Genomic DNA, 72,089 nt, shown 5'->3' with positions numbered 1-72,089 from the left:
ACTGTATTGCCAAATATGTGCCAAACTAACTGACTATTATAAGACAACAAATATAGCTGAGGAACCAGTCAATTTAATAATAACACTGATGATCTTCAAACATGACTCCACCTCTGACGGAAGCACCAAACTCTTACGGCGTTGAATCTGGTCATAATTACGCATTGGTCAAAGACGAAACGAATTAGTTCAAGTTTGACGATAGTCGTCAAACTAGTGTCACTAAATATTCTGGCGATATCTTGAATTTATTGGAGCCTCTGAAGACACCCGACATTTTGTTTTATGAAAGAGAGGACATTGGCAGATCAAGATCTTCAGATGATATGCTGCTGCAGCTTTTCTCGGGTTTCCTGTAGATGAAAAAGCAAATGCGCCAGTGGAATCTATCATGTCGCCCCACAATGCCAACTAATTTTTATTTTTTCATAATTTCATAGTTTGTAATACTTTCCTGATTGAGTTCAGGAATAAAAGTGCTTATAATATAATTCTACAAATATATCGAATCATTTCCTACAAACTGGTATATGTTTAGAATACATCGGTCTAGTACCTATTATTTCCAAAACCCTTTTTTATGTTTCTCCGGAACTAGACAGAACATACTTTTTTTGAATTCAAATATGGTCGGTTTAGTCACCAACTCAACGATTCAAGGTGGTTTTAGTTAAATGTGTATACGAAGAAAATTGAAGAAACATACCGTATACATACATTCGAAGAAAATTGGCGCCGAGTTCATTTTGAACCTAATCATTTACTTTCTCTATTCGGAAGTATTTCACATTTTCTGTATAAAGATCGATACATAGATATTCAAAAAGCTTTATTAAAAAAAAACTGAAGTCTTCGAAAAATATACCTCCTAATTTATTCATCATATGGTTACTCACAAACAAAATATTGCAAATCAATCCTTTGCAGACGAAGAAGAAATTGTAGGAGAGGAGCGCCGTGTTATGTTTATTATTTTCACGAAAGATTTTCTATTCTGGCTCTCGAGCTAGTAATCAACTGTTTATGAGTCAAAATCTACTGGTTACATAGTTCACTTTCTATAATAATTAGAATAAATGTCAGTAAATAGTGGAAATTACCGTGTATGTAATATATGTCTGTGAAATATATTTTCTTCGGGTTTTTGTATCAATCTACTTTTCTCTAACACATAATCTATCACTAACCTGCGGTAACACTGGCCGTGTTAGTATGGCTTGACTTCGTTCTTCACGAATACAATATAAGAAAGGTAATATAACTTGGCTAATAGATAGTGGATCACATATAGATCGGTAACGAGAGAGAGAGAGGTTTCGAGAGAACCTCTCATCAGTGTAGGGCTCGGTTGAATTCAACGCCGCTCAACTGCTGAATGAAGGAGGAACATTTGCAAGGCTTAGCTTCTGTGAGATACCTTGCACAAATGTACCTATGCCGGATATAATCCAATGTCCATCGTGGCATTAGCCGTGAAAGTAGTTATTTTTCGACAGGTATTCACCAAAAGCTATTATGTAGGTACAACGGTAGAGATGAATGAATTATTTGAAATTATTAATTCAAGTAATCTGCATGAAGCAATACTTGAATTCATTTCCCTGGATTATTTGAAAATTTTGCTCCCATCGTTTTGGAAACAATGTTTCTTGTTGATTATTATTTGAACTTTCACATGATTCCCAGTATTGCTGTCTTTATTGAAAAAAACTATTCAGCATTGAACTTTTTATGATTTCATTTTGTATATTACAAAACTATCAGAGTTGGATGAACAATCAAAGTCTCACAATATCTATATGATAAGACATATCTCACTTCAAATATTTTTCATTTCACCTGATTCACTTTGAACAAACAAAGATAAAAGTTCAACCTACCGCAATTCCCAAACCATACGCCTGAATTGCATTTGCGTCGGAGATGCATCTTCAGCAGAAAGGAGAGAGGAAAAACAAGGAGCGAGCATGGATGTATTCGGTAACAGGTGTCGGAACCGATCGATCTTCCTGTAGGAAGCCGGCGCCTGCGCAATCTAGCCACCCCTTCGTGCAATCGTGGCGTCGGGCGTCAGGACGCATTTTCATCCAGGGAGTGGTGAGTTGATATCAAAACAAGTTCAGTTTATCAGTGACAGTGTTTTTGCAGCCTGCACGTACTGTACGAAATGTGTGTGCTCCCAAAATCCGGTGATACTTGCTAAAATCGTCCATGACGCTCCGGGTTAACGCCATAAGGGCGTCCTGCATGATCCGGGTTATGCGGGTAGACTTTATGGGGGCGAATTAACGGGTTTTCGCGATTTTTTTCGTGTGTGGACTACAGGAAGGGACGCAAGTCCTGCAGGTTGTTTACCTGTGGCTTGTGACACTCTCCAACTTGTTGCTGCGGCCCACCTTACCGGCTTCAGTCACTTGTTTTGTACTCGACCACCTGCACTCGTACTTGTTTATTTTCTCATTTCTTCCACTGAACAATCGAAATCGATCCAAAATGCCACGGTGTTACATGGTGAAAAAACAGAGCAACAAGTATCAATCGGTGCAGAGGGACTGCTGGGACCAGAGTACTTCGTCTTCTACGGGGGCGCCGGAAAGTCCTACGGAGGGAACTGTGGCTCCACTTTGCTACACGCCGTTGACAAATAGAACAAGTGAGTACAGAAGACAATTTGAAGGGTCGAATTGTGACTTATCTAAAATTTACCGAAATAATTGATAATGCAGGTGATTCTTGAAATATTAGTAGTAGGTATTCTACCTTGCACCCACCTTAGCTGTGAATACAACTCTGCCGAATCAACGTGATGGATTTTTTCACATGTTCTTTCAAAAAATCAGTGATTCCTATTTCGAAGAATATTCATCTTCAAAATTAAACCATTTATCTTTGTATTGTTTGTCCAAATATCATGAAATCTTCTGTTTCACATTTTGAACATGTATTTCAATGTAATCTAAATTATAAAAAGCCGCGAAATTATGTTTGTTAAGTACTCAAATACCACTGAACCAACTTTCATGATGTTTGGTTTGTTGAATTTCTCTCCGACCGACCGAAATAGCAGAGTAACTATTGAAACATATTCAAGTAATTTTTTATTGATTGATTTTCACTGATCAGTCCATTTTACAAAGATTTGAAAAATCGAGAACTTAAGATTAACAAGTTTTAGATTATGATAATTGTCATAATGCACGCAAAAACATTTGAGGTCATTACATTGGTAATTACGCGCATGAATAATTGTTATGTCATGACGTAGGCGGATGAACAATTTAGATGACCTACGAAAAATGATTTTCTCAGGAGGCAGGAGTTCCACCTGTTCCACCTGCCAAGACAATGTTATTTAATGCATATTGGATTAATATAAACATTGATAGGGGAGAGATTAATTTTTGGAAAAGAACGGTTTTGACAAAATGGTTGCCTAAGACATTCGCGGCCAAGGTTTTCAGGGTCATTGTTTTTAATTCGAGTTTGAAGGCCTAGATTTTTGTAAATTCTTCCTGACATTTTTCTGGCGCAAATAGCTAGCTTCTCCATAGATTTTTATATTCTGAATTATCTCCGAGTCATCGGATAACTCAGTGATGATGACTACATAGGACTATCTCCATCACTATGGAAACTTGTGATGAATCAGTTACAACGTCTCCTAGGATATGATTGATATAAAGTACTGGGATATACAGATGATTCAGTCACCTTAGCAATGTAACAACTAAGCGAAAGTCAATCGATTATGGCAATATTCACCAAGAGGACCAAGGTAAAGATACTACGACATCCCTATCACCTCTGAGGTGAAAAGATACAAGTGTCAAAAGAAGATAGATATCTGAAAGTGATAAATATCTGGAACCAATATTGAAATTAAAGACAAATAAAATCGAATGGAACACTAATGCTGGCAGAATACACCTAATATAAATTATGGGGGCTGAACCTATGAAAATCTATGATTTTTCATTTGGTGATCAAAGATGAAAGAAGGAAAAGTTATTAATGAACTAGATAAGATTCAAAGACTTCCTTGTTTTTGAATAATGGAAGCAGTGATAACCACAATCAATGATTCCAAGAGTAACATCAAAACTGTTATGCTATAGCCGTGAAGAAACAAGCGAACCGGAATAAACTAACTCCATATAGTGTCACAAGATATTCAGAATTCATAGGCAATGATGAACCTGATGAGTATGCTGGACATTGATCATCAACTCCATACATGGACTCTAAACAAGCTGTGAAGTACAGATATTGGGTATGAGACTAGACCGTGAAATGAGTCATCAGGAAACACAACGAAAAGTGCTGGGAAAATACTTCTCAGAACACGTCCGGAAAAATTTATGAAGAGACCCTCTGAGAAATATATTGAGATATGCTTCAACAGAGAAGGTTTCTACTTGGGATAATCACATGGCTTTCACCCGGAGATAGTTAATTACGAGGACACCTGTATAATGGAGAACTCAGCTTCAGACAATTTGGGAAAGGAACATACACATCCCGTCATGTTTCAATGTTTAATATGAAAAATGTCCAATAAACGATTCGGACCTGGAGACTTCAGCTACAAACAATCCAAAGAAGGACTAGGGACAGCTCGGCATGCTCCCTGGAGATTTGAAGCACTGGATCTGGAGGTGAACAATTTGTGGAGAACTCAAATTCTGTCATGAAATAGACGACCCGTACAAACTAGTACAGGAAACACGGTTGTTGAAGTGATTACCATGAAAAGATTGGGAATTGAAACTCAGATTCCAGCGTCATGGTGTCGAATGGATAAACCATAGATATATACATTGGATGTAGGTTATACGTTCAATTTTATCTACAAATCAGTGTGTTTCGAGCCAGTATTTTGGAATAGTTCAAATAATCCCATTGGATTGTTTCTTTGTTGATAGTAGGGAATTTTGAATAACTGATTTATGTTTATGTAGTTCGTGCCAATTCTTGTCAATATAATGTTTAGCAGCATATCCATCATAGAGTTGAGTGAATTTTTTTCTGATTAGGTGGATTTTCAAACGTGCCTGTACTTTCATGCAGGAATGATACAAGGTGTCTCGATTTTTTTTTAAATTCTTTGAATTTCCAAATCTAGATTTCCGATCTTCTTTGAAACACTTTTTTTGTGAAGGTAATACATAAACTGGATGTTTTCTGAGATTTCAGTTAAGGTTCATATTTCCGTTTTCAACCTCTCGGTTGTTTTACTTTGATTACGATGATTGTAATGATATTTTTAAGCTTACTTATGACTTCTGAATTTGGTCCTTTCACACCAAAATTATTTTTTCCGTTATTATTATTATAATTGATTGATTGGGGTTCAGATGAGTGAAGATTTTCTAATCATACAAAATGGCTGAAATAGTGAAGACAATTTTCCAAATTCCCAACATACATATTCACTACTTTTGTTCATTTACATAATTTATCGTTTCCAAATTAGTTTCCACTACAACTGTACATTAATTTTTCCGTGACAAATATTGAAAATTGATGTAACTCCATCCGAATCGCTCATATCGGTTGAATAATTGATATTATAAAAGCGACAAGAATACATGTATATGAATGACATCTAAGATAAAGAATATATTCGTTTCTAGTATCACTTATTTTGAATTCCCAATAGGATGAAAACGCAATTTTTCGGTTCCTTATCAACAAAAACAATTCCCATCAAGAAAATCGTAATTTTTATTCAATAATTACCTTGTCTTCCTGATAGAGTAAGTTTCAGATAGAAATTATCTTAGTATTGATGAACTAGTCACAATGAGAAGAATATTTTCGTAATATTTGTTAGTGTCAAATGAATCAATAGGAGGTCAATGACATTTTCTCATGAATATGCAAATATCAAAAATAAAAGTTTATTACAAGCCTCGTAATATTGAATATATGCATCCATTTACAATCGTGCACCGCCGAAATTTCCCCTCGTTCCACCCTGCTACGCAATCGTTTGGTAAATATGCCGAACACGAGGGGTTCTGAGGCCCCCTTCAACTTATATCTGGCGTGTGCTAGACACCTTTCCGAGCACACGTTTGCTCTCTGTCGGCAATAAAGGCCTTAGTCAGCGTAATGATTTTGTGTTTAACCGTTGACGGAACTACAAAGGCCTCCGCTGACTCAATTAATTCTAATGGACTATCCGATTAATCAGTTCTATCGGTGAGACATCAAAAGTGATTTCTCCCGTCAGCATTCGATGGATGTCATACTACTTATGTAGTCGGGGTGATGACGGAAAAGTTAGCCTTTGGACGGCATTGACTTTCATACAGTTCATACAACACGGATGAGGCTTATATCGTATCCGTGGTGGCGCTTTTTCACACTGTATACTATTTTACAAAAACAGCAATCGAAAATATCCACCATGGTACAATAAGGAGATAATATATCTAGAATAAAAAAGTGAGGCACGTGAACAATTCAGAAAATATAGGATCATCTCTCACGAGCTCGAATTCAGAAATCTATACTACGTCGTGTAGTCAAACAACTAGTTAATACGACTTAAGCTGCGTATATGCAGACAATTGACAGAAATATTTTGAGTGACCCAAAAAAAATTGGAGTTTTGTCCAACTCAACAAAAGCTTTTCCAGAATTCCTGACAACTTCAAAAACAAAGTTTGTGATAATTTCCAAGACATTGGGAATTGGTATATAGCAATATTTCTCTGATGTTTATGTTTCATCTAATCTCGATAAACCTCTGGCAAGTTGTCTCAATAATTGCTCTACTGAAACTATTTAATACAGTTTATTGTATGATTTTCACTATACAGGGTTTTACAAAAACCGCGACAAGTGTTACGCTATACAATAGCTTCCTCAAGCGCTGGAGGAAGCTATTGTTTATATATAATATATATATATATATATATATATATATATATTATATATATATATATATATATATATATATATATATATATATATATATAGAAACAGAAGTTAATATCGGACATAGCACTCATGAAAGTGGCAAACCATAGACACGTGTTTCGGGCTTCTGGCCCATCATCAGTATGGTGCAGCCAAGTGTGAGGATGGGCAACACTTGGTTACCAGAAGAAATAAATACAAATGCACGGAGCCACCAGCAGGAGCCAACCGCACATTTGTGGTTTCACTTAATAGATCTCGTGTTCACAAGAAAACTATCAAAATCACCACGGAGGCAGCTATAGCTACCTGCGTGACATCCGGGTCCATGAAATTATACAAATATGAAAGTTATTGAGTGTCTTGATATAGAAACAGAAGTTAATATCGGACATAGCACTCATGAAAGTGGCAAACCATAGACACGTGTTTCGGGCTTTTGGCCCATCATCAGTATGGTGCAGCCAAGTGTAAGGATGGGCAACACTTGGTTACCAGAAGCACCTCCATCTTAGAAGTTTTAAATACGGACCTGTATTTTTTGTTTCGTCGACGTTCACTTCATACTGAGAAATTAAATTCAATTTTATATTTCGGAATGTTTCGGTAATATTTGATTATAATTGTGTGAATTATTCCTTTTTGATTTACGGCCCTGGAAATTGGTTGACTGAGTTGAATTTAAACACAATAGAAATTTTCACCGTTTGTTTGAAGGTAGTTGACAATGTTTCATGATGAATTTCACTAGTTCGGACTTCCATTGTCTACTATATAAAATGATTTGAAATCCCTGAAACTACTAAAAAAGAAGAATTGAAAATGAATAGCTGAAAATAACAATTATATTAACCAAAATAAACCTGAAATGAAATAATAGTGAAATAAAATACAAGTAAAAATAGAACAATTGAATAAATAAAAATGAAGAAATGAAAAAAGGAAATAGAAATAAAAAAATAAAAAGTGGAGAGATCCCAAGTCACGTTAGTTCACGTTTCGATTGTTAGTATCTACAATCATCTTCGGGTGATGACTGGACTGATTCCTCCGAGAGATTACTATTTATAGGTCGTTCGAGTACTTTCACTTATCCCCGCTTTCCATTTTCCGCTTCACTGGTTCCGTGGGAGATGACCGTTTTGGCGGGAGTTAGCCATTTTTCGCTTGATGATGGGTTTCCATATGTTGCGTATGTCTACGCTGGCTTGGCTGAATACGTTGTTGGACAACATGTATGCGGCTTCCTTGAATTGTCTCCTAAACCAATGCGATGTTCGCATTGCCGAGCACAAGAAACACACACAGCGAGGGAAAACCAGCAAATCAGGAATAGCAGACCATGTTTGGACCCATCAACACAACATCGAGTGGTCCCAAGCTGAGATCTTGCACAGAGAGGAACCTTGGTTTGGGAGAAAATTCAAGGAAGCCGCATACATGTTGTCCAACAACGTATTCAGCCAAGCCGGTGTAGATATACGCAACATATGGAAACCCATCATCAAGCGAAAAATGGCTAACTCCCGCCAAAACGGTCATCTCCCACGGAACCAGTGAAGCGGAAAATGGAAAGCGAGGATAAGTGAAAGTACTCGTACGACCTATAAATAGTCATCTCTCGGAGGAATCAGTCCAGTCATCACCCGAAGACGATTGTAGATACTAACAATCGAAACGTCGTGAACTAACGTGACTTGGAATCTCTCCACTTTTAATTTTTTTATTTTTATTTTCTTTTTTCATTTCTTCATTTTTATTTATTCAATTGTTCTATTTTTACTTGTATTTTATTTCACTATTATTTCACTTCAGGTTTATTTTGGTTAATATAATTGTTATTTTCAGCTATTCATTTTCAATTCTCCTTTTTTAGTAGTATCAGGGATTTCAAATCATTTTATATAGTAGACAATGGAAGTCCGAACTAGTGAAATTCAGCAATTTTCACGTCTCCCTATGCACCGTAGAGTTTTTCGGGAGTTTTAAATTTTTAGGTACCTATTCATATTTTTTCCATTGCTCTTAGCATTTTCAACAATGAACTTGATAAAGCTACTGTTCTAGAGAAACATGTTGTGACATATTTTCCAAATAAAGTTTGTGGAGATCAAATCGTGAGGTTTAGTTTTTGAAATTACTATGGATCTTCATCAAGTAACGGCCGAATCAATCAGAAAATCTATGGAAAGTAACCAAGATCTGTTTCGTATTCGGGTGATCTAGCAGACTAGTCAACTATAGACCAAATGTTATCTTATGTTACTTTGGTGAAATATTTGAAATAATATTATATGGTGTCATCTATATCAGTCACTCAGAAAGAGTATCTCACCAAGTCCGCACGGCTTCATCACTAGGATATCTACATTTACTAACCCAGCTTGCATTACGTAAAATATACCTGAAGTTCTCGATTATCAAGGTCAGGTTGATGTCATTCATATCGATATTCAAAAATTATTTGATAGTTTGAATTGAAGGGGTTATATTTTTTTTCCTTCCTTTCTTTGGAAGATTCCCTCACCCCTTTTTTGTATCAAGATGGAGTAGTAGAAAGCCAAAAACTTTCTTTCCCAAATATTTGATAGTATTTACCATTATTTATAATTAGATAAACTCAAAGCCGTTGGTTTTTCTGGGGCTCTCCTGCTACTCATGCGATCATATCCACTTGATAGATGCCAGTTCATAGAATTTGGAGAGTTTACATCCCATCACAACACAGCCAGCCACCCCAGGTGTCCCGCAGGGGCTACCTTGGGTCCGCCCGTGTTCATCTATATTCTTGTGACTTGAAATAATATGGCCCTATAACATGTATTTATGACTGTCCATTACTGAAACAAACCATATTAACATTGGTGCAATGGTGTTTTGTTAATTGCTTGAAACTCAACATATTCATATGTGTAATGGCCACTAGCCCAGTAAAATATATGACATCAATGAAGTTACAGATAATTTTGATCACCAACTACTGAATCAGAGAAGTGCTTGCTTGGCCAATACAATATATATGCAGTATTAAGCCCATCAACATCTCTTCCAGTGTTAACATTATTGCATTTGAGGATATGTATCATTTCGCTCAAAAGTCTATTTCAATTTGATAAGTGAAATACCTCAGTAATTTACCCTCTTCATTCTTTTTATTTTTGCCATTGATTGAAAAACAGACACCACCTTATCAGAATCACAGATAAAGCCATCCTTTTGTTTCATGTCGTTTTGTGTCGGTGTTGCCTCGGAAAATTGGTTGTTGCAATGTATTTTATTTTTTTCAAATATGTATCTAATATGTGTGACGGTTTTTAAAATAGTTATATCAACACGAAAAAACTACTTTTTGGTGAGTAATTCAATTAGGAACTCATTATTTCTTGAGAAATTGAAACGATTATAACCGTATAAGTTTTGTGGAAGGTATGTTTATGAAAATTCATTATTACAGAGCCCTGAAGAAGAATTCAATTGAATTTGAAACGCCGGCAAAAAACAATTGTTTTTTTAAAGAAAAAACCGATCCTGTTACCCAACCAACCTTATTTTTACAAAAATTATTGTGTAAATATAAATCAACGGAAGAATATGTTAGTCATATTCATTAGGTTACACCCAATTTTCATGTAAGAGGATAGTTTGCGACAAAAAATTAAGTTTCATATAACTGATTATTTCCTTGATTTGACTCACTATAGTCTATTTCAAAAGAGTGTAGAGTAATAAATCATGAAGTGTCATAAAATTTGCCTGAATTTCGTTGTCGTCCATGGGCGTAGGCAAATCTTAGGATTATTAAACTTAATAATTAAAGTAAATTAAAAATTACAGACATAGATAATAATAAAAGGCCATTTTTGGGAAGTAATTTGGTCTAAAACTAAGTACCTACATGTATTTAGGTAAGTAAAATTTCTTAAAAAAAGATTAAGATTAATTTTAGTGGTTCTTGTAAACTTATTTAATATGCAATTTGGGTTCATATACTTGAGCATGATTTCTCAAAAAAGGGTTAACACTTAGTTCCGAGGTGCCATGTCATTATAATAATCCCTTTTTGACCCTGCCCACCAATCATGCAATACCTATTAAACCCAGGTAATTAAGAAAAAGGGTTTAAATATATTGTAATGGTGTCTTAAACATTCGAGTTATAATAGTAATTGTTACTACACCAATTAAACGTACAGTGATATTGTGATATAGAAATAGTGAAAAAGTTATAAAATGGGGACATTTACTCCAAAGAAAAGAAGTGTAAAAAATTCTCCGCTATCTGTTTGCGAAAAAGTTATAATTTTAAATGTATATGATTGCATAAAACACGATCACCCTAGTTTGTCTGTGCAAGAAAGTGTTGAGCGATGTGCCCGAATGACTGGAATTGGACAGTCCACGATTTTTAAATTATTGCGAGAAAGAAAGATATCAGGCCAGGTAAGTCCATGCAAGAGAAAATCAGGAAGACCAATAAAAATCTCAGATGAAGACACCAAATGTGACATTCGAAGAAAAGTTCATTCGTTTTATTTTAAAAAGGAAATACCCACTCTTGAAAAAATATTTATCGAGATAAGCCAAGATAACGATATTCCTTTGATATCCAGAAAACTTTTATGGAAAACTTTAAAAAGTATGAATTTTGCCTGGGAAAAGCACAATCGAAAGACACTATTACTGGAAAGTGATGAAATTGTTTGCTGGAGACGAAAATATTTGACAACTATAAAGCAGTACCGCAGAGAGCAAAAGAAAATTTTTTATCTTGATGAGACGTGGATAAACGAAGGTTATATAGTCAAAAAAATGTGGCAAGATAAAAATATAACAAGTTCTCGCCAAGCTTTCATAGAAGGCCTTTCGACGGGTATTAAAGTGCCTTCGGGAAAAGGGAAGAGGCTTATAATTGCTCACATTGGAAGCGAAGACGGATTTTTAAAAGAAGGTTTGTTAAGCTTTGAGTCATGCCGGACGGGAGATTATCATGAGGACATGAATTCGGATGTCTTCGAAGACTACTTCGGGGAAATGTTAAAATTTCTTTCAGCTGATTCGGTCGTGGTTATGGATAATGCAAGCTACCATTCAAGGCGCTTAGAGAAGGTACCAACTTCAGCTTGGAGAAAGCAAGAAATTATTAACTGGCTGTCAAATAAAGGTATTCAGTTTGAGACGAATTCAGTAAAGAAGGAACTACTAGCCATAGTAAAACAACATAAATCTCGCTTCATGAAATATGCCGTAGAAGATGTAGCAGAAAAGTACAAAGTAACTGTGCTGCGCCTACCGCCATATCATTGCGAATTAAATCCTATAGAACTTATATGGGCACAAGTTAAAGGATATGTTGCAAGGCACAATACCACATTTAAAATGAAAGATGTCAAGGTATTGTTTGATCAAGCCATTATGGAAATCACATCAGAAAACTGGCAAAAAGCAATCCAGCATGTTTTAAAAGAGGAAGATAAAATGTGGGAACTGGACAACTTGGTCGATCAGGTGGTTGACCCTATAATTATAACACCAGGGGATGATGACAGTTCTTCGGATGAAGACTATACTGATGTAGAATAATTTAATTGAATTGTAAATATACTGTAGCGGGATAAGCAATCTGGACAGAGACCAGTGTATCAGTGACAGTGACACTTTTGCTTAGGTTAGGGTTTAGAATTAAGGGTAGTCTGAATAATTATTTTCTCGGAAGGTTCTCGAAAATTGTACCTAGTAATCTCTAGAACATTCAATTAGGGTATAAATAGAGTGTTGTTAAACGTTAAGGGAAGTTCACAGTTTTAGTATTGTTCAAGTGTCAAATTGTAATAACGTATCCAGTAAAGTTCTTGTCGTTTTTGTGAATAAATTGATTTAAAGTCCCCACAAGTGTTTCAATACGTAAAGTTCGTTCGTGTGTGTTTGTGAGTATTTCCCGATTTCGGTTCGTATATATTTTATTGTTACATTTTATATTTTTTTAATAACACTGTTCTGCTGTATTAAATTTTTATTTCCTTTAATATAATTTTTATGAATGCATATTCTTTTGGCAATTATCCCACTAGCGCGCCTCTGGCTCAGTATTTATCCGTCGATAACAATGGACAAATCCCTTAAAACAGGGTGATACCTACCTGCTCTTTATGAAACGACATAATTTTGCAATGCGGACTAGGGAAGTGTCAGAATTTATTGACGGATCACCCTGTAGCGCTTTTGAATACTTAATGAGATTTTATTACTCTACACTCTTTTGAAATAGACTATAGTCAAGTATCCGATCACCTCAGTATGTAAGTGCAATGATTATCGGAACACTACTCTGAATGTTTATAAGCAGAATCAGAATTAATTATTTATACTTTGAATTCATATTCAAACTTCTGTACACCTGTAGAAAATGGAAGTATTATTATTGTAGTATAGAACATTTGAGAAATTGTGAATATAAAATCCACAAAACGGTATGAGTCTCCGCGATAGTTTTTCCATACGAACCAGAATACCCCAATAGATTAGTTGAAGTTTTTGTATAATTTGATATGAAAGTGGCTTTCAAACGAGTTTTAGGCAACCCGAGGGACAAAATGACGAAAATGAAAAAGTCTGGTATTCACGAAATACGCTGTAGGGATTGCGATACAAAATATGTGGGTCAAACTAAGCAGACTATAATAGTTCGCTACAATGAGTATAGTCTACATATTCAGTTTTATAAACCAGAAAATTCCAGTATTGCTCGACATGCCAGAGACAAGAAGAAATTTTCCAGACGTGTTCATAACGATCATTTTTTAGAAGCCTTCGAAAGTTTAGAAATTAAAAAATGTGGCTAGAGATCTCTGAACATTTTTTATTGAGTTCAAGCTAGATATATCTAATTTTTCAATTTCGAGTTTTCAATTATCTGGTCGAACAGACATAATGATCATAAGTAATTTCGAACCAAGTATTTGTTTGATATTTGTCTATAATCCCATCAAGTTTGGTATTGACTCAAAAACTAAATGGTCTCTGTTTCTAGAAATGGAAGTATTTAGATGCGGAATATTTTTTTTCGGTTCTTCCGTCAGGTTATAAATTTTAAATACAAATACGAAATTTGGGAACCAGTCGGTGTCAACTGATCCAGTTTGATATTTACGGTCATCAGTAATCGATTGAAGTATAACATTTTTCAATAAAAGTTATAAATATAAAGCTCCACGATTATAACCTTTCTTATTTTTATTTATCATTTGAAATCACGCAAATCATTATTGTGACTGATATATTGAACTATATTCAGTGCACTTGATGAAAATTTTATGAAAGAACATTTTTCATATTTCTATAGAGAATGAATATGTTATCTTCCTGAGTAACTCTGAATAGAATCAATAGGATTTGAAAACTTCACTAATGAAATTTATTAGGTCATTTGAAAAGTTTGGATCAGTTTTGTTTGTAGCTGCATATCTCAGCAAATGATATTTCTACTGTGTCATGGTGTATACTGATCGATATAGAATTTTATACTCTACACTAATAATGTTGATTTTGTTTCTTTTTTATTTTTTGCCTCTTTCCAGCTCATTACTATATGATGTCGTTGAAAGGTTTTTGGCCACTTTTTTTCAACGAATTCAAATTGAATCTCATATCACTGCCCAAAAAATTAATCAGGCATTTGTGAATGATATAGTGTTAATAAATAAAAAAGATGAGCCCCAAATAGTCGACCTACAGTAATCCAGGACGAGGATTTGACGGTCCTGATGGAGACTGACCCATCACAAACGGTGCGTGGGATGGCGGAAGAATTGGGCGTCAGCTTTCATTCGGTTTTAGATAGTTCAAAACATATTAAGGTCAAAAAACTGGGTGCCCCAGAATTTGAACGATCGATAGAAATCAACACGTTCCGATCTTCTTTTGGATCGGATCGTCACGTGCGATGAAAAGTGAATCCTCCAAGATAGTATTTCTCAAAGTGAGCGATAACGCCCCCTTGTGGGTGCTGGAGGTCTATAGGGTAGCAGTAAAGGGCACAGAGAAGATTGAGGGACGTTGAAGCGGTTTAGGGGGGCGATGGCTAATTTAAAAATGTTGTTTTTGCTTTTAACACAAACTTTACCGCCCCTTTACGCTCAACGCGCGTTTCCTCGTGTAACGCCATCTAGGGACTAGACAGTAACTATTTCATGTCTGATAGTTGTCAAACTGTACAATAGATGTCGGTAAGCTGCAATGCGAAGACAAAAGTTTCTGGTGTCCATTCTTGAAAGTACTTGGCCCGCCTGCTGCCTCATATAAAAGCGCGCGCGCCATCCAGCCAGTAATTTCATTCGACGATATTACGAAAACAAGTGAATTTAGTTAACGACTAGCTAGGTAAAGTGTTGCACGTGCGGTGGTGAATACTGTAAGTGATGTCATTAGCAAGTTTTTAATACTCGATTCTTTTCTTCGTCATTTTTGAAGACAAAATTATGTCGGAAGCAAAAAAGATGAAACAGCAGTATAGCGCGGAATATATAAAATATGGATTTATTGAAAATCCATTCAAATCCATCTTCGGCTACCTATGTGCCTTTTTTGTCAAAAAACATTTTCGAATGAAGCGATGAAACCCTCAAGGCTACAAAATCATTTTAATGAAATGCATTCAGATAAAAAAGACAAAAGTGTGACATATTTTCAATAACTGGAAAAAAAACGCTCAGCCAACTGTGTCAAAACTTTTTTCAGCGGCTTCCAAGCAAGACGACGATGGACTCCGAGCTTCCTGCAATATCTTCTTGCTAATTGCTCCAAAAGGTAAACCTCACACAATTGGAGATGATTTAATTTTACCGGCAATAAAATAAGTAATAACTACTGTGCTCCATAAACTAGCGGCAGATATTATCCGAAAAACTCCTTTGAGCAACAGTTCCGTGCAAAGACGAATTGATGAGATGGCTGAAAACATTGAAGAGTCATTGTGCATTCATCTGAAGACTTCTAAATTCTCAATTCATTTAGATGAGTCCACTTTACCAACCAATGAAGCATTGTTGTTGTCATACGTGAGGTTTATTAAAAATGAGGATATATATCCAGAACTACTTTTTGCCAGAAATTTTGCGACGGATACAAAAGGAGAAACCGTATATGATACACTGAAAAAATGTTGGATGAGGAGGAAATTCCACTGAAGAAAATTATATCAGCTGCTACGAATGGCGCTCCGGCTGTGACAGGACGTCACAAAGGCTTCATAGCTTACTTGTAAAATAAAACCCAGATGTGTTCGCTGTACATTGCGTCATTCATAGGCAACATTTGGTTGCGAAAAATTTGAGTGAGCGCCTCGCTCAATCACTGCAATATATCATCAAAGCAGTCAATAAAATCCGAAACAGCCCTTTAAATGACAGATTATGTAATCAGCTTTGTGTTGGTAATGATGAAAATTTCAACAGATTGCTATTTCACACAGAAGTGCCTTGGTAACTGTCTGACTCGATTTTACAATCTATTTGACTCTGTGATAGAGTTCTTCGAAAAAAAGGACAAAAAATTGCACGACAATCTCATCACTTCAAAGAATGATATTGCGTACTTGACAGACCTGTATAAATTATTCAATGATTAATGTCAATCTCCAACTCCAAGGCGACGACTTGAATTTGATTAAAACAAAAAATATCAATGCTGCTTTTGCAGCCAAATTGCTCTTATACAAGAATAATATCGGCAGATGTGACTTTCGCAATTTCCCTAAATTGTCAGCAGTATCCTTCAACAACGACGACTTGCTTGTTTACTACCAACATTTGGAGAACCTCCACAAAAGCCAATCCCGCAATTGTACCCTGGATTGTGGTCCATCGTTCAACGATTTCTGATAGTATTCCCATCATCGTATTTGTGTGAACGTAGATTTAGTGCTGTGGCAACGTTGCTAACTGAAAAGAGAAAACGGTTGCAGGTCACCGAACGCGGTGACTTACGGCTGTTTTTGAGTGAATTCGAGCCTGATAATAACAAACTTGTTACAAATTGTTAGATTAGTTTTGAAATTCGAATTGAAATGTTTGTTTTAATAGCATGAATAAAAGTTTTCCTAATATTACGAAATGGTGTTTTACATTACCCTCATCAGAAAGTCCCATTTTTACATGACACACGTAATTTAATTTTTGAAATGAGGACTGCGATTGTGATTCTTAAGATGTAGTTAAGTAAAAAAAAATTGGGGGGCGCTAGAAAATAATTGATTCTCGAATTGGGCGGTAGACAAAATAAGTTTGAGAACCTCTGCTCTAAGACAACAGGAGACGTTCAGAAAAGAGATTTCAGATCGATGAGCCACTCAGGCTCTTCAAAAAGGCACGGAAACGCAGCAAAAAACTTCAGGGTTATTGACTGGTGGTCAGCGGTTGGTGTGATGCACTATAGCTTTCTACAACTGGGCCAAACCATCACAGCACAGTCCTATTGTCAGAAAATCGACTTCATCGAATCCCGAATTCACAATTTTTAGGCTGACGGAGTTAACCCACTTGTGTTACGTTGGAAAAAATCCACTGATGCAAATGGCTTTCATTTCGATTAGATTGAATGAATATTCACTGAGATATTACAGGGTGAAGTAGACTCATATAAACGGGCCTAATTTTCAAAATAACCTAAAATTATTAATAAATCATATTACATTTATATAGGTTAGATTAGGTCCAAAGTGAGTGAGTTCATTCGATCCTCCACTGCAACCCGCAAGAGTTTATTGTGGCTCACACCTATTCACACTCGACCAAATGAACCCAGCTTCTCAACGAAGCCGATTAGTTTGTATAGTGAGTGGTATTTCAGGTCGTATTGTAAGAGTATGTACGGTTCTGCCGACCTCTAAAAACCTGATTCGGTCCATAGCGAGACAGGTACAAAGTATGTGCTCTGCTGTTTCATTATTTTCCAAACTGACCTGTGACTGACAGTGACCTTTTAGAAGGCCTGTTAGACATCGTAGTTCATCCCTACTGTAGTCCAACAACTGTTTGGTATCAAGCTTCGAATTGTGACTCATCACCTTCTAGGCCAGTATGGCCAGGAATCCAGACCAGAGACTAACTGTTACGTCTTCCCATCGAGTAGAGTATTTTTGGCAATTTGCTACCAATTTAGACGTTGCTCGGTAGGAGCCAAGAACTTCCAACGCCGCTTGACTGTCCGATAATATTTTTATCGACTTGTGTATGAGGTTAGATTATTCCAATCTCTCCGCACACAATTCAATAGCGTAAATTTCCGCTTGAACTGCAGTCGCGTAGGTTCCTAGGCAGGTTGATATCTCTGTCCTGGGTCTGCGACTGAATATACCTGCACCAGAACCAGAAGGTGTTTTTGATCCATCTGCGAACCAACTGCTCTGCTCTCAATTTCTTCCGGAGAATTCAGTCCTCCCTACTCGAGAACATTACTTCATAAGGCAGTTCGTTGGTGTTGGAGGCATAAAGTCAGAGATCATTTCCAGAATGCTGTGGCTTCCAGTGTCAAATAACAGTCTATTTCATCTGCATTAAATTGATTTGTGCAATTGGTAATGTGCACAAGTCTCTTCCTCCAGAAAAATGTGGAGAGGAGCTAGATCTATGAGGATCTGCATGGCTGCTAACAGTATGGTACTGATGGCACCACTGATGACCAGACAACCCTGTCTCTGTAACCCTCAGAGCTTCACCAGGGCCATTTCCTGTAATGCTTTCGGCCACCAGGCAATTGCACCATAAGTGATCATTGGTCTGACAATCGTCTCATAAATCCAAGAGATTTATTCGAGACCTAAACTTCAACAAGATGACAATGTCATCTGTATAATCTCGCAGATCAATTTTCTTCTGTCGAAGGCGTCAAGCAAACTATCCATCAGGAGCGACCAAAGAGGGGGAGATAGTACCCCACCTTGAGGGCAGCCTCGGGTGACCCTGATCCTAAGCCTCGATTCGAAGAGTCGTAGTTGCAGTTCTGTTCACCAGCATGGCATAAACCCAGCCAGTTATGGTCGATTCTATACCTTTCCTAGCCAGAGATGATCCTATGAATTTAGGTAGTGAATTGTCAAATGCTCCTTCAATATCAAGAATTACTGCAATCGCAGCAACATTTATATAGAAGCTATTATATTTTCATAACATTATGAGCTATATTTTGTACAGACAGAAAAATAGCATGTAATGCTATGCTATGTTTGATATTAATTATAACAGTTTCAGTGACATATAGGTTAACATGAAAAATATTTCATTCTTGATGGAAATAGTGGAAATACATTGAAAAAGGTGTAGTTTCAGAAAAAATATAGTTTTAAGAATGTGGAAATGAATATTACTGGAGTTAAGTTCCAACACCAAACCATTATTTTCAACACCTCTACACGTGTTTCAATCACCAAATGATCATCTCCAAGAGAAAAATTGAACTAAATTACATACAATATTATCGTTATTTATATCATAGATACCTCTGCTAGGTAGGTACCTGCGTCTTAATTGCCCCAAATTGATTTTATATGTTGCCTTATCACAATATCAGATCTACCTGACTGTAAGGTAAGGCAACATGTAAAAATAATTTAGCAGAGTAATCTATGGAATAAATAAGGATAATATTGTATGTAATCACTTGAATATTGAAACACGTGTCGAGGTGTTAAAAATAACGGTTAGGTGTTGGGACTGAACTCCTGTTATATTTAAATTGAACTATTTACAAAGATATGTTTGTTTTATCAGAGACTGGAAAAATTTATGAAGACAGCAGGCCGTCCTATGATCAATTAGTGTCGAATTCTTGACTCATGAGTCAAGCAGGCTGCTCTGGGGTCTTCCTTTTTCTTCAGTACTGAATCATTACTCATTGAGTTTTCTTCTTTTTTTTTGCTAGGATGGTCTTGGAGAGTTTGTTAACGGCTTTGAGCATCTTTCCTATCATGTTTTCCGGTGATAATTCTCCTGTCATCATTTCTGCGTTTCGTCTCTGTTCTTCCCTACGTATGCATTCAAAAATTGTGTATTCTACCGTGTCTATCATTCCGCAATACTTGCACTCTTCTACATCACTTATTAATATCTGAACATTTACCCTTGAAAACACCCATGTCCCGTAAGTACTTATCTTAGAAAGTAATTCACCTTTTTCCATTTTCTGTCCATCCATGGTTCTATGTCTCTTATCAGTTTTCTTGTCCAGTTGGTCTTACTATCGTCTATCTCCCAAGATTGTTGCCATGTTTCAATAATTTGTTACCTTACAAAGATATGTAGATCATGCATAGAAGTTACTTAAAGGCTACAAACAGTAATAAAAAACCATCAGAAACAACTTTTATATAAATAATAAATTATACGATTATCCCATCCCGTTTGTACTCCAAACATTCGTTATGAAATTGAATCATATTTCATTCTCATATTTTTGGTGGAAATGGAGAGTAGAAAGCCTTCCTTTTCCGGTAAAAATAAAGTAATATGTGAGTCAATTGTGTGAATAAAATTTGATGCAGCGTATCAAAATTTCTATTTTGATATTAATTTCTTAAGTAAACATGACATTTTACAACGAATTCGTTATTTTCAAACACACGTGCCACAGTCTTTATGCGAGTGACACTGAGCAGTGACATTTTCAGATATAGATTATCTTTTTCGTTAGTTCACTGGAAATTTTCCAAAGGATAAGAATGAATTGTTGAAACAATTATTACTTCCATATTTTCTTTTTTCCACTCTCCGTAGTACTGATCGCTTTCCTATATAAGAGTATTAATAGAAGTGGAATGGTTAAATTGAATTGCAATCGTATCGGATCACAGGATTATATTTTCATTATTTCAGCATATCCACTATTTGCTTTCTATGCGATGAGATATGCACCCCGATGGAATTTGAAATGAGAAATACAAATACCTTTCCTATAATTTGATTAGTGATAGTGTTTGCAACATAGAATATGAAATGGGTATTCTCAAGTTAATTGCATTTGCTGTATATGAAACTATGAGTATTTCCTATATAGCTGGAAGGGTAAGAAAATCAATGGGACATTCTATTCATGAAGTGAAATGAATGATGAAACCAAATCAAGGAAAACCAAAATTGTCACCAACCCTCTTTTTATTGTATATTAACAACTTAGTGGAAAAAAACAAGAATCCAATATATTGCCTTGCTGATGACAGTACACTTGTTTCATCATCTTCATCAGCAGCAGTAGGTTGCATATCCTAATGCAAAAAGATAAATGTCTCCGAAACGGATATAATACTGTCAGGTCAGACAATTCCGCTTTCTGCTTCGATAAGTTTGTTTGGGGGTTAAATTGGACACCAATATGTCTTGGCACAATCATGTCGCTGGAATTTCAAAGGCTATGTATGGAACACTGTTCCGAACCAGAAAACTGTACAAACCTCAGCAACTTTTGATGCTTTATAAAGCTCAGATCAAACCTCCTTTGGAGTATTGTTTTCATGTACGAAGCTGTGCCCCCAAACATACCCTAAAGTTGGAAGATTCCATCTAGAATAGAGCCATCTCAGTACACTTCGAACTCCACTGTTGGAGAACTCTTTCATCTGGAGAACTCCGTTTATGTGGAATACATTTTCTGACAATGTTTTTCCGAATGGATTTAATCTCCAGTGGTTCAAATCCAATGTGAATCGCTACTTTCGCACTGGCACCGCTCTGAGAGTGCCTTAAGGATTTTCGTTTAGTGCTTGTATTTTGTCTTTGAAAAAAAAAATGAAATTCAGTTCCAAACTTTCACGTATGTGATGATTTGAAACATACACGAAAATGTATGTATACTTCCTGGATATATTCATTTCATATCATCAAGACGTCAAATGTGTCAGTTAATCCTGACTATAAACAATAGAGGACGAAATAATTCATGTCACAGTTCATCTGACGTAATTAAAAAAAGTTTGAATTAAAGAATGTATATAAAATATTTTTTTTCAGGTAAGGATCATCACAAAATTGAATATTTCAGTCACAGATGGTGAATTGTAGATTATAGACTTCTGAATATAATCCAAGTCTTGCATTTTCCGGCATCTGGACTGTCAATTCAGAAACCTAATATTTTATGTCAGAAAATATCAGTATATCCCCTCCAAACATGTTGGCGGATCATATTAAGGTAGCAAATATTTTTATATAAATACTAAATCATACAAAAACACCCTTCCCTATTCGGTATGAATTCCAAACTTTCGTTATGGAACTGAATCAGATGTCATTCACAGGCTTGCTGCAAAATATAACGAATAAAAGAGGTAAAATTCCATTCGAACATGGGATGAAGAAAATAAGTTTTGTCTGATATCAATTTAGTTTTGATCAGTTACGACCGGTTTTGTTTTTTTAAAGCAAGGGGTAATCCCTCCAAGACATGTTGGTAGATCATATACAGGTATTTACGCAGAAAATCATTTGCAGTTTTGGCAATTCAGTCACAGCAAAAACAAAACTTTCATCAGCCAATCTACTGATTTCACCAGAGACATATCCCAAATAATTTCGACAATACTATAACTTTCTTGATTGATATTCAACTATTTGTGACCTGTATAGAATTCTTCCAACTATCTCTGATTGTTGATAATTCAGTGGTATACTTTTTGGCTAGTCTTTTCCCTGGCACTATATATTCTCTATTATTTTTAAGGGTGAAACACAAGCACTAAAGGGAAAATTTTATGACGCTTTTAGAGCGGTGGCTTTGTGAAAGTGGTGATTCACATTGGATTCGAATCGCTGAAGATCGAATCCATTTGGAAAAACGTTCACAGGAGGTTTATTCCGCCGTTCTACAAATGAGAGGGGTTCCTAAACAGTGAAGTTCGAGGTGTACTGAGTTGAACTTTGAAACAGTGAGCAGCTACAGTCCGTCGCGTATTTCTGATATGTATCGCTCTTGGTGAAATCAAATGTGCCAGGTCACTTGAACACTTCCCGTGAAAGTATATATAGCAGAGAGACAAATCTCCAACGTTTCTTCGATGTTCCAGACTACCAAGGTTGCAAATTATGTTCGAGTCTCCAACCAGGCGAGTGGCTCTTTTCTAGATGAAATCCAGCAGCTTCAGGGTATGTTTGGGGGCGGAGCTCTATTCATAAGAATAATACTCCAAAGAAGGTCTTATCTGAGCTTCATAAAGCATCAAAATTTACAGAGGTGTGTAGAGTTTTCTGGTTCGGAACAGTGTTCCAAGCTTAGTGCCAAGACATATTGGTGTCCATTTTAACCCCGAACAAACTCATTGAAGCAGAAAGCGGAATTCTCTGACCTGACATTATATCCGGTTCAGAAACATTTATCTTTTTGGAGGAAACCGATGCCTGGGTATTTGTAGCATTGAATTGAACTTGGTTACTTTCACCCCAATTCAAAATAACCTCTGTATCCTTAATCAGATATGCAACCTCCTGCTGCCGGTGAAGATGTGCATCCGCAGCCGATGTCATGGAATCCAATTGAAATGACGAAACAAGTGTACTGTCGTCAGCAAAGTAATATATTGGATTCTTGATGTTTTCCAATAAGTTGTTGATATACAATAAAAAGAGGGTTGGAGACGATATGGATCCCTGGGGAACACCAGCGTTGATTGTGAAAGTATTCGAGAGATATCCATTGACGGCAACTCGCAGGGAACGTTTTTTCAGGTTGTGGCTTTTTACTTCATACAAAAAATGTGGGAATTTTCCAAAGAAAGGAAGGAAGCGATCAATTTAAAAAAAGTTGACTCTATGCAAAGATGTATAGTTAATGCGAAGAAGTAACTTCTAAACACAAACTGAAAGAAAAAGCCCTTTCATATAAACATTGAATGTCGCGAAAAAAAAATACTTTCGTTAACAAATGTAGACTGAATTATACAACTTTCATCTATTCAGTTTATATTCCAAACATTCGTTATGGAATTGAATCAGATATCATTCATAGGATTGCTACACAATATACTAAATGGAACAGGTGAAATTCAACTCGAACATGGGATGAAGAAAATGAATTTTGTCTGATTTCTACTAAGTTTTCTATTTGTTTCGACCGGTTCCGGTTTATTAGACCATTTTGGCATAACAAGTCCTCAGATATACAATGATACTGTCAGATTCCTGAATCAGGTACCTGAAATTAAAATAAATTACCTGTATTATCGATATCAGTACTAAAACAATAACTATTTATGTCTTATAATATATCAAGATAACCAACTATTGATCCCAAAATCCTACCTATGGATGTCTCCAGTTTCCAATGGATCCTAAGGTAGTTGTCAAAGTTCACAAATTCAAAAGGAAATAGTTGTATAGTTCAAGTTGATCTTTGAAGGTTTTGAACTATGTAGCTATTCCCGTCTGAATTTGTGAAATTTTACAACTAGTTTGGGATCCATTAGTAGCTGGTGAAATTCACAAGTAGGTTTTTGGAATCAATAGTTGGTAATCTTGATATATTATGAAAGATAAATATTATTGTTTCAGTATTGGTATTGATAATTAAAGTAACATTTGTTATTTCAGGTACCTTTTATAGGTGTATTATTGTATATTTAAAGACCTTTTTTTTCTCCACTCAGTTTGTATTTCAAACATTCGTTGTGGAATAAAATCAGATATCATTCACATGAGTTTTACTTCAAATGTATCAAGATGGAGTAGTAGAAAGCCAAAAACTTTCTTTCCCAAAAATTAATCACTCCTAAAAATATAACCCTTTCAATTCATTCAAGGACCTGTTCTGTTAAAATGCATCAGATTACTTGAAAAAGGTTCAACAAAGCGAAACCGGTCGTAACAAATGAAAAACTCAGTAGAAATCAGGCAAAAGTTATTTTCTTTACCCTATATGCAATATGCATTTCTACAAAATGAATAGGTCATCAATCGAACAAGTGAAATTACACTTACATGGAACACTGTCATCCTTACTGGTAGACATCCGATGTTTCGCCGTAAAACACTTGCCTCATCAGCTCTTCAATACCAAATATGGATAACATTATAAGAAAAAACATTCAATATATTCATGAAATTATGACTTTATGTAAAGAGTAAGTTCAATCTACTCAAGTAATTGATGACAGTACGTAATGGCATTCATTCGCTTAATTGAAAAAATTCCAGATATGGGACGCTATTACACTGGTTTATACGTTTGCAGAAATGTCAGATATGCATTCAATTCTGGGTGAGTTTGGTCAGTCTAAAATAAGGTTTCAGATGATTATCTGTGATTATGGTAATCACAGGTGAATGCCAAGCGAATAGTGCTGCATCTGCATAGCGTTATGCAGAGAAATATTCCAATCGAGATATACCACGATTTTTTCTTTCCATTGACCGTCCTTTACGGGTGACGGGTACTTTGCGATCACAAGTTACTGGTAGAAGATTTTGGAATTAGTCGAATAATTGTTTTCTGATAGGTATCAGTCCATTAACCTACAATGTAGGTAATTTGAGGCTGACCTGAACGAATTGTTCTTTTAGTTAATTTGATTAACAGCCAGTCTTCAAGTATGCCCACTCAGTCTTTGAAGTTTTCTTCCTTATGCGAGGAATTGGGCAAATTTTGTATATATGGTTGGTTACCTCGTTCACGGACATATGGGGCGTTGACAAACATGTTGTTCGTTATTCGCTTCTGCCTAGCTCGAGGAATTATACTCTGATGATGATACTCACGCATCATATGCGTGAATAACTTCAGTGAAGAATTTTGCACTGACACCTGTCGGATATAGTTCAACGCCCTTCGTGCTATTAGCCAGGGGAGTAGTTGTTTTCTGATATGTCTCAGTCCATTAACGTGCAGCGTAGGTAATTCGAGACAGGCCTGCATGAATTGTTCTTTTAGACAATTTGAAACCTAAATGTTAATTTCATGGCGGTCACTTTTATCGCTGTTGAAAAAAAACATTTTATGGCTATTAAACTCTATTTTTGTGACCTCACCTTCAATTTTTTTATCGGTTTGGAGAAAGTAATGCCCCAAAATTAATTTTTTTTTTTTGTAAATTTAATACTGAATGCATCCTTGCATTCGAAAACTATTAGTCCCATTCCATTTTTTACATTACACAGATTTCACATTCAACAGTTTTCAATAAGAGGTCTAATTTCAGTGAAAACCGTGAAAAAGCATTTTTCACCATCATTCACCTTTGACTCAAATTATTTTTTTTTTCGTTCCAAACAGAACATTTTCTACTCTTTCTTAAAATTTCTATGCTTCCATTAACATTTATTTATTATTTTTTGCTTTTTTAACAGGCCATCGCACTTTTTCAACACTTCCGTTGTTGTTTGTTTTCCTCTCCCCCTTTCCCTGATCACATTCATGAAGTACGAGTAATGTTGAAAGTAGGAGTATATTATAACAGTGATCTCTCACTCTTGACAGACACAAAAAGATATAATTTCAACTCAGTGGGATGTTGTGACAAAAAAACGACCGTTAATGAATTAAAATTAATTGCAAGCTCTTAGCAAAGTAGCTTCACACTAATTTAATTATTTGCAGGCGAATTTCAAAGGCGTTTGTAAATTAATAACATTCACTTTTATGTTGGAATTTATTAAGCACAATAACCCTTCGCTTGCTCAAGATCTTTTGTTGCGCGCTATATTTTTTCTTCGAAATATGTTGGTATTTCATGTTTGAACGCTGATTTCAAAGTGTTTGTTCTAGCGTAATATTGCAACAGAGGGAAAGGTCATCGTAAAAGGCTGTGGAATTTTTATAAAATGAAAATCTAGGGATAAGGAGTGCTATTTATTTTTGTCGGAAAAAAGGCGACTTCACAGAGTGTTTCAAGTCTTTGTAGATCGTTTATGTAAAGGACCAAATACACTTTTCCTAAAAAATGCTCAGCTGAGGATAAGCTGAAATTCTGATAAATGGAATTTTTCATATTGAAAATGACCCATTAGATTTCTGATGTAAAAATCTCTGATGAATTACTACACTAAAATTTGGTTCAAACAGTGCCCACTAAAAATACTCACGTATTTTTGATCGCTGAATATGAAGTCCAAACTTGAGTTTCCGATCTATTTTCAGGAGAAACGACCATTCAAAAGTCTAAAGACAGACTTTCTCATCAACTTTCAAAATTTCATATTCTTTTCACGGTTGCAACATTTTATTTTCACCAGCTAACTGTATGCTGATATGAGCACAATTGTTTATGACACAAAGGCAGTGTTACAAAATTGAACTGAAAATGAAAGGTGTATTGTCAAAATTATTTGGTTACAAACAATGAGGAAATGATCCTGCTACAATTGTCTCCATGTCTGTTTTTTACTGGAGTTTCATCCCAACACCAAACCCTCATTTTAACACCTCGACACGTGTTTCGATCACTTAATGATCATCTTTCTCTCGAAGATGATCACTTGGTGATCTAAACACGTGTCGAGGTGTTGAAATAACGGTTTGATATTGAGATAAAACTCAAGTAATTTTCATTACCACACCAAAGGTTCCAAACAGTGCATCACAAATCCATGTCAAATTGAATTTATTTACGAAAATATACACAGACGGAAAATCACAAAATTCGATATTGATATTTCACCACAACTTTCACCTACGATCATGAATTTTACAGTGATGCATCTATACGTTTACAATTATAAGTGTGAATTCGAAGTTATATGTATGAATCAGCTATAACTGTGAGTCATAACCCATATTTGGGTCATGATGGACCAATATTCATTCGTTTTCAGAACCTTATTACACTTTTGCTTGTTTTGGATATGTGTGAGTTTGCATCAATGAAATTTGTATTATCATTATATAAACTTTATCCTCAGCACAGTAGATGTCAGCAAAGAACAATAATTGTAAATTTTTGAAAAAATCAGATATCGAACGTAACTATAAGTCAAATACATATGTATTTCAAATTCATTGAGAATATCATCGTCAACAGGTAGAACCTAATAAAACATTATATCATTAAGAATTCGAGATACAGTTAGTTTCTGATTCACCTAAGATTTCATTATACTTTCTTATTTTAGGTGTTAGGAATCACACGTTAAAAGATAAGACCTCGTTTATCCTTAGTGGTACCTCGTGATATTTGTTGAGAAAGGTAGAAAAACTAAGAGAGGTGAATGCTTCTAATTTCTAATAAACTATATTTCAAACGTTTTCCAGATCACAAAGTTCACACAAATTCATACAATTTCATCTATCATTCTGTTGAAAACTTGTTTCTATCTTTTTTTGCGTTTCACCAAAAAACTCAAAATTGGAAGAATCTTCGTCGGAAAAATTATTGAAATTCACTTTCTCAAAATCAGACACCATTTTAAACGAAATTGAACCCCATGAAAAAGCTCGACTGCTGCATCATTCTGTTGACATTCCAGAATTCATATTCAGTCGTAATTCACGCTAATATTATGGAATATGATCAATGAGGAAAGAAATATTCACAAAACCCGGACGGCAACACACGAAATGGAAATAGAGGTTTCTCATTTCACTTCAATAAATATTCCACATAACAAGTCAGTCAGTTTTCCGGTCCCACTCCATATCCCAAAACTTCTTTATATGCACATAATATTAGCATACAATATTAAAACGAATACCATAATAAAAAAGCAAGCAGGTTAATATTGTTTTTGTTCGCGAAGTTCCGCATTACATGAAAGACCGACTTGAATGAAGGCCAAGTGTGTAATACCCTGAAACTTTTAAGCTCTACGTACTATAATTTAACAATATTAAACAAGTGGCTTTCTGAGGAAAATGAAGGCACCTCGTTATCTTTATTACAGAAAGAAAAGCGGCCACGATCACGAGAAAGGCGAAAACGACAATCTTAACATTTCTCCCCGTGGAGAACGTAATCTAATTTGGGCAACCCACTCGAAACTCATGATGTGATATTTCAGACGGACTAATCCGCATTCGAGGAGTTTTCGACTTTTATTCAAGTGTTTTGCGAAAATTACATGAGATAAAGACTCTTATGAATTTGGTTGGTGACGATATTACGAACATAATCCATTCTGAGAAGCTCCTGTATTTATTTTCATTTTTTTTTCTAATTCATATCAGTTAATTTTTTTAATGGAAGATTTCACAAGAACTCTTGTGGAGTAATAATTCAAACAGAATATTTGAGAAATATATGATTTTTGTACAAATGTCTGATATTTCTACCCCTGTATTCATTATTATTCAGCTGACAGTCAAAATAAGAATGTAATTGAATAGAAATGGTCGATACTTGATGAAAATCCATATTGAAACTCATTGATACAGTTTATTCATGTAATAATGTATTAACAACTTAAAATATGATTGTTCCAATATCGACTTAACAACATCACAAACGCGCTAATAGATCCACCGGTATTTTGACCGGTGACATGAATCTATTTGAGTTTTAAGCCACTCTTACTTTGTTATTGAGTAATGAAGTTGAAACAATTCGATTTCTTCACCAATTTATATTCGAGAATACTTATGCGTAGTGAATTTATATTTAAATATTTTAGAGAATATTTTACAGCTTCCAAAATATTCCAGACGTGCCCCACTTTTTCTAAATCATTTCTACAGGCCATTTCTTTCATCATTTGGTAACATTGCTATATTCTAAACCGTAACAGACACGAAGACGATTAAATGGGAAAAAAGGTAACTGGGATCGGGAACACTATAATGGCCGAAAAAAATTTACGGGGACTCTCGCCCTTCTCGAGTTATACGGGGAAAACCAAAAATGCTGTTTTTCGTTTTTTTCGAATGGAATTGTTATTTCGAAGAATATCAAAAATAAAAAAGGAAAATCTCATTGTATTCGAAGTGTACTATGACGATGAAATTATAAATAATCGATAAAACGTTTCGTGTCAAAATGGCCACCATCAACTTTTTTTTAAATACGGACTTATCTTTTTTATTACAGATATTGATAAAGAAATACATTCACAATCCAAGGATATATCATATTTGATTTTATTTTTATAGCGTTTCATTTGAAATAACTACCATCATCAGTGACAACAGTTTTAAGTTACGATCCTGTCGTTACTTCTTTTGTAAATTGTATCGATTTCTTCAAAATATAATTCGGACAACCCAATAAATTCGACAGGTAGGTACCCTAACACAATGAAAGTTCGTACTTTTTCGTTTTAGAAATTTTTGTCTTGCCATAATCCTTCTTTCGAGTCTTATTTCCCACTAAGCAATTATACTTCGTAATATTTTTATAATTCTCAATCCTGGAAGTAACGAAAATATCAGTTTTTGCTTAAAATTCGATTGTTGTATCATTTGATAAGTTCAAATACCATCTAAATTCATTAACCATCTTAAACGCGTAGGCTTTGCTTGGTTTCTATGTCAGGAAAAATTAATCCGTTGTTGATATCTGTTGAGAACTGTCAGACGTTTATGAACATATTAAAGATGTATTCAAATGATGAAAGGACTGATATGCTATTCAGTTATGCAAAATCAAATAGAAATCCTCTTATTCCGTATTATTATTCCGTAGTATTCCGAACATCCAAATGTTTAGAAGATTAGAAAGAAATTTGAGGGACTATGGTGCATTTGACAAAAAAGAAAACAAATATGTGGATACTAAAAGTGTGAGGAATGAAATAAATGTTATGGGTAACCAAATATTACTACATGAAAATTTACACAGCGAAAACATTTTTTTTTGATAGATTTGGGAAGCTGAATACACTTATTGAATAAATGAATCGAAAAGGTTTTTGTATGAAAGTGTATAATTATAAAATTATTGCAGAGCGCTTTCGACTTTCCTCATCATCAGTACTCACCTGAAAGTAGGTAATCTAATTGAAAAGAAAATTTTGTGAAAATTGAAATTTGCAAAAATTTTCTAAAGGTTATGAAATTTGGAAAATTGTTCATGATTACTTACTTGTCAGGCAACAGGACGTATCAAAAAGGGTACATGGCACATTTGTAATATTTGACTTATATAAAAAAGGTTGATAGCCAAGAAAATACATTTTTGGATTGAGGCCATGTGGTTCAGTCAAAGTATTATATGAAAGAAGGACAACTTGAGACAGGATGTGTCAAGTATCATGTCAAAAATAATGGTACCAACTTGAGGAGTGATCCGTTATAAATTCAAAATAATTATATTGAGGAGAAGCCAATATAGAATAAAGTATACATAGTAATAAATTTGATTAATTAACAATTCATAATCATTTTATGAAGGGGATGGAAATCTCTGTTTAAGTTTACTTGAGTATTCAAACAATGATCATTATTGGAAAGTTCTTTGGAAATCTCCAGGAGAGTATAGTTTGCGAAGTGATTGAGACGTAGAAATAAGGAAGTTGGAAATATTTGTAAACAAATAATATGGACGGACGAATCAAAATTCACCAAAAATGGTTGGTATAACAGAAACATCCATTATAGGTGGAATAATACCAATTAACTTTTACATAGGGAAACCAATTTCCAAGAAAGATTCGGAGTAAATGTTTGGTTGGGAATTGTGGGAACAAATATCTTTGGCCCTCTCTTTTACGATGATCATTGGAATAGTGAAATGTATCTCCATTTTGTCTTCAATCAATTCGATGGCTACTTAGATGAATTGCCACTGAATATTCGCCATGAAATACAATATTTTCAACAGGACGGCGCTCCTCTCCATAATGCAGTAATAGTAAGGGAACATTTTGATGCAATATTCCTAAGAAGATGGATTGGAAACAATGGACCAATGGATCCCCAGATCTTACTCCTCCAAATTTTTTTATCTGGGCATACATAAAGGATAAAGTTTCTTCAACACCAAGTACAGATATCGACCATCTCTAATACAAAATATGAGATGCAGGTATAAGTATTACACCTATTATGCTAGAAAATTTCCACAGAAATTGTCTGGACTGACAACTTTTGTGCATTCAACAAATAGGTCGTGTAGCTGTGATTTTTCATATTGGTTTCATGTTTTCCTACAGTTCATGATAAAATAGATGGTTTTTCTGTTTGATTGTTGTCACTGATGATGGTGGTTATTTCAATTGAAACGCTATAAAAATAATAAATGTGATATAACCTTGGATCGTGAATTTAATGCTTTGTCAATATCTGTATTAAAAAAAAAGTTGATAGTGGCCATGTTGACACGAAAGATTTTATCATCATAGTACACTTCAAATACAATAACATATTCGTTTTCCATTTTTTTATATTCTCCGAAATAACAATTCCATTCGAAAAAAACGGAAAACAGCATTTTTGGTTTTTCCCGTATAACTCGAGAAGGACGAGAGTCTCCGTAATTTTCCCAGACCACTGTATTTTTCCCGATGCCAGTTACATCTTTTCCCATATAATTGTCTTCGTATCTGTTACGGTTTAGAATATAGCAATGTTACCACATGATAAAAGAAACGGACTGTATAGGCCGGAAATACTATTCAAAAAGGTTTTCTGTTACAGAGAGATCAACAAGTTCACCAAACTCAAGGACCGAATGAAGAAACGTAATGAAACATTCACTAATCGAATCTCAATTGCGTTATGGCATTGCCTTGTGAGTTAGTAACAACAACATGCAGGCCATTTTAATCACACCTTTAGAAATGGGCAATACGGTACTTGTGTTGAACAAAAAATCTTGTCGACCAAATTTATGACGTTTAAAATTCTGACAGGCAGAGAATATCACTGGACTGTTTCAAAAGTTTCGCTCATTTTAATGTCATGTGTTTTTGAAGCTCCATATCTCAATAAATATTTATTGTACTGTGTTGTAGTATATATTGATCAAAAAAGAATTTTGTACTCTTTTGTACAAAATTGTTGTGTTTTGATTTGTACTTGTTCCTCGATAAGTGATTTATGACTGTTGAATTTATGGATGTTCAAGTTTTCCCAAATGTCCATGCGGTTTCCCTTGTTGGTTGATTTGTTTTATTAGTTTTATGTACTCTGGTGGGGGGAAATTATGTTTATTTTGTATGGCGTGTGTTGCAAGGTTTGATTTATATACTGTTGGATTTATGTATGTCTTTTTGTGCTCATTGTACCTTTGGATCAGTTTTTTCTTGTTTTGGCCGATATAGAATTTGTTGCAGTCCGAGCATTGTATACTGTATATCCCATTTTGGTCTTTGTCTCCTCTTTTTTCATAGTTGTTTATTTTTTGTGTTATCTTCGTGTTCGGCTTGTATGAGATGTTGATGTTCAGTGGTTTGAAGATGTTTGTTAGTTTTTTGGTTTGATATCCTACGTACGTAAATGCTGTCCATCCTTGTGTTGTTTTGTCTGTTGGGGTGACTTGATCCTTGTTCTGTATTTTTTGTTTGATTCTGTTTTCTAGTTTATCCATTGTTTTTTGGGTGTATCCGTTTTCGTTCGCTATTTGGTATATGATTTTCCGTTCTTTGTTTCGGGCTTCATTGCTGAGTGGTATCCTCAACATTCTATATATGAATGCGTTATAGGCAGCCATATTGTGTGATGGTGGATGGTTTGAACTTGCGAGTATGGTGGAGCCTGTTTGTGTAGGTTTCCTGTATATTGCCATTTGAAATTGTGTTTTGTTGTGGTTATATCCTATGGTTATGTCCAGGTAGTTAAGTTTTGAGTTGTGTTCTTCCTCAATGCTGAAACATAGTTTTTGATTTATTTCGTTAATTTCTTTTGTTATTTGTTCTATTCTTATTCCATTGTTTTGTGATATGTACAGTCCATCGTCAACGTATCTGAACCATTCTCCTTTTTCATCATGTGTTTTTATTATTGTTAAGATTTTCTCATCTATGGTTTGCAGGTATATTTCGGATATAATGCTAGATAGTGGGGATCCCATCGCTAGTCCATCTGTTTGTTTATAAATTTTTCCTTCAGATTCGAAATAATTTTGATTAAGTATTGTATTCAGACTGTGTTCCATTTGGTTAATGTAGGTTTTGTCTATGTTTTGGTGTTTTAGTTTCTCAGATATGATGTTTATACTTTCGTTGACTGGTATGTTGGAGTACATGTTTTTTATGTCGAATGAGAACAATTTAGTGTTCGGACTGACATTTGTCGTAGAGATTCTGCCTGTGAGTTCCATTGAATTTTTGATGCTGTGGTCGTTGTTCCTGTTGATTTTGTTATTCAGTTCGTCGGCTATGATATATATATATATATATATATATATATATATATATATATATATATATATATATAGCCTATTGGGCATCGTCAGTACCGGACAGGCGGTCCTCGATTGAAGAAAATATGTGAAAAACTAAGAAAAGTACTCAATAGAAATAACTGCGTAAACGCAAGCGAGGCATAAGTGGAACCACCTATTGGTGTGACACTCAAGCCAAATTTTTATGTCAGTGTTGGTGGTTTGACCAATCAATCGACAACTGAGGTGGCAGAAATTTGGGAATCTAACCTGCAATGTCATCGAAAAACGAATCCACATGTTTCTAGAAATGATATGCAGTCAAGCTGCTGGAAAATAATTCCATGAAAACCAATAGGTGGTTCCACTTATGTCTCGCTTGTGTTTACGCAGCTATTTCTATTAAGTACTTTTCTTGGTTTTTCACCATTCAATATGGGTATGAACAGAATACCACTATCAATAGTACAGAATAGTATTATTAATAGGGAAACGAAAGTGGAATCGATGTCCTGTAAATTGGAATAAAGTATTCAGTCAAAACTTCAAAACAAACCAACCGTGATTTGAGTCTGGAAGTTCCGCAGTTAAAAAAGTAAAAGGCATATAACCGCCCGTATTGACGGAAAAATCGCTGCTGACGAAAAGTTTTCCGACACATAAATGTCTCTGGTACACAAACAACCATTTGGCGGACGGTTCCGACGCGGATTTTAGTTGTATAAATAGAGAAAAAGACCAATCATTCCGGACAACTAGTTTCAAATAGAACATCGAAATGTCCGGCAAGCAAGAAAAAAGGAACTCGGGCGAAACTGTTGCAAGGATTTCGACAGTGGCGTTTCGTTTTTGTTTTTTCTTAATCGACTAGTTTGTCAACTGAGTAATATACAAGTGGCCACTTCTCTGATAAGATTGTATTGGTAAGTTTTAAACCATGAAAGTTAGAAGGTCGGTCAAATGAAGAAAAAGTTGCATTCATAGAATCACTGTCAAATAATTCGATAGTTGATTATCCTCAATTTGACGTAACCGGCTTTCGAATCCAACGTTTCGTTCTCTTTGGGCCACCCTCTAACTCATTTTTTTCAATACGCACCTGCATATTTTATTACGCTTTTCGAAATAACTGTTCAAGCTGAATTCAATGATATATAATGAAATGTAATTCAAATTTGATTTTCAGGTGATTTCGACCTTCATCCAAGTTTCTTTGGTTCGGATCTGTATTAAATTTACCTTTGGTCAAATTATATCAACATGCAATACATTTCGATAAAAAATTCAACTCACTCATCTTGAACTGAATGGGACGTATCATAATCAGAGCAAGAGAGAAGTAATGATTATTCAAATATTTCAAGGGGAGAAAAACCTAATTCATAATAGTTGAACGAAAATTCATTCATTCGAGAAAAATATTAAATGAGTGTTCGAAAGTAAATGAAAATTAATGAAGTGAGTGTGAAATGTCCACCATTTTGTAAAATGTACTTTGCGACTCTGGAACTCAAACTTGTTATATACAATTGCTCATTTCGTCTCTTTGAATACCTTCCAATGCATTCCCAGTCTTCGGATTCGTAGTATCATAAATGTCATTATTGAGATATCCTCACCAACAAAAATCCAGTGTATTCAAATCCGGAGATTTGGCTGGCCATGCCACTGGACGTCCAGTTTTAATCCACAAATCAGAAAAAGTTCGATTTAAATAATCTGTAACTATTCTTGAGTTGTGTGGACCGCATCCGTCTGATTGGAATCAGAGGTTATTACGCCGATATCATATAAAAAGATCATCCAACATTTCTTCTATACATATAATATATATATAACTTCTTATAACCTCCATTTAATTATCTGCGAGCGCTTTCGACAGCCGGTCGTACTAGCAGTTTGAGTAGTGCCTAGTAGTTCCTAGTAATTGATAAACAAACCGCACCATATGTTCAAAAAGAAACGATATTGAAATCTTGCTTCATGAATCAAGTGAGAATTTTCTGTGGCATAAAAATGTTCACTCCTTCCTTTGAACATTGTGTTGTTATTCCACACCTTCCGTTGAAACCAATTACAGAATGGGGAATGTTCCTCCTGACGAAAATCAAGTAGTTTTCATGAACGACCTCTAAAACAACGCATTTTAAACTTATCATTTCAACCTTTTTCTTTGAAAAATTATTTAAATATTAAAAAAAGAGGAATGAAATAATGCATTCAACATTTAGAGGGATTCGTTTCTATTTCACCATTTGGCAACATCGGTTATAGCTAATAAAGGACAATGAATCTGTTACCTGTATGAGACAAACAGAGATGACATATTTCAGAGGCGTGCTGTTCTGTTTACTTTTGTTCCGAGTTCCGAGACATTCTGTGACATATGACATTTTGTGCACCAAACCTATCTTCCGCTATTTGAATAAGTAACAAATAACAAAACAACTGTTGTTTATGTGGCTTGTGGAGGTAGTATTGAACTATAATTTATATTTTGCCCTAATTGTTGATTTATAAAGATAATTTTCATTTTTTAAAGTAGAATATCTAGGAACGTATAAATTATTTCAACTTGATATAGGCGCTGTTGCCAATATGTGAATTAGAAACAAATCCCTTTCAAAATTGAAACCCAACATTTGGAACATCAATTTGAACACTTTTCGAAGTGAATCTGAAAGACTCATGAAAGACTCAACTTTATTTTCTTCAAATTTGCATTTACTGTAATAACCCAAATTGAAGAACATTCCCCATTGCAATCTCCTTTCAGGATCAATACGATATAGTTTTTGCACAGCTTACTATTTATAGTCATGGTATCCGTCTCTTGACTATTTTGTTTACAGCACTTTTTAATAAATCGCATTTAGTCTGGGTCACAAGATCTTTTTTTTGGAATTTCTGTCCACGGGCATTGAAAATTATGATCCAGAGCTCATTCGATTCAGAATAACCTTTAGCAACTCTCTGAAAAATTTCATGAGGGGCTCGAAAAATATTATAAAAGTAATAAACAATAAAAAAAGTGGGTTCCGTTTTTTGCAAATATCTCGGAAAATATTGAAGATATCCGAAATTTTAACAAGATCCTTAAAGAGACGAGAAATTTTCGAAACATTTTAATATTGGGCTTTGTTCTTTCAGCATAAAATTAATTCATCATATCTTTGTTGTGCTTCATACCAATCCCTATCTGGTTTTATGTGCCGTCCGTACATATCTCTCTATACATATTTGTATATCTTATCATATCGAATAACTTAAATTGAAATTACACACTAATGAACGAACTGACATTTCTTGTTACTACTACTTGAAAATAATACATTCAATAAATCTAGAGTTGTGTTTATGTACGAAAAAATAAGTCTATCAATGATAATCATGTGGCCAGTGAATGCGATTAATCAAAAACTGCTGCTAATAAAATAGCCAAGAGACGGCGGATTCAATGATTTTAGATTTGAACGATTTTTTTAAACGATATCGGTGTAATAGTCCCTGCGCATGCGGTCCACACAATTCAAGAATAGTCACAGATTATTCAAATCGAACTTTTTCTGATTGATGGATTGAAACTAGAGGTTCAGTAGCGAGGCCTACCAAATCTTCGGATTTGAAACCACTGGATTTTTATTTGTGGGAATATCTCAAAAATAAAATTCATGATACTATGAATCCGACAACAGAAATTCTTCTCAAGAAGATTGAGAATGCATTGGAAGGTATTCAAGAAGACGAAATAAGCAAATGTATAAGAAGTTTGAGTTGCAGAACCGCAAAGTGCATTTTACAAAATGGTATACATTTTGAATTCTTACTTACTTCATTTATGATAGTTTTGTTAAATTATCATGAATTAGGTTTTTCTCTACTTGAAATATGTAAATAATTATTACTTGTTTCTTGCATTGATTCTGATGAATTCCAGTCCGTTTGAGATAAGTGAGTTGATTTTCTTATCGAAATGTATTTAATGTTATTAATTTCACCAAAAGTAAATTTAATACAGATCCGAACCAAAGAAATTTGGATAAGTGTCAAAATCACCTGAAAATCAACTTTGAATGACATTATATGATATATCGTTGAATTCAGCGTGAATGTTATTTCGAAAATTGTCATGAAATATGCAGGTCCGCATTGAAAAACATGAGGTAGAGGGTGGCCCAGAGAGTACGAAACGTTGGATTCAAAATCTGATTACGTCAAATTGAAGAAAGTTTTCTATAGAATAAAAAAATGCCTGTAATATTTTCTGATAATTTTTAAAATAACGTAAAAAAAAAGAAAAATCTAAATGGCACAATTAACTTTTCTTATAATATCTCAATTATAGTCCCTGCTATTTTCGATTTATTTGAACTACTTAAGAGTGCTTCTATGAATGCAACTATTTTTTTATTTGACCGATCTTCTAACTCTCATGGTTTGAAAGTTACCAATACAATCCCATTAAAAAGTAGCCACTCTGTATAAAACTTTCTTTTTCATTGAACAAACAAAATAATTATTATTTTTTGTATTGAGCACGTAGTTTTTGAGTCAAGCCACCATCAAGTATGATTTGGGTAAGATTGTACTGTTGAATATTTGTACTGGTTTGATTATCCTCTATTTTTTACATTTATAACTTTTTCTTACCTTGAACTGTTAACATATAATCATTTGTGAAGACTATTTAAAACTATGAACTGTTGCAATGGCAATTATGGAACGTAGATATATGAAATCCTATAAGTTTTATATCAAAGTTGTGAGTTATAGCAGGAAAACGTCATTCAACAAGTACGTGCATATTTTTAATTTGGACGCCATTCTGATATTTTGAAGTAACTCATTTAAAATCCTTGTTGTATATTACTCCAGTCATTTAAGCTTAAATTAGGTAAGAATCTCGGAATTCGAGATACCCAGCTGTAAGTCTGTAAATACTTGTATATTGACACCCTTAAAGTTGTCTGAAAACCTACATATTGTAGGGTGTACGCAACTATTAAATTTCAAGGTAAAAGGTCACAAAAATCGGTTTTTTGCGCTTTTTTTGTAAATATCTCATTTCCTTTGCCATTTGTATTCATTATCAATATTGTAGAATACAAAATACGGTGAACCGTTTTTGAGATAGAGGGCGGAGAGCGCGCGGTCACAGGATCACCTTCAATATGAATTGAGTCTGTATCGAACAGCTCTATTTGATAATGATGGCATGAGAAAAACAACAAAATCGTCATTGTATGACAACATGAGCCCAATTGATTTTGTTCTCAATGAAAATAATGTGACGTAAATTATTGATGACGGATTTCTTCATCATGTTGTATGGAGCAGAGAAGATACTTTTTCAATTATTTTTGATAAATACATGAATTATATTTACAAAGGCATTACAGTTCCAAAATAATTGTTGTATTTGACGGATATTCAGACTACAGTAAAAACGTAAACGCTATGGAGCAGCAGAGAAGAACTGCTGCACTTTCAAAAACGTATGAAGTCTGTTTCGATGAAACAATGGTTGTACCAATTACTCAAAGAAAATTCATTAATATGTTAATTGGAAAATTACAAGCTGCAAATATTACTACTAAACAAGCAAGAGATGATGCGGATGTTCTTAATGTTGAAACTGCAATTGAAGAATCAAAGTCTGAAAAAACTGCAGTTATAATACGACAAGATATTGATTTACTTGTCATTTTAATTGGGCGTACACTGTCTTACGAACAAGAAATTTTCTTTAAAAAAGTTGGGAAAGGAAATGTAAAAACGGAGATATACTCGGCTAAAAGTTTTGATAATTATCCTCATTCCAAAACACATATTTTATTTCTGCACGCATTAAGTGGCTGTGACACAACTTCTGCGCTTTTTAAAAAGGGAAAAAAATAATTTTTAAAAGTTTTTGTGAAACTGAGAAATTTGGATGAACTAGCTGCAGCATTTGAGGAAGAAAATTGTTCGACCCAGAGATTATTAGAGACTGGAACTCAAACCTTATTGGTAGTCTATAATACTCCGAAATCTGTGAAAAGTCTCGATCATCTTCGTTATATGCATTACGTCAAGTCTGCAAAACTAAATAAACCTGTGCAGCTTTCAAATATTCCACCAACAAGTGCAACTGCTCATCAACATTTCAAACGTGTATATTATCAAGTTCAAACTTTGTTAGGGCATGATTTGGAACCCCAGGTATGGGGTTGGGCAATGCGAAATGATTTTCTGAAGCCTATCATGACAATTTTACCACCTGCTCCAGAAGATTTGCTAAATACAATTTTCTGCAACTGCAAGAGTGGTTGTGGTTCGCGATGCGGATGCAGGAAAGCGGGCTTGCAATGCTCTTTAGCTTATGGCCAATATAATGGGCAAGCTTGTCTCAATGCTCTACCATATCAGAGCGATATTAACGAAGATGGAACCCGAAATCATGGAAGAACTTGAGACAAATGTCGTTGAAGACGATAATGAAGACCAGTTTGAAATTTAACAGCAGCCGGAAGACGACGATGAAGAGGAAGAAGATGATTAAAATTATAAATTGTAGTTTTTGTACCTTTATTCCATTTTTTTACTTTTAATAAAAATAAATGTATTGAATATTTTTTTAATAAAAAGATTAATTCATAATTCATTTGTTTTTTTTTTTCATCATGTAAGAAGTTATAAATTAGGTAAAAACTCAAATATAATTTCTATATTTTCATTAACAATTCTGCAATTACATGGGCAGGTAAGTGTTGTTGAATAAATTAATACTGAATAAAAAGTGGATAGGTTAGGAAAAAAATGATAAAATCTAATATAATAGTTATTAAAAATTGACAAATATTTATAATCATTGATTTATCGATAGTTCATCAACTATATATGGCGCGTTTTCGACCGGAGGCACCGGTTGACCTGAAGTGATCCTGTGACCGCGCGCTCTCCGCCCTTTATTTCAAAAAGGGTTCACCGTATGAAAAATTTTTCTAGACAAAATTTGTAGAGAATTTTGTATTCTACAATATTGATGATGAATACAAATGGCAAAAAACCAATAGGAAATGAGATATTCACAAAAAAAGCGCAAGAAAGCGATTTTTGTGACCTTTGACCTTGAAATTTAATAGTTGCGTACACCCTACCATATGTAGGTTTTCAGACAACTTTTAGGGTGTCAATATACAAGTATTTACAGACTTACAGCTGGGTATCTCGAATTCCGATGTGAACTTACTATAATGACTGGACTATATTGCTATCATCAATTTTATTTTATCAACAACATTAGGTTGAAAGTTAGTGAAGCTGTGGACCTTTGAAGACTTTTGGATTTATAGTTCGTTATGGTAAACTGCCTCAATCACCCTCTATAAACCTTAAGTGAGCTCAAAATTCAAATGTAACTATATTGTATTGTTGAGATTCTATAAATACCACAATACATAGATACATCAAAATTCACATGTCACTTTCTGAAATTTGTTCATTTCACAACGGTTTTAGACTACAGCAATCAATTTATAAAATCTGTAAATATCCAGAAAACTAGTTGAAGTAACATTACTTTATAAATTACTTCACAATGTGGGTAATATTCTGAATATATTATCTCTGTTGTATACAATTTTGGGAACGGGGAAGTACAAAACTTTTTGTCTACATGAAATCAATATATCAGAATATAGCTGGAGTTTTTTCCCAACACCATACCGTTATTTCAACACTTTGACACGTGTTTCGATCACCAAGTGATAATCTTCAAGAGGAAGATCAAACTAATCCTATTTACAATGCTATCCTTATTTATACCATAAGTACCTGTTCTAGGTACTAGCGTCTCAAGTGTCTGAAATTTATTTATTTATTCATTCATTAATTTTTTTATTTGATACACAAAAATGCAAAAAATAACAATAAAATACTAACGAAGAGGCATACATAAAAAAGTTATTGCAGTACATAAAAATTGTGTATAAAGTAACATTTAAGTAACTCAAGACTTGTGTTGTGCTACAAAGTGATAGGTACTAATTAATACAAAGTTAGAGTTGTATACAGAGAGTTAGGAAACAATTTGGTGGCGGTGTATCTATTGATGTTCTAATATTTTGTTGAATTCAATGTAATTTTCAAAGATAATTTTTTTTATTCTATAGAGAAGGTTTTATCATTTTCAACACGTTTTATGCTTAGGGGTAGAATATTACAATGAAATAAATAAAATCGATGACAAATATTTTTATTGAATTTTGCAGTGGAAATCAATTCGTTAATTGTACTTGCAGTAATATAAACTGTGGGAACATAATTATGAAATATTTTGTTTTTGAATCTGTCTGTTTTCTGTTTCTGTTTGAAATCTGTTTTTCCGTTAATCAGCTGTCGCCCCCATACGAACTACAACTCTCAAAAAGTTGAGGACTAACGAGGTCTTACCTTTCAACGTGTGATTCCTAACACGGAATGCATACATACATAAACTATAAAAGTATAATGTTCGAATATTACTAACATCTTCTGAGTATACAAGATCAATGTGACATGATCTTTTTTTCTTCGAGATTATTTTTAGAATATAGTTCTGTATTACGTTCAGTTTTTGTTAGGAACTCTTATGAATCACTTTCACAATATTGCCTTATCTACTAGTCTTAAATAAATTTTACAATGTGTCGTTATCTAATAGTCAGATAAATCCAATAATTGAAATATTATAAGCTATATGAAACAAATTTCACAACATTGCCTCATCTACTAGTCTTAAATTCATTTTACAATGTGTTTTTATGTAGGTAATAGTCAGGTAAATGATGTAATGAGTCAAATATTATTTTAACAAGATATATATCGTGTTAGGAATCACACGTTAAAAGGTAAGACCTCGTTAGTCCTTAGCTCGCACAAGTTTCTCGACTTCTGAGAGTTTTCTTTCGTATGGGGTGGCAGCTGATTAACGGAAAAACAGATTTTAAACAGATATAGTAAACTATTAGGTATTGGTCCACCATCGTTATTCTTAATATCATTTTATTTATTTTTTTCTACACTCTCATAGGCATCTAGATGCCTGTTTTTGTTTACTTGTCTAAGTAATATTAATGAACTGAAATCTATGGAATGGTTTTGTTGCAAATTATGATGGGCGACTGCTGATTTTTCAGGTCTTTTATATTTTAAGTGTGCTAAGTGTTCCTTATATCTTATTTCAATAGATCTTTTTATCTGTCCATAATATTGTGCATCGCAATTCTTACATTCAATTTCGTAAATTCCAGACTTTTCCGAATTCTCCTAAAAGGCTCCGTAGTGCATGACTTGTTTTAACAATCACTTTGATACCCAGTTCCTAGACTAATCTGACAAATCAATATGTCAGGTCAGGTCAGATCAGGTCGAAATTGAGTGGGTCAATTCGCCCCTCCATCTCAACCCGCAAGAATTCATTGTGACTCACACCTTTTCAAACTCGAGTGAGTGGTGAGTGATATTTCAGGTCAGATGATAAGAGTGCGGCTAGGCCAAACTCTGAAAACCTGATTCACCCCGCAGCTTGGCAGGAACACAGTTTCATCATTTTCCAAACAGAGACGACACACACTGTCGACAGTCCGATTCTCTGCATATGATGATTCAGACGACAGCGACCTGTGAAAAGGCCTGTTAGACATCGTAGTGAGCCAATCCTGGAAGATTTTGCCAGAAGTCCATAAATCTTCTTGCCATCCAGATATTCAATGTTTGTTTGGCGAAGCCTGAAGCAATGCCAATGACAGATTCTGGTCCGATGAAGCTGCTTGCAGCCCCCTCCTTTGCAAGAAAGTCAGCAGCCTCATTGACTTTCAGGCCAGTATATCCAGGAATCCAGACCAGAGACAATTTGTTTAGTATTTCTATTGATGAGAGTCGTTGGCTAGTTGCTACCAATTTAGACATTGCTCGGTAGGAGTCGAGAACTTCCAACGTCGCCTGACTGCCTGAGAATATTTTCATTGAATTGTGTATGAGGTTGGATTCAACCTGCACACAATTCAATAACATAGGTTGCCGCTTGAAATACAGTCGCATATGTCTTAGGTAGGTTGGTATCTGTGTCCTAGATCTGGGACTGAAAACACCTTTGAAGGCCTTTGGATTTATAGTTTGTTGTGGTAAACCGCCTCAATTATCCTCGACATACCTTAAGTGAATTCAAAATTCAAATGTATATTGTACTGTTTGCATTCTATAAATATCACAACATATCACAACATATCATTACATCAAATTTTCTACGTCGCTTTCTGAAATTCGTTTCACAACAATTTTAGACTACAACAGTTAATGTATAAAGTCTGTGAGTATCCAGAAAACGGGTTGAAGTTATTTAACTTCGTAAATTACTTCACAATGTGATGAATATTATGAATATATTATCTCTGACTAATTCACTTTGAGAATGAACCTTTTTCCTGAAGTACGAAAAATCACCCACTAGCAGCGCTAGTTGTTCGGTAGGGACAGACACTGCCTAATCCTTATATAAACGTATGCTAAAGTACAATTAAAAAATAATGTTTTTAACAGAAGAAAATGTTCCTGGAGCAAAACTAAAATTTGCAACTGTAAAGGATAACAATGTTATAACATTATAACGTCGGCTTGCATGCCGTAATTTAAAAGTAACTGAAAAAAAAAGTGAATCAATGGATAGGTTAGTATACAGACTCTAGTAAAAGAGTAGCCGTAGATTCAAACTGTAAAGGAATTCAAAATAATTATGAATTTCAGATTTATTTCCGAGTGAAATATGAATCAAATATAGATGGCAGTGAAATAAATTTAATTGAATTTAATGAATATAATTTAATAAACGATTGAGGTTACATCTCATTCTAATCAATGGTAATTAACTATGAAAAATTTACTATTGATTTCATGTTTAAAGCATACATATGAATATTCATTTATTTTTTGCATTGTTAAATCCACTCTTCTCGAAGCATGTATCCATTTCTTACATCAAACCTCATTAATATGAGATTTTATAAATGGTATAAAAAACACGTTTTCTTCCGGATATCGATTATCTGACGTACAATTCGCAAAACAGCAATGCTTTGTTGGCATTATACTAGCACAAAATAATTTTTTATATCAGATTTATATTTTCAAATAATAAATTAATATTACGTAAATAACACTCTTTTACATGTGAATAGTTTATGTTTGTCCCTACTACTAGTGCTGCCTCTCGTGACATGTTCGCTATACTATTCTCAGGAAAAAGGCTCATTGAAAAGTACAAAACTTTTTGTCAACATGGCATTAATATGTCAAGTCACCTGTCTATAATATTTCAATCTCGAATCAATCTCAAAATTTGTGATATCAACTTCAAATCCCTGAACTATATTGTTGAAGTAGCATTGCTATTTTTCCTGGTGTTCATCCCTAGAGAGTTCTTCGTAGGTCAATGTTACGCCATCATCTCCTTTATTGTTCGAAATCCAGTTGGCTTGAATAATTCAAAAAGAGGCATTTTGGATATGTTTCTCGCTGAACGTTGAACTCTTGCTCCATATAGAAAAATACTGTGTTACTATACATAATTTTTGTTTGACAGTAAGAGAAGGCGCATATTATATACATTTTGATATTCTCTCATCATCTACATGAACTAAGTGTCTTTCAGACAAAATAACGATTTCATTACATCAGGGTAAAACAGTTATTCAGTGAAATGACATACTGGTGGGTCTATAGCAGTTGAAGGACTTACATCACAAAAGTTCAAGTTTTCTATCTGTCCAATGCATGTGTAGGAAGTTGTGCTGAGGAGTTCTTCGATAGAAGCTCCTTTAGTATTACATTTTAGGTTTCAGATGAAAAACTCTCATCTCAAAAAAATGTTTCTTTCAGCATATTTTCAATTTCATCTGTCAATCGTGTTGCCTTGGATGCACTGTAGGATTTTGTATACACAATATAATGATAATATTATCATTAATAATAATAATAATAATAATAACCCTTATTACCCAACAGTAAAAACCATCTACAAGGTTAACTAAGTATTTAAAAAAGTAATACAGGTGCTTATAACTTCAAAGTTTCAATTTGAGAAAATGAAGAACAAAAATGAAATAAAATAAAATTTTAAAAAAAACAGTGACGGAAAATAAAAATTCCCCATGAGAAACTGAGATGCAGTTCCAAAAATATATTCCAGGGAGTCAGAATTGATATCAAACAAATTTGAAATCAAATTGAAATTATTGAAAATGGTAAAGATAGGTGACTTGAGGTACAATTGGTGAAGTTTTTATAGAAGGATCATGTTATCGAGGAGATCAAATGCTTTAGCAAAATCAATGTATATCACATCAACTTAACCACGATTATTTAACAGATCACTAATATTTTGACTCGATACGAATGAATTTGTTATGATGGACCTGTTAGACATAAATCCTTGTTGTTGATATTACGAACTGAGGAATGCATGCGATTATAGATGACAAACAACAAAAAAACAAACAAATTTTAGAAAGAACTCATTTTCAGTTCATAACATTTTTTATTCAGTATCAGAATATTCAGAAAAAAGTGGTAGGCATCATATTTCCGAATTTATTTATTTATGTTTACGAGTGTATATGTACGTGTGATATGAGTATTTTGATATATCATATATACTGTATTCGTTTCCATAGTATATATGTATATTTTCATAACTTTTCAACTGACGATTCTCATAACACTTTCGCGATCTATGGTTGATGAATAATTTGATTTGATTGATTGATTCGATTCCCACCTATCAAGTCTATAAGCTAATTAATACAGATGCCCGTTGAATATAGTCGTATGTCCATTGTGGTAACAGACAAGAAACTAGTTGTTTTGCAACACGTATTTGCGAAAGTCTACCATGAAAAAACATAGGAAAGGGGAGTGAAAGATTTGAATTTCAGTTCGAAATATAATTTTCTTGATAACGTTACTTCTTGATTACTCTGCATTAGCACCAAAGAGGGTGCAATTCCATTTGTAAGCTTCAACCAGTACCTTTCAATAATTTTCTCACCTATGAATACCGGCTAGTGCGCTAAGGTCTCTGTTTTTTATCATGAAAGTAAAACCTTCAGCAATACTAGCAACCTACACCACTGTATTTTACGCAACTGTTGGCATTTGGCCTGGTCGATTAAAGGCATTGAGAAATTTCCGTTCAATTTAGCTTCTTGTTGCGCTTTCAAAAGGTCGAAATTTGCTAGATGACTCGATAGCGGTGGCTATTCTCAAGGGATTTGCGGAGAATATCTATTAGTTCTGGATATATATACAAGACAATGCGTGAATGGGTTTTGGGGTGGAAAACGTTCAGTTTATTCCGAAGGATTTGTATAAAACTCGTTAATAATGAATAACTTCTTATAATGGAATAAAAAATCAGGTTTAAATCACCTTTGGTTCATTTTTGAAAGTTTAATGAGCTTTTCACGGCAGTAGAAATGGGCAACAACAAGAAATCCGTTGAATACTTTCGTTTACAGAAAAAATACTCGAAACTATATTATTTGTTATTCCGAGCAGATATTGGACGGTTCTTTGTCTATTACATATTGACTGTAGTATTGATTATGTGTAAGGAGAAATCTATTTTCAATATTCCTTTGAAAGTCTTCTTTGTTTAATCAACTGTCAACAATTTATTTTTTTTTTATTTATTTATTTATTTACAGTCGCATCGACCTCTAGGGTCATTAGCGACTTGTCGATACATTACATGGAAAAAAAAATTTAGAGAGTATGTAACAAATTGGTATTTCTGAGAAAAGCTAATAGATTATTAATATCACATTCATCTCCTAATATGTCCTTTATTGATGGTGGGAAGCCATAAGTTTGTCTTTCATTGTGATATAGCACGCACTCGGTGAGAATATGTTTAACACTTTGAGGACTATCACACACTTCACATACTGGGGGATTTTCTTCAGATAGTAGGTATCCATGGGTGAGACGAGTGTGGCCTAGACGAAGACGAGATAAAATGACCTGGGCTTTTCTTTCATTGGGGTTGTTTTTCCAAGGAGATACTGACTGTTTCATCTCATGAAGTTTTGCTGACGAACTATTCCATTGTGATTGCCAACTATTGATGATCGTTTGCTTGTATAGAGATTTCAGATCCGTGTGAACAGCAAGTAACACTGTATCTGTTAGCGGGTTAGTAACTGCTTCTTTCGCTAGTTTGTCAGCTCTTTCATTTCCAACTATGCCCATATGTGAAGGGACCCACATAAACCAGATGCAAATATGTTTTTGATGTAGTAGGTGGAGAGACTGTTTTATGCGAAGCAAGATGGGATGATTGGTGTATAGTTGTGTAATTGTTTCGAGAGCGTTCAGTGAATCTGTGACAATCAGAAATTTTGGGATGTTCTTTTCCTCCATGTACTTTAGTGCTCTCCAAATAGCGTATAATTCACCTGTGAGTATCGTGTTTTCTTTCGATAATTTAAATGAACAGCTGAAATCAGAGCTGGTGAAAGCTACTCCATCTTCCATTTTAGATGCATCAGTGTATACTGGAAAAAAGTCTTCGTATTGCTCCAGAAGATGGTTGAATGCTACATTGAACATCCTGTGATTTGTATTCTTTTTCTCAAATTGTAGCAGTCCATATTCAATGTTGGCTCGGGGGAATATCCAGGGAGGAGTATTGGGTGTATTAGAAGTTGAGAAAATGCTTGGTTGTTTTAGTTGGAGACTCGAAAGATACTGGTTATATCTTTGGTAAAAAGGAGGGTCTGCTCTGATTTTTTTTGCAAAAATGTTTTTGAATCTCTGTGCTATTACATTGTGGTGTACCGGATTATCTGGATTGGATATGATGGATGCTGCGTAGGTGAGTGTCATAAGCTTCCTTCTGTTGGCTAATGATGGTTCACTTGCTTCACAGTATAAGCTTTCCGTTGGACTTGTGCAAAAAGCTCCGAGGATAATTCTGATGGCGTTGTTGTGGATGGTATCCAGTTGTTTTAATATGGATTTTTTGGCAGAGTTGTATACTATTGCCCCATAGTCCAATTTAGACCTGATCAGTGATCTATAAATTAACATTAACATCGATGAGTCAGAGCCCCAGGTTCGAGAGGCAACTGTTTTCAAGAGGTTGAGTCCATTCTGACAAGTCATTTTTAAATATTGGACGTGGAGTTTCCAGTTTAATTTTTGATCAAATATCAGTCCTAAGACTTTGATGTACTCAACGAATTCAATATTCTGTTCATATATTTATAGTTGGAGAGGGGTTGCTTTGGCTCTTTTAGAGAAATGAATACATTTGGTCTTTTTTTGAGATATTTTCAATCCAGTTGAAGCAAACCATTTCTCTAAATTGTTGAGGAATTTCTGTAAGAGGTTCTGAATGGTGACGACATTCTTTCCTCTAGCAAAAACTACAAGATCGTCAGCATACAGTCTCGCTTTAAGAGGAGCCCTAGAGTCGTTGATTATATCATTAATGGCAATCAGGAATAATGTGGAACTCAGAGAAGAACCTTGCGGTACCTACTCCATTTTCTTGGATCCTGTTGAGAGATATACAGCCGTTTGTGCGAACTCGGAAATTGCGATATTTCAAAAAGTTAGCAATAAAATGCAAGGAATTTCCTTCAAGTGACCATTTTTGTAGTGTGCTAATAATTGCAGGTCTCCATACAGTGTCATATGCTCTTGAAATATCGATAACTATTGCGATGCAGTCTTGGTCATTCGCAAAAGATTCGTGTACTTCTGATTCAAGATCTACTAGATTATCAAGTGTTGATCGTCTTTTCCGGAATCCGCTCTGTTGTGGTATAAGTAGTTTTCTGTTTTCTAGAGTCCACATTAATCTCTTATTTATGATTTTCTCCATTACTTTACACATGGCACACGAAAGTGAAATTGGTCTGTAAGACTCTGGATATGATTTAGGTTTGTCTGTTTTGTGAATAGGAATAATGATTGTCTCAGACCATATACGAGGAAAGACATGTTGACTCAAAATGACGTTATACATTTTAATAAGCAGTTCTTTAGCATTTTTAGGCAACATTTTGAGGAAGATTATTGGAATATCATCTGGTCCAGGAGATGAGTCTTTAATGTTCTGAAGGCAATCATCAAATCCGTCTTGTGAAATTGAACAGTTAATTGGGTCATTTGGATTTGTTGTCTTCTCGTCTACTGAAAGTTGTGGCATCTCTTTTCCTGATTTTTGTTTCAAGAACTCAGCTCCATAATTGTTATTACAGGAATAGTGATGGAATGTTGATGCAAAAACTTCAACTATTTCTTGTGGCGAAGTGAGGATCTTTCCGTCGTGTTTTAAATAACTTATAGGTTTGTAGTTTGATGTCTTTGATATTTTTCTTATCATTTTCCATACTTTGCCAATAGGTGTGGAACTGTTGATTCCGGAAACAAACTTCTTCCAACATTCTCGTCTGATTGTTTTCAAGATAGTTTTATGCATTTTTTGATAGTTTTATGGCAGTATGACATTCATTGTTCCACCATGGTAGTGGAAAATGTTTATTGAGGGAGTTAGTTTTTCCAACACATATCTCAGCAGCGTGGATTATCATTTGAGAAAATTTTGAGATCATGGCGTCTATATTCAGGTTCAACATTGCATTCGTGTCAATTTCTGCAGTTTCATTTTCAATAAGTGAAGTAAATCGGGTCCAGTCTGCTTTTTTAAGAGACCATTTTGGGGGGTAGCGTAAGAGATTTTAGATTTTTCGTTAGTGATAATAATTGGGTGGTGATCACTACCGTATAACTCTGGAATTACATCCCACTCCAGTAACACAGATAAGTGTGGTTCGCAAATAGAGAGATCGATTGCTGACGATTCGCCGTTTGTAACGTTGAAACGAGTATTTCTTCCATCATTAAGGAGATTAAGATTGAAATTATTCATGATGGATTCAATTTTGTGACCCTTTGTATTTGTTTTCTTGGAACCCCATATCTGATTGTGTGAATTGAAATCACCAATTATTAAACGCGGTGGAGATATTTGGTTGACTAGGTTATTGAGTTCATCTATTGGTGGATCTTGATTAGGAGGTATATAAAGATTGCAGATATGTAATTTGTCTGGTCCTTGGATAGTTACTGCAACTGCTTCCAAATTGGTAATTAGTGGAATGTTTTGTGCTTCTAAGCAGTTTTTTACATATATGGCAACTCCTCCACTAGCATGAAGTTGGTTGTCTCTGCATTTATGAAAACATGTGTAATTTGAAAGATTATGGACGGTTTGGTTTCTGAAATGGGTTTCTTGGAGACACAAAATAGATGGCGAGTATTCTGAAAGGAGCAACTTTAACATCTCTAATTGGGTATAGTACCCATTAAGGTTCCATTGAAGAATCGAATTGAATTTTACTAGAGAGAGGATGAAGTTGAAAATTGCTAAAATGTTTCCTGGGATGTGTCGCTGTCTTCAATTTCACTGGCTAATTCCAAATCTAATTGTCTTTTTATCTTATTTTGAATTTTGGTACATCTGCTTTTTGTTTTCCTTTCCGTCAGGAGGGGGTATATCCTATGTAATAGTTCAAGTAGTCCTTTAATGTTTGAAGTGTAAGTTTTTGCCACACTGAGCGGGTCGGATGATCCATACACATTTTCGAAAAAGTCTTTTGTTTCATCATATGACAAGACTAATTTTTCTGATTCGTTTTGAAATAAGGGTTTGGCTGGTCGTAACAATTCTTCTAAAGGTTGTCCACTAGTGAAAGTTTTAACTTTTTTACTTCGTTGCTCTGGCATAGGTTTGACGAATTCCTTTTCTTGTTCGGAAGAATTTGGTGGAGGTGTTGTGATTTCCGAAATACTCCGTTTCGCTGAGGAGTTAGAATTTGGATTTGCAAAAGTTGGTAATAGTAATAAGTTTTCTTCCGTCGTTTCTAATGTGTTTTCAATATTTAGATCTGTTTGTTCAGTAGTGTTTTCAATAATGGTGTCTACAGGGGCTTCATTGTTAATGTTCATGCTGGGGACGGATTCATCATTGTTCATATTTGGACAATTGACAGCTAAATGTCCGCTTTGCTTGCATTTGAAACATAGCTGATTATCTAAGGTGAGGTATATACGGTATGGAGTTTGGTCAAAGGATATAACAATAGATTGAGGTAATTTGGAGTGATCTAATGGAGAAATATATACTTGTCTTCGGAAACTTAGGACATGTTTAAAGTTTGGGTTTGGTACTCCGATTCTCAGGAAGGAAATTTGAGATACTAAAGTTAGTCCCAGCCCTCGTAGTTCAGCTTCAAGGAGGCTATGTGGGATCGATGGACATACGTTAGAGATGATCAGTTTTTCGCTTGGGGTGATCAGTCTTCTCGCCGTTAAAATTTCTTGGTTGATTGCTATTTTTCCTTCGGTGTTGCTGAAGAATTCATCAACTACTTTTTCGCTCAATAGATAAATACATATTCTATTATTAGAAATTTTAGAGAAAAACAAAATATTTTGTGGAGTGACGTAGTTGCCTAAAGCTACTAAGTAGTCTTCTAGTTTGAGGTTTGCTCTTGCATTGAATAGGATAGCTTGTTTTTTTGTAGGAAACATTGATGTATTCGTTTGGCTTAGTACAGATGAAAACAGTCTGGGATTGTTTTGGGAACTTCTGTAGTCAGAAGAACCCGGATTAGGTTCGCTATCCATGGCTACGAAAATTTTTCATTAGAGCCTTGGTGCGGCCCTGTTGATCAGTTGTGTTCTCGCTGATAAGAACCAATATGAGGCCTTGAGAATGGTAGCAGTTTGATTTTATAGATGTTCGTAGAAGAAATTATCTAATAAATTGTTAGACTTACTGGTTACAGAAAGGCGACCAAAACTATAATAACTATGAGAGAACAACAGTTGGTATTTTTTTGGTTTGATTTCCACTATCAAATCACAAAAATTTCGTCGGTTGCTGATAAGTACACTTACAGGTCACTTTGTCAGGCCCGGACTCCCTGTCAACAGTTTGATAGCTATCAATCAGTGGTTTGAAACCTGTTCTATTGATTGGAGACAAAGAAACATTTTATTCGCTTTGTGAATATAAATGAAATTTTACTCCAATCCCCAATCTTCATAATCAATATTTCCTGTTCAAAATTAATCGAATTATGATTTTTTTTTCGGGTAATAATATAAACAATCCCAACTTCTCCTATGAAGCTACTGATGACGATGAAATCTATAAGTTTATGACATGAAGTCGAAAGATGTAGGACCTGATGAGATAAGTCTTAAAATATTGCTGTACTGCTGCCCCATAATCCTTCCACATATCACTCACTTATTCAATCACTACATATCGACTGATTCCTATTCATCCATCTGGAAGCAAGCAAGTGTTCTTCCGTTCAACAAAAATTCTTACCCTGAAAGTTTAGGCGATTTCCAGCCAATTAGCATCTCGTGTGCGCTATCAGAAGTTTTTGAAAAAATATTGAACTTGCATATGCGTGATTGTACGACTGCCCTCCTGAAAGTTGTGGATGATGTGCACAGATCTATTGATAACAACAAACTGTCTTCTGGTATCGTTGGACTATTCTAAGGCGTTCAATCGCATATGGGACGGTGTGTATGAAAGAGCCAGTTTTGAAAAACATCAAAAAAAGTTAACGTCAGGTGATGGTTACTGAATGAAATTGCTTTTGTAAATGATTAGTTTAAAAGTCATGGTTATCCAATCAAAATAAAATGAGATACCATGACAGAAATTAGTAATATGGCAACTTAAAGAAAAAAGAGAAATCGGCTCTTTCAAAGCAACATATGTATGTAAGAGCTGGTCATGTGCTATGAAAGAGCCGGGTTCCTCTTTACAAAAAAATAGTTTTTCAGCAAATAAAAATCACTCAATAAACTATTTATCTATTATATAAATCTTATCAAACTGTAAAATTACTCATTTCTGTGAAAATCAGTTATTTATCAGTCTTAAATCACAATCCACTCGTTCATAACTATTCAATATCTTGTTTTGAAAGGCCCGTAAACCGCAACATCCAGAGGTTGGAGTCTATGGCTACAATGAGGTGGAAATATCAGCAGAAGTAACTTGTCCAATTTTGTTTTTCAGCAATGATTTTAGGAGGAGCTGAAACAGTGCTGCATCCTGGAGCCGGCTCTTTCAAAGCCTGCACAAGTGGCTCTGTCAAAACATTTTGTCATTCGAGTTGTAACCTCAAAATACAGCTATTTCGCGTAAACAATATGACATCAATATTATCGTAAAATAATTCTAAATATATGCCTAACAATACAAAATATCAATTTTATCAACTCATGCTGCACTTCTCTTTGTAAAACAAATTGAGTGAACGCAAAAAAAATTATTTTTGGTCCTAAAATCTTTGATGTGGTCTACCGACGCCATTCGTTTTCGCAGAACTGTTAAATGTTTGTGGCTGACAGCTATTCACTGTTGCCATACAAACATTAAAATCAAACTATGGTAAGATTTTGGTGAGTAGTAGAAAATCACATCGGCTCTTTCAACGCCTGGCTCTTTCATGCACACTCTCCTCTACACCATAAACTCCTCTTTGCTATTTTAGGCTACCTAGGGTTTTCAATACATGATGCAGAACTTGTAAAAAGTTACATTTGCAATCGTTTCCAAAGAGTTGTTTATAATAATGAAAAATCTGATTTAATACAAATTAAAAATGGTTTTCCTCAAGGATCAATATTGGGCCATCTCTTGTTCATTTTATACACATCTCAATTTCATAGGTCACTGTAATTTGCAACCGTGCATTGTTATGACGACGATACTCAGTTGTACATAAAATTCAACGAGAATTCAATCAACGAGGCCCTATGGCAAATCAATATCGATCTCGATATGTTATTATTCTTATCAACTATTGTAATAGATGGAACAGAACTTCCCTTGAAAGGAGTTATAAAAAACTTGGGCCTATATCTTGACAATAGTCTTCGTTTCAAAACACACATTTCGCAAACTCTGAAAAGGGGTTATGCAAATTTGAAAATGATATATTCCAACAGAGCATTTCTGAATGAAAAAGAGTAAAATTTTACTCTGCGATGCTTTCGTTTTTTCACATGCCAAACACGCAGACGTGGTGTATGATCCAGGAATTTTAACGATTGACAATTTTAGAAATCAAAAGGTCAAGAATGTACGGCATTAGGTTCTTTACGGGTACGAAGAAATGGAAACACATTTCCCATTTGTTCGGAGATGTGGGTTGATTGAATATGGAATCCAGGCGAACATTCATTCTGCAAAATTTTTTCAAAAAACTTCTTTAAAAAACATTTTTTCTTTTCGAAAAAATATTCTTCAGAACTGACATACACCATCTTAACTTGAGATTCAGGACACATTTAACACAACATAAAACTTTCCTATTCTGCGGATCTTTCACTAACAATATTGCCTACTCATATAATCGAATATCAATTGAATATAAACCTCTGTCATTAGGAAGCTTCAAACAAAAGATAAAAATATATTGTCTTACAATAATTAGATCCAAGTAATCGAATCATGTCGAAATTGATCAACCTTTCTCCAAGCTCAAAAAAATATATATTTTGTAGTTCAATTCCGCTGTTTGTACTCTTGCACTGTTCTTGATAGCATGCTGTTTTTTATCTTTTTCTTATGTTCTTACAGTTGGATGGAAGAGCAATCTCTGCGATGATTTATCATACGCAGATATTGAATCCTGCCATTTGTTTGGTTGTAATTGTGTGGAACCATCAATAAAAGCCATTATTGTTATTATCATCATCATTATTAATATCAAAGAGACCATTGTGAATCCTAGAGTGGAGCCTTCGAAGATGGCTTAAAGGAAGCATTCATTTAGAGATTATCTACTACAAATATATCTGTAAGGTTCTGAAGGTCCATATTGATTTCCTCTGCTGAAGTTTGCAAGTTGTTATAAGAAAAAAAAAAACCGAGTATCATCAGCATCCTGGTGAATAAAACAAGTCTGAAATGTCCAGTGAGAATGATAGAGGTCCAAGAATCGAACCTTGAGGAACTCCATGAGTTACGAGAAATATATCTGAATATTGATCATCTAAATATATGGTTTGGTTTCGATGACTGGGGTAGCTTTTCAAAGGTTCCACAAATCCATCGCTAAATCCATAATATGCCAGCTCATTGCACAACATATGATGATCAGTGGACATGAATAAATCCTTTAATGACTGCCGTAGAAGGGCTGTGAAGTATTCGGAAACTAGATTCAGTTATGATATGAAATTCGTTCATGAAGAGTTTCATTTAAGCCGTAAAATCAGCTCAAAAACATCAAGCAATAATGGAAATTCAGTAATAGGCCTTAAATAATACAGTTTGGTAAGGGAAAAACAGTGGCTTGTTTCCAAACTTATTGAACATGCTTTTTTTCTGAAATGGTGTTGAAAATATGAGATGGTTGAATGATAAGATAGTTCCCAACGACTTATAGCATAACAAGTGAAATATAATCAAATCTAATGCAATCTGATTCTTTTTATATTATTCAGATATTGCCTGACTTGAAAAGGTGACACTTAGGTTTATCTCAGTTCCGGTATATGTCAAGAAGTCGGTTGATCTGTTTTAGATGACTGAACCGGCTGAAATTACTGAACTTTAAAACACGATATCAACTGTACCAATATATTCAGATGAGTTAGTTCAAACTAGAAATAATACCCGAAATGAAAATGAGAAACAATGTATTATTCAGAAATGCCAATTTTCGAAAGAATCAAGTCATTGGGATGCGAAATGCAAATTGAAAGTAATAATATCATTTATCATTTCTTCTAGTTTCATTCACCATTTTTATATCAGCGCCTAGAAACATAATAGTAGAAGTGATGATAACTTCTTTCGCAAAAACGCCATCTATGGACAACAAGACGAAACCTGAGCCCAGAAACAAAGCATTCAAGATCTAACATCCATATCTGAAATTCATAGATGGCCATAGCTGTCACCTTCGTACTGAGAATTGTCCTTCAAGGACAGTTGAGTTCAGCAATACATTCATGGTTCAGCATGGCATCACTGATGAGACTGTTGGCGAGTCGAAATTGCACTGGATTGCGATTGCTCTATAACCGATTGTCAGAATTAACATATTCAATTATTGTTAGAATATAAGAAATTTTATATTTATTTTCGATGCAAGTATACAGGGTATTCCATATTCGATGTTCTATCAGAAGTAGCTATAGAAAAAATATGTGAGTTTCAAATTTCGGTTACCTATGTAGGTGGATGTGATCTATCGTTTGAAAATATTTTCATCACTGCACTGTTGCCACATCTACATATAACAGACATCAACTCGTAAATTTCAAATGGAACACCCTATATATTATATCAGTTTTGAATTCTGCATCAAAATCCAAATTACTTTTGTTGAGCATGTTCTATACCTATCTCTCATCGTTTTTAAAATATTAATTATATAGCACCATCAAACAACATAATTCTAAGCACGAATTGAAGAACCCGGAACATCAATACAATACAAGGAACAGACAACTCACATACTTGACTCCTTTTATGGGAAAATCGAAAGGACAAGAAGTGTGACATATTTGAGTCCCAAACTATACCAATTTCGTCCAGCTGAAATTCAAAATATTTCAAGGCCAACTACATTCAAGTATCACCTGAAATTGTATATTTTCTCATTGCCCAGAACAACAATTCACAGTCTTATTGACTAATATATATATATATATATATATATATATATATATATATATATATATATATATATATATAGGCGACAATAGCCAGAAACACGTGTCCGCGGTTTGACCCCCTTTTTTGAGTGTTGTGTCCAAAAATTGTTCAATTTTTGATTTATATCATGCACACTCGATAAAATCTCTATTTGTATTTATCCTGGACCCGGATGTCACGCAGGTAGCTATAGCTGCCTCCGTGGTCATGTTAGATGTAGCCTGGCTCCTGTTGTTGACTCCGTGGGTTTGTGTTGTTTCCTGATTTCGGCAAACAAGTGTTTCCCATCTTTTCACTTGGCTGCACCGCGCTGATGAGGCCAATAGCCAGAAACACGTGTCTGCGGTTTGACCCCCTTTTTTGAGTGTTGTGTCCACAAATTGTTTAATTATATATATATATATATATATATATATATATATATATATATATATATATATATATATATATATATATATATATATATATATATGTTTAATATTTAATATCGCATGAATAAACTGATACATTGATCCTCAAATTCTGGCAACATTAAGATAAGGTATGACGGTTGCAATTTCAGAATGGAATTCAACTCTTATTTCATACAGTATGTCTGAAAAATACGTCTCAATCTGTATCTTTGATGAGATATGAATTATCTTATAATTTTTTTGCTTCTATACAAATATAACCTTTCAAATACAAAATTTGGTGAAAAATATATTATTGAGCACATCGAATAATAAATAATTATTTTACATTAGTTCAGAAAATTTTAATGAAATACATGAATGAAATTTCATCATGGGGGTATGACAAACATTATTATCTTGACACATAAACGAAAGCTTCAAAATTGAATTGATAACAAAAATACTTCTACACTAGAAAACAAGATATAATATTGTGAAACTAGCTTCGCAATTATTTGACATTTGATACTGATATGACAAAAATTCAGTAGCTCAGGTGCTTGAAATGCTGACCAGTCACTTGTAAACATTGATGGATTGATATTATTACGTGATCAGTCGTGGTTCTGCGGATTTCCGACGGCTTGATTGTACTTTCAAAATAATCATTTATTCATGTCTAACCCGATCTGTTAGTTCCTGTTTCGTATTAATAGGTGTTCTATATACCTCTTCTTTGATTTTTCCCGAGGTGAAAATCTAGGGGAGTCAGATCCGGTGATTGAAGCGGTCAAATCCAAGGACCTAAACGACGTATCCACCGATCTTCGAACATATCGGTTAGTTCCCTACTCACTTCACGTGTGTAATGTCCAGGAGCTCTATTCAACTGATACCAACAATTCCGAGACAAGATCAGTGGCAAATTGTCCAGAAAATCAGTCACAGTCGATCTCAGCATGAAAGCATACAAATATCCTAAAATGTTTATTTCATTTTCCAAATCACCAGTCACCGGACTCACTCGGTTTTTTGAGGAACGAAGTTTTCCATAGTTGAGGTAATTTCGTTCAAGTCTTCTGAATTTTCTTTCATTCATTGTCGGTAAACTAGGATATAACTTATTAAATCTTCTACAGGTCCTTGATATGAGTTTAACGCACTCTCCATGAACATAAAACAAGTTAAGGATTTCAGAGTTCGAATAATCATTATTATCCATCTTCACTACTCCATTATGACAGTCGGACAGTTTACACTTGAGGAAGCTATTGTATAGCGAAACGCTTGTCGCGGTTTGCGTAAAACCCTTCATAGTGAAAATCATATAATGAACTGTATTGATTAGTTTTAAACAAGTTATTGTCAAATAAATTATTTTATTCTTTAAATTAGACTTGGATCATGACACACCATTATCTTTGCCAAAATTTAGTTCCGAAATTCAAAATTTATGTTCAAAACTCTTTTGATATTCGGGTAGATGATTGGAAATAGAAAAAGATTCACCATAAGTATGTGTTGAATATCTCAGACTGATTTGATAATATTCAAAAGTATTTCTTGTAAAAACAATCTCAGTTTGTCACAGTAATTTTCAATCTGGAGGAGTAAATTTTCGAAAGCCCGATACCTACGTCATTTTTGCAAATTCAATAATATACAAGGTGTTCTATTTGAAAAAATTTAGTTATGGTCATTTATCAAAGATACAAATTGAGACGTATTTTTCAGACATTCCGTATAAAATTAGATTTGAATTTCGTTCTAAAATAACAACTACCATACATTATCTCAAACTTGTCGGAATTTGAGTTCGATGTATCAGTTATTTCATGCGATATTAAATATTAAAAATACCATGTTTTCGTCAAAAAAAATTACAGAATAATAATTATTTTTAAAACGTTGAGAGATAGGTAGATATAGAATATGTTTGACAAAAGTAATTTGGATTTCGGTGCATAATTCAAAAATGATATAATATATAGGTTGTTCCATTTGAAATTTCCAAGTTGATATCTATTACATGTAGATGTGGCAACAATGCGGAAATGGAAATATTTTCAAACAATAGATCACAGCCACCTACATCGGTAACCAAAATTTGAAACTACATCTTTTTGTCCTTTCTAGTACACCTAACAGACCATCGAATATGAAATACCCTGTATATGCACGCAAGAGGATGCCACTGATATAGTGGTTGAATCAGATTTGGCAACTATGTAATATAGTATAAAGTATGTGTATAGTAGTCATTTTCATGACATTGCATGAAATTCTTTTTGGATTTAGTTAATTGCAAAGAAAAGTTTCATTTCGTTTATGTTCAGAGATCATAGTAATTGAATGATCGTTTATGAAACTAGACTGTGACTCACTCGATCCTCGTAGACAACCTCCACATATTCATTTGTCAATTACAATATTCAATATGAAAAGTGAAATATTGTTTATTCATTAACTTCCGCCAGTGGTGAATATGATTTGTTATTCATGTTTTCAATGTCGTCTATCTGTATTTATGTTATTTTCGTATACTCGAATTTTGGCCCGTGTGAATAGTTCCTTACTAAAATATATGTTAAAAAATTATCGCTTCAAGTTGCAATATGCTAGAGAAAGTCAATATTTCAAAAATATAGTTATTCAGATATAATAAATTGACACTTGATATTTTCTCAAATTCTAGAAACAAATTTCACAACAAAACACTTATGTTTTGAACTTTTAACACCGTCTCAAGCTTTGAAGCTCCAATAAATTAAAATAACACACACTCTGTAACGTAGTAAATTCCTGTTTCTGACTTCCCTGGTCACAACTACTCCTCTGGGAAAAGTCGAAAATATATAGTTCAACACTGCTGCTATCGATTACAGATTTCTTTAACGGATTCCATAAATCGCTGTTTCTCAAGTTCTGAAATAAACGTGAAAGTTTATAGACGTTTGAGATTCGAGAATACAAACAACAGCTCCTATTTTCCCGGTTGTAATTGATGTTATACTGACACTCTTCTCTAGGTAAACAAGAAACACCAGATAATCGATTTTCAGAGGAAATTAATTTATGTCTTTACAAAAAACGTTACACTTCTTGTATAGAAAAATAGATATACAGGGTGATCAATCGAAAACGTACCACAAGACATGACTGACAGGAAAGAAACTCCGAAAATAATAATAATAAATGAATTTATAGACAACAGAAATAACATGATACAATATGGAGTGAAAGTCGTTAAGTTTATTTGTTAGGGCGATATGTTCTGGCTAATAAAAGATTAACATCTCATAAAAACTATTCAAAGTTATCCGCACTCATGTTTGTTACAGGTTCCAGCCAAGATTTCGCACACCCTTCTGAAAAATCAGTCACTCGCTGCATCACGACAGATGGCGAAATCAAAACAATACCGAAGCGAAGTGCCGAAGAAACCGAAGCTGCTCACGACCTTCTTTCTCTCTCGCAAAGCCTACCGCCACTGCAACCTCCGAGCGTGGTCATGATACACCATACCATACCCTCAGAAGAAGACCCACCGAGCCCCACACACTGCTATCGACCTCTTTCTCCAGAAGTCAGTCCTCAAAAAATCGCTCCCAAGCCTTTGAGTCAACAACCGCTTGTGCAACATCCAATCCACCAAATCCACCAACCAACACCAATTCGTGCCACGCCTGTCATCGTCCAAACCACGCAGCAGGTAGTAGTTCCCTGCCCCATCGTTTACGTAGTGGAAGTCCCTGGAGCAGTACCTACACCTCCAACTTCAGAATGCTCTTCAGATGCTGAAAACCTCCACATGGGCTTCGTGGAGTCGATGAATCAGAACGTAACCGTTATCACGGAACAAAGCGATGACATTATCATCCTTCCCTTGTCTCCGGAGCCAGAAGCAACTCGAGAGGAGTTTCAGAATAAAGCGGTGGTGGCATCTTCGCATCTGAACATTCCGGACCGGCGGAAAAGGAGCAACAAAAAGACCAATAAATTACACAAAACTTCAAAAAACAACAATGATAACTCGGCCAGCGATAACAATCTTGATTGCAGCAGTTCTGAAATTAATTCTACTTCCAAAACGGTAAGTCGTTCTTGGTGTCATATATTTCAATGCGTTTCATTTGGTCTCCTCCCGTTATTTATGGTACATAAACAGTGAAGCTGAAATGGGATTTAGTAGCCTGGATGTTTGTTTTGGTTGGTTTCCGAGTTTTGTTGTGGTCTTCTTCAGTAATCGTCGTTTTGACTGCAACTGCGGCAGTCATCTGTGATATATAATATTTGCTGTCTTGCATTGGAAGTTGGAGAGATTAGTTACTCACATTCCATCTATCTAAATTCGATACTTATCTCACAGTATTTTGATCATGAGTGTTTTTGACTTGATTTTGCTCACAGTGGGTTATTCCACTGCGGTTCATTTGATAATTGAACTCTATTGTGACAAAGGTTGATGCGCTAATATTACAGCGCAGCCGTTTGGAGGACTGAATCCAGAAAAGCATATTGGTTAAACAGAAACTAATCTACATTGAGTACTGGGTAATTATTTCCAGTTTTCAACGAAAGCCGTGTGAGTATTCAACCAAAACCAAATCATTCAACGCCTGTGATCACTCAAACCACGTAGCACACCTCAGAATACAGTTCATATGCCGATGATGGGATTCATGGAGAATCATATCGTCACAGTTATCACAGTACAGAGCGACGACGTTATCGTCCTCCCACTGTCCCCGGAGTTTGAAGCAACCAGAGGGGAGTTGTTTCAACATTGAACGAAGGTGGCATCTTCGCATCTCAATATTCCGGACCAACGGAGAAGAAGCAACAAAAGGACCAGTAAAGTAGCTAGACATCGAAAAACAACAATGATAGCACGGCTAGCGATAACAATATTGATTTTAGCAACTCTGAAATTATGTCGACTTCGAAAACTGTAAGTCGGTTTCAGTGTCTCGAATTTCGAATGTCTGGTTTGCCATTTATATTGGATGCATTCTTCGGGTGTTGTACTTTGATATTCGAGCGGTGACACAATAGATATTTCGAAATGGGTTTCTGGAGCAGGGCAATAATTTTATTCGCTTTCATTTCGTCGCGTCCTTCGGGTACGCGACGAAAAACTTGTAAATGATTTGGGAGTTTGAAATTGACTATGAAATTAAATAGTTCAATAATTGTAAGGACCAAGCATTTTTCATGATGAAATATATCAGAATGGGAATTCATGTGTAAATAGGTAAACCCAGTTTAACAGAAAATTTGCAACAAACCGAAATACTTCCAAAGATACGAATAGCAATGCATTTCAAATTGAAAGTAAAATCATTATAATCCAAGAGAAATTGAATTTTTTCACTGAGGACTATTTATCATAGTTGGTAGCTCAGAAATGACCCTTTTTTTTCTGAGTATATTTTTAGGGGATTGAAGATAGCTAGTTTTCAAGGCCACCAATTTGTCTCTTGAATGCTTCATACTTTGCCATAAATATCTAGAAGAAATTCAATTATGTAATTAGCATGATCTCCATCAATTATTGATTTACTATATTGCTTTAATTGAACTTTTGAAATTCGGTGTTTCTAATGAAAAAATTACAGTGTTTCAAATATTCTGAACTATTTAGAAATGTAGTAAACATTGAACAAAAGTAATTTTTTGTGAAGGAAAGCGCAGTATTCCCTAATGAATTTTCTAGAAATTTTCAACATCCACAATATAAAAAAATGAAAATACATTCAAATTTTTTCTTTTTTAGATAAAGTTCAATGGAAAACTATGAGTTTTATTAATATGGAAACGGCAGGTGCACTAATATTGCACCACAGTTGTTCAATGAACCAAATCCATATAAGCGTATTAACCGAAAATACATCATTGAAGTGAAATTCAAGAAGACAGGATCTGTGGAAAATGAACCTCAACAAGTGGGTGAAAAAAATTTACTTTTCAGTCACGTCATTATTGATCCTCCTAGGTAATTGACTACGAGTTCTAACATGGGCCCTCCAATAGTTTGAAAAATTTAAAATCTATTAGTTACACACAAACAAATTTTATCTTATTCACAACTTTCGCTATATAGGCTTTAGTTCAGGTAGGTAATGTTTACCAAAAATTGAAAATACTTTTTTTTGCGTAGTCAGGAGTGATTCTATGCCAAAGTTGGCATAACATACAAATTACAACTGAAAACTAAGAATATCGAGGAAATTCATAAAATCGTTTTGTTTCTTTCAAGAAATCAATCAAAATACTTCATTTTTGTTTCCGTCAATACTATAGTTCGTGACTGAAAATTGAAAAGAACTTACTTTTTATTGGAAATGGTGAAAATATATACCAATTGAGTATATCAACATATCACTTCAACTTTTGTCATAATTTCAATGGTTCAGAAAGAATAGGTTGAAATGATAGTGTTTGAGTGTTTGAAGGTAAACCATTGAAATAACTATTATTTGGTTGAATTTTGATCCAAGGATCAACACTCAAGCTGAGGAAAATTACCTATTCAGAAACTCCCAAGCTCTTCAACTTCTACATGGTAGATAAAGTTGTTCTGAAAAAGAAAACAAGCCTGAAAGTGAAGGCGATGACATACCCTCCTGAGTTCTATCTTCGGAATTAACTGAAGACAATCCTCGAATATCAAAGATGAAAGAGGCTCTCCAAGGTGGTCAGTTGCAAAGTCACGTTCGGTGGTCGATGTTGAAGCTCACCTTTGTAAATGACCGCCTTGAGGAGTCTCGTTCATCTTTGACATTCTAGGATTGAGTCTTCCGTCGATCTCATAGATGGCGGCTTCTCAGAAGAATTTTTTTTCACCGTAGTGTGCGCATTCGGCAGAGCGTGCCAGCATTTTCAATCAACGACCAATCCGCACGTCGTGGGGTAAGTGATCATTGGGTCCGAGAATTATGTGCCCTGAGCAAGCACAGTGAGCAAAGAATGACAGCCCTCTGCATCTGTCCGGGTGAAATTTCTGCTTTACTGCGGCAAGCCGGTACGATTTTAAAATTTGAGAGTAGAAAGGGCATCATTCCAACAAGGGCTCCAATAATCAGAACAACCATCTTGGCAGAGTGGTCTGGATAGAGTCTGCGGAGTCCGAAGAGAAAATCTCGATATTCAATCCGTTTTTCCTTTTTTTTTTCGGACGATATTCGTCTCGCCAGGAGCTGAAAACTCCACGACAAATATCGTCTTGCTCTGGTGGTCGAGAAGGACTACATCAGGCTTATTAGCTTGTATGGGCCTGAGGGTGGAGAACGAATAGTACCAATAAATTCAGCACTTCTCGTTTCTTATAACGGATGCAATATTTCCCGGAGCGTAGGGCAACACCAGTGTCTCGTCAATACCGTAAGAGTGTCGTAGATGGTAATATAGCACTCTTAGGGCCGCGTTATGTCGATGGATATAGGCCGAAACCGCATATGTTGGACATGCTGAAAGCAAGTACATTCGGGTCTCGGGCACCTCGCGGCAGGCCCTGCACCTTGTGTCAGGAATATCTATATCCATCACGCGATTGCGGATAATATGCTTGAATTCTTGTTATAAGTTGTTTACAAACATCTTATACACACGAATACTCACCGCAGTTGACCGAGTGTTCGAGCGGATATATGAGGAGAGAGGGTTGAAGAGGGGAGTCGCTGGATGTAAAGAGAACCTGCTCATCGATAGATGTGTAACGCAGGACTCAATACAATATAAGCGTAACCTCTATATGGCTTGGATCTATTACCGTAAGGCATTTGATACAATATCGCATAAGCTTATGTTACATTCGCTCAGATGCCTACCAGTACCCGACAAATTAGTGAGGCGCATTGAACAACTGATACCAATTTGGCGAACTCGCTTCACCATAACATCTGATCAAGCAAGAGTCCAAACAGGGTGGGTCACCTTCTCTTCTGCATCTCACTATTGACATTATCCGTTGCGCTCAGAAATACTCGAGGGTATAACTGTGGCACCCCCGAAAACCGGAGGCCCAAGGTCACCCATTTATTTTATATGGATGATCTTAAACTTCATGCCTCTGGAGAGAAGGATCTCCATCAGTCCTTGAGGGTGGTGAAAGAGTACACGCATGCTATCGATATGAAATTTGGGATAGACAAATGTGTAATGGTCCATCTAAAAAAGGACGATGCGGGGACTACGGAGAGGATGTGCAGCTCGTAGATGGAAGCATCCTACACCATTTGGATGTCGAAGAGACCTATACTTACCTCGGGGTGGAACAACTCCACTCACAAGAGATAATAGCAGTAAAGAATTCTCTCAGCGGTAAATATCAGCACAAACTTCGACAGATCTGGTCATCGGGGAAGAACGAAGTTGCTGCAACAAATATGCTGCCATTCCGATCTTATTCTACTCGTTTGGAGTAGTGACGTGGACTCGGGAGGAGCTGTATCAACTCGACGTGAAGACCCGAAAACTGATTAATCTCTATAGAAGTTTGCATCCCAAATCGTCCGTTCCACGGTTGTACTTCCCAAAACAACAGGAAGGCCGTGGACTTTTGTACTGGATATAGCCTGTAAAATTGTCAACAATTCGGATCCCCTTCCTCTGCATGGTCCGTGACCATGAGAGAGCAGGAATTGGAGTATTTCTCTTTAGGGCAGCTGCCCGAGCAGCTTATGAACTCGGTTTAGTTTTCGACACTAAAAAAGGTGATCACAACTCTGTTACCGAGTTGGAACCCGTTCAGCAAAAAGCTCATGTCAAAGTCGCAGAGATCACTTCACTTCTGCAGAAACACAAGGATAAGCAATGCATGGGATCTTCTTCAATAATATTGGAGACCTTGGCTTATCAATACGCTTGACGTTCACTTTTCTCAGGTCGAGTGGGCTGAAGTCGAAAGCTGAGGGGAAACTCAGACTCTATTCAGATCACTCTGTCAAGATGGTTGTTCTTTCACACCATTGAAAACCTTGGCTTATCAAAGTGCCTGACCTTTGCTTTCCTTAGGTCGAGTGGGCTGAAGTCGGAAACTGAGGGGTTCATCATGGCTTGCCAGGATGGTGTCTACAACACTAAAAAGATTATTATCATTATTATTATATATCACATGAGTCAAATGAGATGTCTTGTGTGAAATCGCAAAATGACATTCAATAATAACTCTGTAAATAGTCAAGTCAGAAGAGTGGTTAATTCAATGGAAATATAAATGGAGTTGACATATTTTACAAACTTCTGCCAAAATCTACTTGTACCAATGAAATAGACTTACATTCTCGTATCCAGTATATGAAACTGTTCATCAGCTGATTATTATGAATTTGATTTTCCGTAAAAATTTCAACAAGGAACAGTCTCCGAAAGTTTTTTATTATTAGCCCTTCACTGCAAGAATGAAATCTTTTTTTTGAATCAAAAATAAATTTCACGAGTGCAGCCGTTACTACGTAGTAGGAGATCATCATAAAAAATGAGAAATAAACCTTTGTTTTTTATCACTTTTATTTGTAACTAACTTTAATGCAGGTTCGTCCTATGAGGACATTCCCAAACGAATACAAGCAAATCTAGCAAATAAGGCGAATCAAGCAAATCTAGAGTTTCTTGTTTCACTACTGGGTTGACAAGATTTCTAAGAGAGACTCAACCAGAGTAAAATATTCAAATGATCTATATGAGTTCATTCATAATTAATGTTCAACTTTCTTTCCAGAAATTTTTCAAAGTCGTGGAAGACGAAGAGGATGAAGAAATCGACGTCGAAGGTACCAGCGACCTGGACCCATCGAAAAACCGTTACGTGTGTGGCGAATGCGGAAAGCAGTACGCCACCTCCAGCAACCTTTCCAGGCACAAACAAACCCACCGGAGTCTAGACTCGCAATCCGCGAAGAAGTGCATAACTTGCGGAAAGGCTTACGTCAGCATGCCCGCCCTGGCCATGCACCTCCTCACCCACAAGCTCTCCCACAGCTGCGGGATCTGCGGTAAGCAATTCTCGCGGCCGTGGTTGCTCCAAGGCCACCTCAGATCGCACACAGGCGAAAAGCCTTACGGTTGCGCGCACTGCGGTAAGGCCTTCGCTGACAGGTCGAACCTGCGCGCGCACATGCAGACGCATTCAACCGACAAGAATTTCAGCTGTTCGAAGTGTCAAAAAACTTTCGCTTTGAAATCGTATCTCAATAAACATCTGGAATCCGCGTGTATGGTTTTCGATTCGAAGACGCAGCGGTATAAGAAACTTACGGTTCACGCCGAAACTCAAACAACTATTGTTGTTGACTGAGTTTGATATTTTCACTGCGCTATGCTCAAAATTTTCACCAATTGGATATTTTTTACGTTTAGCAAAATTGATATTGGTAATTTCTAACTCTTGAGTAGGTTTTAAGAGTTGATATATGCTGTAGTTGCATCTGATTCACCCTTTTGCTATGATTCAAGATTTTTTCTTCAAGTACGACTCTTCCGTAGTTTTCAATTTGTAGAAATTTATTTTATATCGATAAAAATTGATCAATGTTAGACTGAGTAACTGACATATTTTTCATTCCTAATCGATTTCCTAAATCACTCCTTCCTGGGTTATGCAAGTCATTGTAATTAATTTATTTTTTACTATGATACATTCAACAGGCTTAGTTAGGCCCATCAAAAGGAGTATACATTGATAAAGCAGGTAATTATTTCTAGATAAATGGAAGTATAAGTGAACATTTTGATAATTATTTAGGAACTAATCCACACAAACTATTTCTAAATTGATTTAGGGTAGAAAGAGGGGAGAAAGTATTTATTGACACTTCGGCACATAGAGGTAACAGGACTGTAGAAATGGTGCTGAGAATTGGGTACATCAATGCGGAATGTGACATTTGATATGGACGTATATCAAGGGATATTATTATTTCACTTGGGAACATAGCGTTGGTGAATCCATGGCACCATTGATCAGTTTATATATGTAAATCAGATCTGCAATTTCTCGTCTTTTTCTCAATGTACACAAAATTAAATTCATTCAGAAAACAAATGACAAATTTTTAATATGAAACCGGATAGTTTCCATGATTTTCTATAATACGCAAACTTGAGGAATTTCTTCTGAACACCTTCTATAGCATCAAAGTTTGTTTGATTAGGATTCCAGACAGAACTACAATACTCTAGTTTACTATGTACCAAACTATAGTGACCCGACCGAATACAATCAGATGATCTGAACTCCCTGCGAATATCGATCAAAAAGTCTCAATAAAATTTTTCAAATTACAAGAATCATAGTAAGTTTCAATCTCTACAAGGCGACATTCTGATAAAGTTTCATTTGACATATATTGAATCTCCATTCGTGGTGAATTTCATTACAATTACTGTTAATTTTACATCAAATATAATTTCAAATCGGATTGAAAAAATACAATTCCGATATTTAAAAAATGTACCCAATCACTGATTCGACATTATTTCATAAGCAATATCATGACTGATAGAAATTCGAATTGATTTTGGATCATTCTTCAAAAATTGAGTCATATTGGATCCAAAATGTTTGGTGATGTTTTCAAAATGAAATGAGAAGTTGATACGATGGGTGAAGGGTCAAAATTCGGTACAACAAACTCCTTGTACCCTCAATACTACCGAGCAAAGTCTAAATTGCCAAAAAGGACTCGTTTATTTAGGAAGACTATACATATTGTCTCTGGTCTGGATTCCAGGCCATACTGGCCAGGAAAGCAATGAGGCTGGTGACTCCCTTGCAATGGAGGGTGCTGCAAGTAGCTTCATCGTATCAGAACCAGTCATTGGCATCGCTCTAAGCTTTGCCAAACAAACATTGAACACCTGGATTCCAGGATTGGCTCACTCCAAAGTATATTACTGGAATTCCGTTATTCCAACACCTCGACACGTGTATCGATCACCAAGTGATCATCTTCAAGAGGAACATTAAACTAAATATACAGTTTGGTGTTGGGAAAAAATTCCAATATATTCATAACTACACCAAAGGTTCCAAACAGTGCATCATCACTTCAAGGTGATTTTTTCACTCTTCGAAGCTTGATACCAAACAGTTTTACTACAGTAGGGATGAACTACGATGTCTAACAGGGCTTCTTATATTGGTCACTGTCATTTGAATCATCATATGCAGAGACTCGGACTGTCGGAAGGCAGTGTGTATCGCCTCTGTTTGAAAAATGATTGAACAGCAGAGCACATACATTTTGCCTGCCCTGCTAGAGAGTTTGGCAGTGCCGTACTATCACCATCTGACGTGAAAGACCACTTCTCATAGAAATTAATAGACTTCGTTAAAAATCTGGCTTCATTTGGTCGAGTTTTAATAGGTGTGAGCCACAATGAACCCTTGTGGGTTGCGGTGGAGGGTCGAATACATTCACACACTTTTGACCTAACCTAACCTAACCTAACCTTCAAGACTCAAATACATTTCAAACAGAAATGTGCTAAATAGAACCTGGTATTGGTGAATCCTTCAAATGTGCATATTATCAGTCAGTCTGGTGACTTTTAAAATGTGGATTTTAGCTGACTCAGACCTGTAAGACGATCACTATGGTAACTGTAACATTGAAACCTCGAAATTGATTAGTATTATAGGTGAAATATCTGCACTGGAAGGCTAAAAAGTTATTTTGAATATCACATGTAGCCCCATATAAAATTTTTGATTTTCTCAAACAACTTCTGAATCTTTCCGACAGAATCAATTGTAGATAATGGCAGATAGTCGTTTGGAGAAATTCACTCCTGAAAACAGGTGTATAGTAAATAGTTATTGTCTCTATTGAATAATAGAGCAACAACACCAAATACCATCCTTTGAATCCGTTCTGCTATGAACAGGAGACGATATTTTTTTCTATTCATGATAATCATTACAAATTCTCACAATATAGAATTATTTTTCAATAATTGTTATTTCCAATAACAACAAAAATTAATTTATGTAGAACCTGGTGAAACAACATATTGTAAGTTTTGGCGAGTATCATATTCAACAACACCTAGAAGTTTTTCAGAAGTCATTGATTACATAATATAAGTTTATTAAACAAACACACATTCAAGGATTGAAATGGCTAAATGCGCCGTACGGAAGCTAAGGTCAAGAAAACCTAGAGAGAGAGAGGGAGAGAGAGAGAGAGGATTGATAAAGATGACAATGTTGTACTCAGTACATTATTTAGAGACTCCACTTGAAGAAATTAAACGAATATTGAATTATAACACAGGGATGAATCAAATAATACAAGCTTCGTAGCTCTTAGATTTCAATTTCATCAGATATCTTAAAATTTCAAGATAAAAGGCGTAAAGACTACAGTAGTCCGGCAATAATGAGCAATATTAAAATACTGAGAAAAAAAACGCTTATACTTACGTACGTAAAACTCACAAAATAATTTCGATTTTCGAAATTTAAAAGCAACGAAATTATAGTTGTAGACGTCAATTCCTAAAATGTTATTGTATACCCAGTATAATCACACGTAATATATTACAGAAAGTGAAATTAAGTGAGATAGTTCATTAGTATTTTGAATAGTGTTAATATGAGCTAGTCCAAAACTGCTTTAAGTCGTTAGTACATCCATAATTTATTCATTTATTTATTTATTCATTTATGTATTTATTTATTTATTTATTTATTTATTTATTCACTTATTTGTTCATTTATCTATTTGATTATTCAATTGTTCAATGCCAACCAAAA

General features: G+C 35.0%; 2 protein-coding genes across 2 annotated transcripts; one reads left to right on the top strand and one right to left on the bottom strand.

The window, feature by feature from the left end:
* Positions 1-47,838: 47,838 nt before the first annotated feature.
* LOC111505411 (uncharacterized) lies at positions 47,839-49,393 on the bottom strand. Its single transcript, XM_023160211.2, has one exon. The coding sequence runs from the start codon at positions 49,322-49,324 to the stop codon at positions 47,924-47,926; it is 1,401 nt and encodes a 466-aa protein (XP_023015979.2). The 5' UTR covers positions 49,325-49,393; the 3' UTR covers positions 47,839-47,923.
* A 12,226-nt stretch (positions 49,394-61,619) lies between these two features.
* Positions 61,620-69,115, top strand: LOC111512011 (uncharacterized). The gene is made up of 2 exons (XM_074182517.1): positions 61,620-62,486; positions 68,052-69,115. The coding sequence occupies exons 1-2, from the start codon at positions 61,659-61,661 to the stop codon at positions 68,625-68,627; spliced, it is 1,404 nt and encodes a 467-aa protein (XP_074038618.1). The 5' UTR covers positions 61,620-61,658; the 3' UTR covers positions 68,628-69,115.
* Positions 69,116-72,089: the final 2,974 nt, after the last annotated feature.

Source organism: Leptinotarsa decemlineata, unplaced genomic scaffold (assembly GCF_025532065.1).
Source record: "Leptinotarsa decemlineata unplaced genomic scaffold, Ldec_3_MD MMD2_tig00026328_RagTag_RagTag, whole genome shotgun sequence".
Lineage (NCBI taxonomy): Eukaryota > Metazoa > Arthropoda > Insecta > Coleoptera > Chrysomelidae > Leptinotarsa > Leptinotarsa decemlineata.
The sequence above is the reverse complement of the archived record's forward strand: the minus strand, read 5'-3'. Positions and strand labels throughout refer to the sequence as shown.

Coding starts and splice junctions, on each gene's coding strand:
- LOC111505411 (XM_023160211.2), bottom strand. CDS start 49,324: ATGACTTGTCAGAATGGACTCAACCTCTTGAAAACAGTTGCCTCTCGA.
- LOC111512011 (XM_074182517.1), top strand. CDS start 61,659: ATGTTTGTTACAGGTTCCAGCCAAGATTTCGCACACCCTTCTGAAAAA. Junction 62,487..68,051: donor GTCTCCTCCCGTTATTTATG/GTACATAAACAG, acceptor CTTTCTTTCCAG/AAATTTTTCAAAGTCGTGGA.